Source organism: Lactuca serriola, chromosome 8 (genome assembly GCF_051521515.1).
Source record: "Lactuca serriola cultivar US96UC23 chromosome 8, Lser_US96UC23_V15, whole genome shotgun sequence".
NCBI classification, from domain to species: Eukaryota; Viridiplantae; Streptophyta; class Magnoliopsida; order Asterales; family Asteraceae; genus Lactuca; species Lactuca serriola.
Genome location: NC_136415.1, coordinates 125,010,985 through 125,083,073, shown reverse-complemented (window position 1 = coordinate 125,083,073; position 72,089 = coordinate 125,010,985). Strand labels below are relative to the sequence as shown.

The following is a 72,089-nucleotide window of genomic DNA, read 5'->3' as shown; positions in this document are numbered from 1 at the left end:
TGAAGATCGATCCAGTCGACTACAAGCCGATCTGGAATGTTCCAGATTCGTACTTTAGAGTCTAGTGAACCACTTATGAAGTAGTCGTCGTCTGCCGGATTGAACTGTATACAAGTCACTGCCATTCACATGCATAACATAAATGGTCAAAAAAATAAAAGATTTTCTTTAATTTCCGATTAATTAAACTGGTTATTATGCCATGCATACCGTAATCGGTGTGAGAAAATGTCTTTAAACAGTTTTTAGTTTCGATATCCCATAGCCTTACTGTCTTGTCCATTGAAGATGAAAGGAGGAGCTGCATCATGCCATTGATAAAATTCCTCCATTATATATGCTACCAACTCCGATGAAAGGAGAAAAGAAAAGGTGAATTTTAAACTGACCTGAGATCTTGACCATGATAGATCGAGGATATCTTCCAGATGACCTTCCAAAGTGCAGAATGGTGTTTCTGATAAGCCAAAAACAGTTTCAGGTACGTGGACATAGTCAGGGATTCCTTTCTTTTTCTTCCCTTTTTTCTTCTTCTCCGGCACAGCATCCGGCAACGGTGGCCTTCCATCAGGACTAGGCATTGCCATTGGGTGGACCGGTGTGCCACTGATGGAACTCAGATCATCTCCACTCCGAATTGACATGAGATCGCAGTCTTGCACTTCCCAGATATTGATCACTTTATCCTCACCGGCAGTCGCTAGATAATGACCATCGTATGTAAATTTCATTGCCCAAATCGATCCTTCATGACCCTTAATCTCTTGACTCAGATGCAATGCTGTGAATTCCTTATATGGTTTCGCATGAACTCGAACTTTTACCCACTGCGAAGGTGATTGTGATTTGGTTTCGCTTATCAATGTCGGATTATTACCATTGATTGAAGGAGAACTAGTGATTTTAGCATCCTTCTCTTTTTGCGACTTCGAACTGCCCATTGATCCTAATTTCATGTTTTTAAACAAGGCAGCACCTTTTTTCTTGCTTTTCCTGAAGCTCTTTTTGATTGAGGAGTTAGCCGGCGTTAATTTCCGTTCATCAGAAGCATTTTGGTCGTCGTTGATCACCTTCTGCATTATTTCCTTCACTTTCGGCGAGTGCCCTGCGTTCTTCTCGAATTCTGCCATTGTGATATGCTTCCCCGTTTGAACATCTCTTAGTTTATTCCAATTCCCTTCATTGTGACACTCTTTAACCTCGAATTCCTTTCCATTATCCAAATTCTTGATCAAGAAATTGGATTCCATCTGTCCTGCTTGTGGGTTGTGATTTGTGGCTAACGTTCGAGTTCGAGTAAGATGTTCTTTCGGAATCGAACCAATCATTTCATCTTTCCGGCGTTGCGTATCCATGAAAGATGTATCTATACCTCCATCCGACATCGAACGCAACAGAGTTCCATACAAGCCTTCAAAAGGATCCTGCCGCTGATCGTCTTTCGCCGACAACTCTTTCTCCGATGAAGCCTTGCTTTTTGTAGATTGCATTGGTCTCAACGAAGCTTTAGTTATCGGGCTACCCAACCCAGCTAACAGATCTTTGTTGCTGTTCAATCCCATATCTTCTAGAAGCCTCCGTCGCCTGTCGGTGATCGATTCAGGCGCTGCCATCCACATATCATATTCACCGGTTTGAATTTCCGCCAAGTCGCCGTAATCCGCGGCGGAGGAGAAAGACATCCGACTGTCATCAAATTCTTCATCTGATGACGATGAAGCGAGATCCTGTGGGGAAACGGAGGAGAGGCGTTGTGCGTCGAAGAATATGTCTTCATCGTCGTCGAGGTCGCCTAAACCATCCCAGTTCATCGTCATCGTTCTCCTGACGACAGCCATTTTTACACATCTGTAAAGCAACAAATCAAAATTGCAGAAGATCTGGAATCGTTTAGAATCGGAAGAGATATGATGTGTTTTGGAGAGAATGTGGAAGAGGGAGAGAGAAGTCAGAACTCAAAAGAGAATGGAAGAGAGGAAATCATGGTGGATCCATGACGTGACGTGATCACTACTTTTCACGTCTCTTTAATAAGACATGCAAACCTTAACCATGAGTTTTTCCACAATATTGTTTTGTTTAAAGGTAATTCTATATACACGCACGATGATTTGATTGATTATGTTTATTTAGTCGAACTTTATTTTTAAATTTAAATACTGAAATTCATAATATGTATTTTCATTTGTCACCCTTCTAGTTAACTATGTATTTCAAAATTTACCTTTTACTTATTTGAAATATTTTCCACACATCCATTATTTAAATATCATTAATATAATATTATAGGGTAAATGACTTTTTACTATTCATATTTGTTTTGTTTGTTTATCATTAATAAAATATTATAGGGTAAATGACTTTTTACTATTCATTTTTTTGTATCCAGTTAACAATGAAGTTCTTATTGAGATTTCTAAATGCATTTTGCACGAATGAAATGATTAATTATATTTAATGCAGTCAAATTTATCCAAAAGTTCTACAAAATATATTTTATCTATATCTTTTTATTGATATACATACTAAAAAAACTAAATTCCAATAGACTTCCCATGTGAGAAACAAACATTAATTTTATAAAGGTTTTATGACGCTTCAATATTTGTATAATTTTAAACATACGAAAGTTTTATTTTCTTTTAATGCAAATTTTTGTTTTTAAACGCTAATTGAGTTCTAATACGTTAATTGAGTTTGTAAACGTTAATTTTAAAGACTACTTGAATTTTTAAACACCAACTCTAATTGTTAACTTTTTAAAATACTAATAATTTTAAACACTAATTTTTAAATGTTAATTGACATGGGGGCGTTGGGGGAAGGGGGGATTGGGAAGGGGCAAAGTGAATAGCTGCACAAAATCTAATTTTTCTATTATATATTTTTATTTAAAAATAAAAATTTATAATAATGATAAAGATTTTTTTTTTCTGGCTCATCCTGAATCTTTAAAGATATTTCATTTATCATGATCAATCCTATTAATTGAGATTAGACTAATACTATTATAGGTTAAAAATAATGTATATATTTTTTAAATATTATCATATTCTAATAGACTAGGTTAATATAGTAAAATTTTAAAAGTCGAAAAAGTATAGGTCAAATATGAACATCGTGTATTAATAAAGGGATTATTGAGAATTTATATAATAATATTTTTATATAAAAGATTATCAGGTTTTCAAACTTCAAAGGGACGAATACGAAAAGAATTACACCACTCTTTTCGTGCGAATAGGAGGACCCTTTGTTTAAGAAAGTGGTTCCGGAGAACACATTCAAGCAACCTTGTCATACTTTCTTTTTTAATTAAAGTCAAGTATCATTCTAATAGCTAATTATTTATGTATAACTTTTCTTATTCACGCAGTTACAATTGCTTAATCGTTATATCTAATGGCTTATGGCTTTTGTTATTTATAGCTAATCGTCACGATCTAGAAAAATGATTTAACTTTATAGCGTAGTATATGTTTTTGTGTGGATGTAGGTTTAGGTTATAAGGTATATTTGTTAAATCTATGTACGATAGAAATAAAAAAAAATAACTTATTGAAAGTTCCAAATAAAAAAAAAACTTATTGAAGGTTCCAAATAGCTATAAGTTGTTTTTTAAAAAGATTTTAGTCAAACACTCTTTTTGGCTTATACAGGTATGGAAGCAGTAATAAATCAAAAATTTATTTTTAAAGCTTTGTCAAACACACTTTAAGAGTATGTTTGACGTACTAGCTGAAAAGATAGTTGAGAGCTGAAAAACTACTTGTTAAATAAAAATCTAGTTGATAGTTGAAAAACTAACTGATAAAAAATTATGTTTGATAAAACTAACTGAAAAGTTAGCTAAAAAATATAAAATGAAATAGAAGGACATTTAAAAAAATGTGTTTCTATAATTAATTAAGGAGTATATTTGAATTTTTTTTAAAAAACTCCTAAAAACTACTCTAATTAGCTTTTTAAAAAGCTAGCTTATAAACTACGTTTTTGTTTGTCAAACATGATAACTTAAAAAAACTCGAAAAATAAGGTTGTGGGGAGTGGTCACAGCTAAACCATCGGCCAACTCAACACCAAGTAAGTATTTTACCATTCCACAACCAACCCACTAGGTTGTGGAAATAGTGTTTACTGGTGGGTTGGTAGTGAAGGGCGAAAAAAGAGGAGAGAGAGAGAGAGAGAGAAGGAGTGAAAATATGAGAGAAAAAGAAAGAGCCAATCAAAATGCTCGTCAAGTCTTCACAACTACTAGAAGCCACTCTACAGCCAAACCAACGGTCCATGGGGCGATGTTCACCGGCGGGTTAGTGTGCTACATGTATACCACATAAGAAACTCACGCGTGGGTTCACACCACTTCGGATAGCCTAAGCTAATTTATCAGCTAGTTGTAACGCGCTAAACACAACCTACAACGAGACATTAAAAACTCTAAAACAAACATTACATTTTTTTTAAAACGAGGAAAATATCATTAAAACAAACAAAAGGCTAACAAGAAGGTAGAAAACGAGATTACAAGAAGTATTTTAAGAAATGAGAAAAACACCATTATTGCCAAACAACTATCTAGATTCAATGTATGTTTATCCCAATTAAATGAAATAGAGTAAATTACACGAACCGTCTTATTAGAATTAAAACCGATTTAATGAACAAGATGCGGAAAATAAGAACAAATACAAATATGAAGATATGTCGAATGATCACTCGATCTATTCAATTATGAGGAACATATTACACTTTAAGAAATAAGAATCTAACTCTACAAGAAACCTCACAACGTGGCGGCTACATTTTGCCTCACTCTTAACCCTAATTATGAATAATACATGACTATTTATAGGGAAATGACAAGTCTTGGGTTTTTAACCTACACTTCATCAAGGGGGGCCATTGTCATCATCCATGGAGTACTTTGAAACCCTACACGTCTCATATAAACGTGTCAAAATGCACGTTCAGCTCCTATTTTCAAAAATTAACTCGGAACATCCCTGCAATGTTTTTTTCTCACTCGGACCGTCCCTGATGGACATAAAATGACTATGTTACCCTTTTCATTTCTTTTTTGATTTATTTTTTCAGTTTGTTATTATTGACAATTAAAAAAACAAAAAGACAAAAGACAAAAATAGGGCCCACCACCATAAAATCCTTAACCTGTTACCTCCACCCACAACCTTCATATTCTTCTAGGTCATCTTCATTCTTCTATTACCAGAGCTATGGGGATATATATATATATATATATATATATATATATATATATATATATATATATATATATATATATATACATACATACATACATAGAGAGAGAGAGGGTTGTCGTCGCCACCACCACTGTCGTCGGAGATACTAAGAGAGAAGCTCATCGCTTCACTCCACTTGCACAACACCATCACTGCAATTATTGGATCGTCTTTGATTTTCAGGTTCGCTTACCACCATCTCCAACATCACTATTATCTTCTACATTCGATTATCACCACCTGTGTGCCGCCAACTCGCACAATTTAGGGTTTGTAGACCTACATTTGTGAAACAACTCATCTCGCTTCTCCGTCCGTAGTTCTACACATCACGGATTTGCACATTGTGGATTGAATCACACTTCGTCTCTTCGAATGCTTCTGGGTGGTGGTGCTGGAGAATTAAATCACACCAATTGATGCCTTCCCTCTTTCCTTAAATAAATCACACCCTTAGATCTAAGGTCACCTGGGGTTTAAAGAAAACGAAGAAGAAAAAGAAGAAGAAGAAGAAGAAGAAGAAGAATAAGAAGAAGAAGGAGGAGGAGGAGGAGGAAGAGACCGAGGGGGGTGACGTCGGAGAAGAATTTGTCTTCCAGATATCGGCCAGGACCATCAACTCTCCTCCCTGGAAGGATTTATGGGATTTGTTAACTGGGTTTTAGGGGAGAATGCTTATTTTCAAATCTCTTTCAGATGTAGGATTAGATTCAGGTTTGACCTTCGGGTTTAATTTCCACTTTCTGTAGGATGTGGTGTTCGTCGGAGGTGACTGGAGGCCAGAGATAGCTGATGGACGAAGGTGGTTGGTTGTCGGAGATGACCACTGGTCGGAGGTGGTCGATGGATGGGGGTTGGAACTTGGAACCAGTTTAAGAAGAAGTTTATTTTCTAAGAATGATAATTAATAAAAAAAATATTATATAAATTCAAACAATTGAAAAATAAATGAAAAAGAAAAAGAAAAGGGAAAGATAATCATTTATGTCTGAGAGGGACGTAACGTTCAACCTTTAATGATACGAATGACGGTCCGAGTTAATATTTAAAAATAGGGACTATATGCGCAGTTTGACACTTGGACGAGGGACGTATCGTGTAATTTACTCAATGACATACTTTGAATTTCATCTGGCGTCTTGAAAGAAGAATTCTAACTTTCTTGAAAGTAAGTCAAATTCTCGCCTTCCACGATTACCACAGAGGAGTGCATATTAAAGAACACCTTAAAATCATGTTACTTTTTGCTACGTTGAGCAGAATCAAACATCAAGAGGAGATCGTAAGCAATAGCTGGACTGGAGTGAAAGAGTGAAGACCAAGAAACCAACCACTTCCAAAAAATTGTAGCATACTCATATCCAAGGAAGACATGATCTATTGTATCAGCCTCGATGTCAACAAAGCAACACATGTTCGAGGGCACAAAAAACACCCCGTTTAATAAGATTCAAAGAAAGGAGGATCCTATTTTTGAGCATCTGTTACACGAAGCAATATACTTTAAGAGGGATCCAACTGACCCAAATAAATTAAGAATCAACACCCGAAGGACCCAAATCAACCATCAAAACTCTCAAAGATTTGACCGAGAAGGTTTCATTAGTATCTCTAAGCTACCTCCACCCATCTACATCAGTGGTAAAATGAATCTGAGAAATAGAATCGATTAAAACTTCAAGTTTCCTAGTTTTTTTTTGCATCTTTATCCTTACAAGGCATATCATTATACCAATAACCTTTCCAAAAAGTATAGTATTACTAGGGGTGTTCGTTTGGATGGATCGGTTTGATCCGATCCAATCAAGTGAATCCAAATTGATTTCGGTTTTCAAAACATGGATCCGAATAATCCAAACTATATTCAAATCCGATCCGATCTGATCCGATTACAATTCGGTTGGATCGGTTTTTATAATTCGGTTTTCAAAAACCAAAATATTTTAAAACGATATATAATTATAATATTATCCAACTTTACACAATAACGAAAACAAATTATTTAGTTGTGATATGAAATTTATAAACAATTACTAAGAAGATATATTATAGTTAAATATTTTATAGATGGAAAAGTTTTGAGAGAAAATGTATATTAATGTTTTTTTTATTGGATGAAACGTTTTGAACTTATTTGAAAAAATAAATTACAAAATTAATAAATAACTATAAATATATATATTAATAAATAAATAATAAATATTTATTCAGTTTTTTGGACTATTCGGTTCTTACTTTATAAACCAAAACCAATCCGAAATCCAAAATAATAATTCGGTTTTGTTGAAAACTAATCCAAAAATCTGAATATCCGAATCAAATAGTCCAATCAAAATTGTCCAATTGGACAATTCGGTTTTATCCAATTAGTGAACAACCCTAAATATTACCAACACCCATAAACCTCTTGAAACGACAGTGAAGAGAGATGCCAAGACCTTCAAAGATCTCTTTTATATTTGAGATACACAACCATACTCATGGAATACTCTTTACAACAATAAGTTTCCATTCGTAAAAAGGTTGTGAAATGTTTTATTACACATACACTAAAGGTCATTACAAGTAATATTTAACCCCCAACACCATTTTGGGATGAGAGACAAATTTAAAGAGTTCAAACATCCCACACCAAGACCCCCGTTCTTTTTAGGCCGCATAACCAACTTCCAAGAAACCCAAGGTATCTTCTTCTTGTCATTATCGTCACCCAAAGAAATCACTCTCTAATACTATCAAGTAACATAATAATCTTTTTATGTCCTCGAAATAACAAAAAGCAATATAAAGGAATGTTATTAAAACCAAATTCATAAGAGTATGAATTCCACCGAATAGCACTAAATTTATCAACAAAAACATTCTAATTCCTTACAAGCTTCATATTTTCACCAATCATACACAAAAGAGCAAGAGGCGGGCTCACATTTTTAAATGCTTGTGAGATGCACAACTTCCAAATCTTCCACACGCACACATACATACACACACCGTAAAACTTGCTTTTATGAAGATTTATTTTTAATTAGAAAGCGATAAAAAGTATAACATCCCAAAAACCATAGTAAAAAATTTTCATTTTTTAAAAAGGAATAAACCATTTTTCCATAAAACAAAAGTCATCAAAATATTTTTTTCACAACCATATTATAAAATCATAATATCAAAACATAGTATCTCTCAAAAACATATCAACCACTAGATGAGGTGTATAGTCAAGCATTCTGTAACGCCCGTGTTTCTGGGCTTGTCATCTTTAGCAATGTAATAGTCTAGGTTAACCTTTGTAACCCCAATTTGAAATAATAAAAATATATTATTTGTGAATTATGTGAATTATGTGATTTATGTGTTTATTTTCTTAATTATTATAATTTAATGAATTAAGAATAAAATAAGCGTCAAAATTAAAGTATTAGATATGCTCGATATCTTTGCATAAAGTTGTAGTGGCTGAAACGAGGTTTCCGAATATATATAGAACGCCCAAATCTGACTTCGTATGAGGAAGTTATGAATTTCTGAAGTTTCAACTGGGCAGTATGCAGCCCGAATACTCGATTTGAGATCGAGCGGTTTTTAGCCGAAACAATCTAAACGAGAATCGAAGATCTCGTTGTTAGTAGTGAAACGATGAAAAGATAGGCGAGAACGGACGTCAGACGAAGAAGTTATGAATTTATAACGAAGTTTTTCTGTCCCGGCCTCCTATAAATAAATAATAAAAGTAAAATCAAAATTTGCCGACGGAGTCTAAACGAAAGTTGTAGAACGTAGTCTCACCAACGCGTGGATATAAAGAACGTCGAAAACGAAGTTCGTATGAAGGAGATATGAATTTTTGAAGTTTATTAAATATTTAATATTTATTTTTAATTAAACCTCCGATATTATCCGAAGAGGAGTCAGCCGACCTATCCGAAGTACCCCCCGGTACTGATGTACGCCCAACGTACAACGAAGGATGACGAAGTCAGCACTCGAGTACCTCCGATGACGCAAGTGCTTACGATCTAAGGCGTACGCCCCGCGTACGTGCGAGGGTTCAGCCCCTATAAAAGGCTTGCGAAGGCAGCCGATTTTCTTTTACAAATTCCATCCTTTTCTCTCTAGTTTTTCCTCGATTTGCGTGTCGTTTATATCCCGAAGCCCCGGTAATATTCCCGAGCCCCGAGGCGAGATCCGAAGCCCCGAAGATCCCGAAGAGCGTTATTCCCGAGCCGAAGCTCTGCCCGCGAGGAGCCCGGTTTTTGTGAAGATTTTCCAGATCTACGGAGAAACACTACTTCTGCAAGCCGTAGTGCTGCCCGATCGTCTTCCGATCAGGTGAGTGTATAGTCCCTTTTCAATACGCGATATTAATCAAGTAATCGTTAAACGTATTTAAGAATACGGGATGTGAGTGTATAGTCCCTTTTCAATACGCGATATTATACAAGTAATCGTTAAACGTATTTAAGAATACGGGATGTGAGTGTGTAGTCATTTTCATTCCAACGCAATATTATGAAGTATTCTATATAAAATATGTGCTATGTGTATATATTTTGTTGTTATATGTGTGAATGTATATTCACTCTCTTCTATCTCATAGATCTGATATATTCTCTATGAAATAAGTGTTATGTGTGTATGCCTCATCTGTTATGTGGAATATGTATTGATTAAAGTATGCTATACAGGTTTTTAAACAATGTATAAAAATGTATATTTTTATCTACTAATATGTTGGGTAGAACATGGGTAGATAATTGGTGTGAAATAAACAGATGAGAGGTCTCGGTGTTATTGGTGTTATTCTAGTCATTCAGCAGAGTATGGATGACGACCACGGACTATTCTAGACTGTCCTGTGGAACACTAGCAGGCTCATTACCTGTAGGTGTTGTGAACGACGTGTTCACCAGTGTACTCTATCCCCCACATGGTTGCCTTTAGGGCACTTATTGTTGAGGAAGCCCCTCTGCAGTAATGTCCGTCCCGATGAAAATCCTGAATTAGGTTCCTTATAATAGAAGTTATTTTAGAGATGTAAAGTGAGGATAACGGGAATGAGTAATCGGGTTTGTTGTTGATTGTTGAAATTAAATATAATTATTGTGGGTTGAAAACCCTATATGCTCACCAGGCTCCCAAGTCTGACCCACTCAGTTTATTTGTATTACAGGAAGTGGCGCAAGAGCTTAAGATGGGCGAATCATCAAGTTGTTTTGTTTACAAGTCTGTATATGTATATATTTGTTGAATGACTTGTAATGTTATCGTTTGTACTTTATGATCTGTATCGGAACATGACATCCCGACTTTTGATTATGAAATGAAATCATATTTCTATATGAAATGTTTTGATAAATATCTATTTTATCATGTTTTGTTTTTGGAAACAAATTCCGCATCTCTTTTAAAATTAAAAAGGATTTACTCTGAAAATGTTTAAAAAGCATAAATGAAAACGGTCTTTTCTGGCCGAGATTTTGGGGATGTCACAGTTAGTATCAGAGCATTAGTTTAAGCGAACTAGGAATTTGTAGGATTTCTAAACTTAAACTTAGAATGCTAAATGGAGATTGTGAGTTGTGTGTCTGATAAATTTTAGACACGAGCACTAGTTTATTTTAGGAAAGTTGTCTAAAATACTTTTATGTGCTAAATGTTATATGTTGCCATATATGATATTATTTCGGATCTACGGTTTGTTGCCAACCGGATCTGAAGGTTTATGTGTTTAGGATTCTAAGCGTATGTATACGATATTAGAACTAGCATGTAATCATTTGGAGTAATAAGGATGATTTGAATATCTTATCGTGAAAGAGGATCTAATTTCACCTTATTCGGTGTATAGATCAAAAAATGGTGAGAACAAGAAGCGGAGTTGGAAATGCTGATGAAAACAGGAATCAACCGCCTGTAATTCAACAAATACCTGTCGTAGCAGCTGCACCTGAGCCGATAACAATGGTTGGTGTACAAATGATGATTCAAATGATGTTGGATCGTCAGATGGAAGAAACAAGACGCCTGCTTAGGCAGAATCGTGAAGAACCGTCAATTCAAGTGGAAGAGCCCGAGGAGAATGGAGGCCAGTCTGAAGGAGAAAACTTTAGTGGGATCATTGGTCAAGACAACCCACCCGTGGTTAGGCGCAATAACCAGGATGGAGGAAATGATGGGCGTGGGTGTAAGTACAAGGATTTCATGGCGTCCAAACCACCATGTCTATCCGGAAGCCCGACGCCGGTGCAAGTTATGGACTGGGTCTCCAAAATGGAGACTATGTTTGAAAGTTGCGAATGCAGCAACAGGCAGAAGACCGCTCTTGCGATCCCTCTGCTAAAATCTGGCGTGTTGAGTTGGTGGAAGCTGTTAGCTGACTCTATGCCCAAGGGAGAAGCAAGCAAAATGTCTTGGGAAGACTTTGTGGAACAACTAAAACTGTAATACTGCTCCGAGCAGGACCTTCTGGAAATCAGTAATGAGTTTCAGAATTTGAAGAAAGGGAAATTAAGCGTTACTGAATACGCTGCAAGTTTCACAGAAAAGATGAAGTTTATCCCATATTTGGTGCCTACAGAACTCTCTAAGGTCAACAAGTTTGCCCTTGGACTACCAGCGGATTATGGTCCAATGGTTAAGCAGGCAACCACATTGAAAGCCGCCATCTAGGCTGCTAGAAATGTTGAGACCCAGATCAGGGAAAAAGGTCTGGAAAGGTCAGAGGTTGGTGAGAAGAGGAAAATCGATGGATTTTCAGGGTCCAGCAAGAAAAGTAAATTCTCGAAGTCTAGTTCGAATGGAAGTGGAGGAAAGGTAGAGGCGAAATGGTGCGACAAGTGCAAGAAGAAGCATCATGGGAAGTGTCGCGGGGAAACCACATGCTTCAAATGTGGAAAGCTAGGGCATTATGCCAACGACTGCACCTTCACCAAGAATGTTTGTTATGGTTGTGGTGAGGAGGGGCACATGTCAAGGGATTGTCCGAAAAAAAAGGAAGCAGCAAGACCCAACATTCCACCAAAGCCAAAGGCGAGAGCATTCCATATGACACTGGAAGCTGCTAAAGATGAAGCTGATGTCGCTTCAGGTACCTTTCTCGTTAACAAATTGTCTGCCCAAATTTTATTTGATTCTGGAGCCAACTACTCCTTTATATCGCATGAATTTGGTAGAAAACTAGCTTTGCCTGTTGATAGACTAGATAATGCCTTATTAGTCGAAGTTGCTAGTGGCAAGTTTGTACCTGTTAGCCATCGTATGAAAAACATCTTAATTGATCTGAATGGGAATAAGTTCCACGAGGAATTATTGTCTATTGAACTTAACGGTTTCGACATCGTTTTGGGAATGGATTGGCTTAGCGCCAATGATGCCGAAATTTTATGCAAGAAGAAAATAGTGAAAGTGAACCCGCCTGGGAAGGAATCGTTTATGGTGTACGGAGATAAACGCAGAGTAAATTCTGGAATCATTTCTCTAATGAAAGCCAGAAAATGTTTGACCAAGGGGTGTACATCATACTTGGCATTCGTGATCGACGCTAAGAAGGAAAAGAAGGTGATGCAAAATATTCATGTTGTGTGTGATTATCCGGAAGTATTTCCCGAAGATCTTCCTGGATTACCCCCCGATCAACAAGTAGAATTTCGTATCGACTTGTTGCCTGGAACAACGCCAATTGCAAAAGCACCTTATCAATTAGCACCGACGGAGATGAAGGAGCTAATGATGCAACTTCAGGAGTTATTGGACAAAGGTTTCATAAGACCTAGTTCATCACCCTGGGGAGCTACGGTGTTATTCGTAAAGAAGAAAGATGGAAGCATGAGGATGTGCGTTGATTACCGAGAGCTGAATAAGGCAACAATAAAGAATAGATATTCGTTTCCAAGGATTGATGACCTATTCGATCAACTACAAGGTTCAAGTTATTTTTCAAAGATCGACCTGAGGTCAGGATATCATCAGCTGAAAGTAAGAGAGCAGGATATAAAGAAGACTGCATTCAGAACGCGATATGGACACTACGAGTTTTTGGTTATGTCGTTTGGACTAACCAATGCTCCAGCAGCATTCATGGATTTAATGAACAGAGTTTGTAATCCGTTCCTTGATAAATTTGTGATAGTGTTCATAGATGACATTCTGATTTATTCAAAAAGCCAAGAAGAGCATGGCAGACACTTGCGAGAAGTGTTGGAAGTCTTGAAGAAGAAGAAGTTGTATGCGAAGTTCTCCAAATGTGATTTTTGGATTCGTGAAGTCCAATTCTTGGGTCACGTGGTCAACCAAGAAGGTATAATGGTTGATCCAGCAAAGATTGAAGCTGTAATGAAGTGGGAACAACCAAAAAGTCCCACGGAGATCCGAAGCTTTTTAGGATTAGCCGGATATTACCGAAGGTTTATCCAAGGCTTTTCTTCGATCGCTAGTCCATTAACAGCTTTGACCCACAAAGGAGCTACTTATGCTTGGAGTGATAAGCATAAAGAAGCATTCGAGAGACTAAAGAAGAAACTATGTGAGGCACCGATTCTTTCTCTACCCGATGGGGATGAAGACTTCGCTGTTTATAGCGATGCGTCTGGGGTTGGGTTGGGTTGCGTTTTGACCCAAAGGGATAAGGTGATCGCATATGCGTCTCGACAGCTGAAAGAGCACGAAAAGAACTACCCGACTCATGATTTGGAGTTGGCAGCGGTAGTTTTCGCACTGAAAATATGGAGGCATTACCTCTATGGCACGAAGTGCAAACTTTTCACTGATCATAAGAGTATCCAATATCTCTTTGGTCAGAAAGAATTGAATATGAGGCAACGACGCTGGTTGGAATTACTTAAAGACTACGACTGTGAGATACTTTACCACCCCGGTAAAGCCAATGTTGTTGCTGATGCTCTCAGTCAGAAAGTCAATCTTGAAAGGAGAAGGCCAAGAGCGTTGAGAATTGAAGTTGTCTCGACTATTTTGGAAATTATAAAGAAAGCTCAAAGCGAAGCTTCTGAGAAGAATGACCGGAAGGAGGAACGTTTGGGCAAAACGTTGGTGTTCGGTGTAAACAGTCACGGACTGAAGGTGTTCCAAGATCGGATTTGGATACCTAAGACAGGAGGAGTCAGAGATCTTCTGATGGAAGAAACTCACAAAACCATGTACTCGATTCATCCCGGTAGCACAAAAATGTATAGGGACCTGAAACCCTATTATTGGTGGCCGACGATGAAGCTTGACATTGCGAAGTATGTGGCCGAGTGTGTGACTTGTGCAAGAGTCAAGGCACAACATCAGAAACCATACGGGAGTTTAGAACCATTACCTGTGCCTATGGGTAAGTGGGAAGACATTGTTATGGATATTGTCACTAAACTACCCAGAACAAAAAGTGGTCACGACATGACTTGGGTGGTCGTTGATCGATTCACTAAGAGTGCGCATTTCATAGCAGCCAATGAGAAATGGTCTATGGAGAATCTTGCAAATTCTTACGTGAAGGAAATTGTGAGGCTTCACGGTGTTCCGCTAATGATTGTGTCGGATCGTGATAGCCGTTTCACCTCGAGGTTTTGGAAAAGTCTACAAGAGGAATTGGGTACCAAGTTGTGTTTAAGTACAGCTTACCATCCGCAGACTGATGGTCAGAGCGAACGGACGATACAAACACTTGAAGATATGTTGAGAGCGTGTACCTTGGAATTCCTAGGTAATTGGGATGAACATTTACCTTTGGTAGAATTTTCCTATAATAATAGTTTTCACTCGAGCATAAAGATGGCACCTTATCAAGCATTGTATGGACAGAAGTGTCGTACGCCGTCTTGTTGGCTTGAGGCTGGGGAAAAGCAGTTTATGGGGCCGGAGATAGTCCATCAAACTGCTGAAAAGTTGAAAATAATTAAGGAAAGAATGTTAGCAGCTCAGGACCGTCAAAAGAGATATGCTGACAAAAAGCGAAGACCGATGACTTTTGAAGTTGGAGATTCGGTTTTGCTTAAAGTCTCGCCGTGGAAGGGACTTATAAGATTTGGTAAAAGGGGAAAGTTAAGTCCAAAGTTTATTGGACCGTTTAAAGTTCTTCAGAAAATTGAGAACCAAGCTTACAAGCTCGAACTACCAGAAGAACTGAATGGAATTCATAACACTTTTCATGTGTGTTACTTGAGGAAGTTCACGGGAGAAGTTCCCGACATAATTCCACTTTCGGAGTTGAGGATCGATGAGAACAAAAGGTTGATTGAGGAACCGGAGGCAATCGTTGACCGAAAGACTAAGAAATTGCGACGTAAGATGGTTGAGTTAGTGCTTGTCCAATGGAAACACACGAATGGGCCGAATCTCACCTGGGAGACGGAGAGTGACATGATGAGTCGCTATCCGCATTTGTTTGCTGGTGTGTGATTCCGGGGACGGAATCATTCTAAGGTGGGGAGAATTGTAACGCCCGTGTTTCTGGGCTTGCCATCTTTAGCAATGTAATAGTCTAGGTTAACCTTTGTAACCCCAATTTGAAATAATAAAAATGTATTATTTGTGAATTATGTGAATTATGTGATTTATGTGTTTATTTTCTTAATTATTATAATTTAATGAATTAAGAATAAAATAAGCGTTAAAATTAAAATATTAGATATGCTCGATATCTTTGCATAAAGTTGTAGTGGCTGAAACGAGGTTTCCGAATATATATAGAACGCCCAAATCTGACTTCGTATGAGGAAGTTATGAATTTCTGAAGTTTCAACTGGGCAGTATGCAGCCCGAATACTCGATTTGAGATCGAGTGGTTTTTAGCCGAAACAATCTAAACGAGAATCGAAGATCTCGTTGTTAGTAGTGAAACGATGAAAAGATAGGCGAGAACGGACGTCAGACGAAGAAGTTATGAATTTATAACGAAGTTTTTCTGTCCCGGCCTCCTATAAATAAATAATAAAAGTAAAATCAAAATTTACCGACGGGGTCTAAACGAAAGTTGTAGAACGTAGTCTCACCAACGCGTGGATATAAAGAACGTCGAAAACGAAGTTCGTATGAAGGAGATATGAATTTTTGATGTTTATTAAATATTTAATATTTATTTTTAATTAAACCTCCGATATTATCCGAAGAGGAGTCAGCCGACCTATCCGAAGTACCCCCCCGCGTATTGATGTATGCCCAGCATACAACGAAGGATGACGAAGTCAGCACTCAAGTACCTCCGATGACGCAAGTGCTTACGATCCGAGGCGTACGCCCCGCGTACGTGCGAGGGTTCAGCCCCTATAAAAGGCTTGCGAAGGCAGCCGATTTTCTTTTACAAATTCCATCCTTTTCTCTCTAGTTTTTCCTCGATTTGCGTGTCGTTTATATCCCGAAGCCCCGGTAATATTCCCGAGCCCCGAGGCGAGATCCGAAGCCCCGAAGATCCCGAAGAGCGTTATTCCCGAGCCGAAGCTCTGCCCGCGAGGAGGATTGCACACAAAAGATAAAGACTTGTGGACTTAAAAGAGTCTAGAATGCATGTAAGAATGTGATAAGGAGGTTTGATTGTTGGATCTATGCACCAAGAGCACCTTCTTTTTCTTCAAGGCACCACAAAACACTACAAAAACTCAAAATGTCAACAATAGAGCCTAGGATTTGCTCTAGGTCGAAAGGATGTGATGGAGTATGAGAGTGAGAAAACCTTAGCCATAACATCCCTTAAATAGGCTTAAAAGATGGAAAAGTTGTGGTTTGCATGTTGGCCACCACCACGTCATGGCCTAAACTGTGCCACGTCGTGGTGTTTAAAATGATGTCCATTCTCATTGGGTGACTCCACGTCGTGGTGTCTTCACCACCATGTCGCCGACACCCAAAATCCCATATTGAGGTCTTGATTGCTAAGAATACAAATATATATATATATATATATATATATATATATATATATATATACACACACACATCTGGAACTGGTGTTATAAAAAGTTAAACTAAGAAAAACAACTAAATATGGGGTTTTATCTGATTTTACAAGTTCATAAAAAATTAAATTAAAATACTTAATTAATGACTAGAAAGACGATATTTAAAACCAATAATAAAAAATACTTTCTTTTAGCTTTGAATCTCTCCTGTTTCCTATGGTTGATTTCAAGATAATAGATTAATTTTGTTAGTTACCAAATAAAAATTACTAGTCATCATGATTAAACTAACTAGCATAAGTCAATTCAATAACTTTAACTCCAATAATAATGCAAGTTAAGGACACTAAATTGATTTTAAAGGTAATTTGGACTCTGACTATTATTCTTTGGTCAAGTCTAGTAATCAAACAAATATTATGATAAAATTAATATTGCTTTCTAACACAGCCAAGCAACTAACTTATCACCTATACTATGATATGACTAATCACTAACTCTAACAATTTAATGATCATAATAGCTAGGTAAATCAATTTCAAGCAATTAAATGTAGTTTAACCGTACAATTTTGAGACAGTGCAATAAAGATAGAAACTTTCACAGGTTGAGTTTAGATTTATCAAACAATATTTAAAGCTATAACTAACTTCATCAATCCATCAAACAAGAATTCAACACATAGTATTCAGGAGTTCATCTAATCTAAATGAAAGGAAGGGTTATTAGTCCTTATTCACAGCTGGAAAACACATAAACAAAAGGAAAACTAGGCTAAACATCATTAAACTAACCAAACTGAATGTGTAGATGCGAATCCTTGCTTTAATCTCTTTATCGTTTGATATCCAGTCGAATTCCGCCTTCCAAGGGTTCTTGGATGGGTTTTTCTTCGTCAATTGTCACAGCTCTCTGGCATCTCACTTCTGGAAACGGCCTAATGTCCGAAATACATACACTTACCTAAAATTTGGTCACCGCGTCGTGGTAGATAGACACCACGTCATGGTCTTCATAGATATCCCTTATTCTCCAAGCCAAGTCAATGCTCATGAAGTTTCCATTTACCACGTCCCGGTAGATGAATGATGATCACCACGTCATGAAAGTTGGATTTCACATTTTGTCATAAACACGAAAGTCGTCCAAAATTTTGTTTAGTTTTCAAATCATTTTGAATCGCCTTAATCGGAGTTACAAGTCATGAGATTTGGCACAAACACGAAAGTATGAACTCTACATCTTATTGGGCCCAAAATTGATTGCAACACTTGAAAACTTCATTTAAACATTTTATCAAACACTTGGTGGACAGAAAAAGAAGTGAATGATTTGCACCAACAAGACTTGGTAATTTTACCTAGGCATAATCCTTGAAGAGGGCATCAAGCAACCAAGCATCAAACACAAGAGTACAACACCGGCAGCAACACTACATAGAAATTTATTTGAAGGTATATGGTTCAAAAATGAAAAAAAAATGGTGAGGAAATTATTGAAAGTTTCTTAATATTAACGCATAAAATTTAACAAAAAGTTAAACAAAATGGTATATGTGAAGTGTATATGATATTAATACATAAAATCAAATATTTTATTGAAAAACGTTGAAATTAAACATTTTAAAATAGATATTTCAGATATAAATAGTTGAAATTAAACATTTTAAAATAGATATTTCAGATATAAATAGAGAGGTTTTTTGAAAAGCAGTAAAAAAAAAGTCTTAAAACACCTGCTATTAATCCTTTTTATATGTCTTTAAGGTAGATGTTAGAAAATCCCAGGAAAACATCAACTATTAATTTTCACCATATTTTGTGTGTCAACTATATTTTCCATACAATCTGGTCCAAGTTTTTATTTTCATGTATTGCAATATTTTTATGGTCATAGTGCTACAATCTGGTCTTTCAATATTAAATTCAAGTTTGTTAAGAAACTGAAAAATAAAGACCAAATTTGTAATACATAAATAAAATAAATAAATAATTGCTTCTAAATTTATAAAAAATCAGTTATATACTAAAAAATATAATTTACTCAAAATAGTATAACACAAAACTTAGTTCTATAAAATACTTGAACTTCGCAATATGGTTGGAATGAATATGGAGGACAAAAATGAAATATTGACACTCTGCTGAAGTTACCCTAACAAAATCAAATCTCAAACTTGATCAACCATATTCACAAATAATAGAACACAACTACAACAGAAAGAAATCAAAGAATCAGGACACTCACAACTACATTACTTACACTGTTTAGGCCTGAAATTTTCAGTACTTAAAAGATGAGATACAAGTTTCTCAAGTCTCTTTGAACTCACAGATGGTTTAATAGCATCTGCCTTTAAATAAATGACCGATCTTCCCAACTGGTCAACAGATCTTCCCAGAAGCTCATGGTCAATTTTGTCAAGAACCGGGTCATTTTGGGCAAAAGAATGCCCAAAGGGAGCTCCACTTTCAACCATGTCAGAAAAGTGTTGGATTGTGAGATTTACAGGGTACTGTTTTGGGGGATTATCCCATTTGATGTAGTGCATGTCATGGTTGACAGTCGTGTTCTGATAGTCTTTATGGTTACAGATGACTGTGTGAAAGTATCCTTCAGGAGATGATAAGAAGTTTGTGTAATACATAAGAAGAGTACGAGGGAGATTATCCCATCCCCAAACGCAAAACTCAAGGAAGGGTCTAGTAAGAACAACCCAAGAAGAGCCTGTTGCATCAAAAAAAAAAAGGTAAAATCTTGTTTTATAAAATCATACAAAAGGTAAGAGAAGTACACACCCATGAACAACTTGAATGAAGAAGGCATGGATCGTTTCTCTTTGGCCCAGAAAACACCAGATTTCTTTGAATGATATAAGCCGGGATCAATTATGATTGGCCTTGCCCTTTGAAACCTGCAAAGATATAAGGTAAGAAATTGAGGTATCGATGAACATCTTATCTGAGAAACGATGAAGGAGATCTAACTATGAGCTGCAAACTCACTCTTTCCAGCCGATGTTGGTTGTGTGCTCGAGAAAGTTCAAATCCCTTGGCAAATAGGAGAAAATGTGGAGAATGTCTGAAAATTAGAACAACAAAAAGAGAACGAGGTCGAAAATCAAAACATCATATTGAAGCTGAAATTAGATCACTGAAATTGGGAAAACTAACCATCCTGAGGCATAAGAGGATAATCTGAAGCACTGAGATTGATAAACCAGTTCCAGTCCTTTCCTTGCTTCAGCAAAAGAGCAATAGCGTGCAACATACAAGCAATCATGGTAGGTCCCTTAGAAGTCACCAAATTAGCTTTTCCAACCACCATCACATTGTTTACCTCCTTGAAATTCTTCGCGAGATCAACTCTCTCTGCATCAGAAGCTTCCAGATCCAGATGCAACAAGTAATAATTTCGCGGATGATACACCGCCCGGAGCAACCGGTGCAGACGAACACCATCGCCTCTTGTACCGGTGATGAAGTAAGCAAACCGAGGAACCTCAGGCAAGTTATTGGCTGTGTCGGAGATTGAATTGGAAATGGCGTCGGAGTTTGAAAGGGTTTTGGAAATTGAATGTGGGGATGATCTTAGAGCGAGAAAAAGGATGAGAGAGAGTGCGGTTAAAAAGAGGAAGAAAGGGGCGAGATAGTTGTTGAATCTTTGATGTGAAGTGAATCGAAATCGAACGTGTGATCGTTTGGTAGTCATATTTGGAATCAACAGAATCGAGTGGGGAAGACGATCAGACAAACACTTTGACTCATTATTTCCTTTCCTTACCCCAAACGAGTAGTTCCTCTTTTGTACGATAAAATGGGGAAACTATAATGGAACTATCTGATATGTTTTTTATTTGTTTACTTTTTATTTTTATTTTGAAGATATTGAATGATAATTTATAATACTACCTATCTATCAATATACTTTATTTCCGATAATGCAAATACCGTCAGGGATTTTAATTAAATCCAATATTTTTTATATAAAAACTAAAAACATAATCTATCATAATTTTATTTGAAAAAAAATATTTATCAATCTTAGTATAGTTTCAAAAATATTTACCAAATTAGTTGATTTTTTTCATTTTTCTTCTATTTTGTGTTTTTTCTTACTGATTTAATTTTATTTAAATGTTGGGGTTTTTTTTATTTCAGCTTTTTACTGTTTTTTTAATATCAGTTTTTACTTTTTTTGTTTTTTGTTTTTTTTTTAATATATGTTTAACAAAGTATAAAAACAATGAGAAAACACATAATTTCATGCATTATCATCACTTAAAAATAAGATACTTATTGTCATCTGTCACAAATAATAGCATTAAACACAAAAAAATTTCGTTCCGCTAGAAATCTTTCTAACATTAATACAATGTTTAATTTTTAAATGACGTCAAAACATCTATGTTAAACGTATATTAAAAATGATATGATCTTTTAATAAATTATGTTAGTCATTGCCAACTTTCAATAATACTTTAATATCCTTATAAATTGCAAATTATATATATCCGTCCGAAATTATAAAATTTACATATATATCAAAATTTATATTTTGGTTAAGACTAAATCAGTTTAATATTAAAAAACTTATCGAAAGCAAAACTATCCCTTCCAATATCTTTTGAAACATATAAAAACAAACAAACCTATATAGCCATATTAGACATAATATTTATAAAAGTATTAAAAAGAAAGGCACAATATATCTAGTTAGAATGTTTTTCCCTTTTCTTCACGGTACCTAGTAGGTAATTTGAGTAATGAGGATGGGTTTCATGAACACGAAGATTATTTATTCTATTTATTATTTTGATCTCTATTTACAAAAGAGAAAGTAATAAGGTGCCTTTTTTATTACCGAAGTCCGTAATTGTCTTAAAACGTTTTATTTTTAATTGACGAATAATGCATGGGATTGTGTGTGTTTTTATATTATGTTAAACATATGTTAAAAAAAGAAAAACACTGAAATAAAGAAAATAAAATTTTGATATTTAAAAAAATGTAAAAAACTGAAATTAAAAAACCTAATATTTAAATAAAATAAAAACAATAAGAAAAACTAAAAAAAATATAAGAAAAAAAACACTAGTTTGGTAAATATTTTTAAAACTATACTAAATTGGTAAATATTTTTTTTAATAACACCATTTTAGTCAAAACTCTATCTTATTAATCATGATTAAATAATAGTAGGTATTTGACCTGTTAGGCGCACAAAAAAAAATGTCGCTCACATAATATCTTTTTCCAAATACATCAAATTATAACCAATATTTTTGAAATTTTCAAAATTTAAAATTTTCGTAAATGTTTTTTCAGACAAAAACTGTTTCGGACATATTCTATAATAATTTTATTTGATTTTTATTTATTTATAAAAGGTAGTTTTGAAAATAATTGAAATTTACAATTTTCATAGATCTTTGTTATAATATGATATTCTTGGGAGAAAATGGTTATATGCAAGACATGTTGATAGATAAGATCAATAATATGAATAATATATAGTTATAGTTAAAATAGAACATTGTATTTATATATATATATATATATATATATATATATATATATATATATATATATGTATATATATATATATATATATAAAATATTAAAAAAGAATATTTTATTCGTGAAACAAACTAAACATTATACATAATGAGTTTTTTATAGTTGTTGACTAAGTCAGAGTTTGACTGGCTCTGAAATTCTGATTGTATCTGTCTCTCTGTAATTGAAACTATGTTGTTTGATTACGTATCTAACTAGTTGCGTTGACTGCTAAAAAGGATCATTTTACCCTTGTATTCTCTTTTGTACCGAAAAAATGTATTTGTTTGATAAAATTGATAAGTAGTTGTACAAAATATCATGTAAAATCCAATTTAAACATAAATAATTAAAAGCCTATAAACAACAACGGTAGAAATATTTGTGTGATACACATGAAGTTATGATCTCATGTAAAAGAATCCACATGAATGAATATTGCAAATATATAACAATTACAAATAACAAAATATGGAGCAAATTACATACCACATGCTTTTCTGAAATTTAGTTGGGAATGAATCCATGGTGATGAAGGAAAAAAGGCATTGACAAAGGAGTGGCAGAGGAAGGTGATGTAGAGACAATAAGGAGTGGAATCGGTGTTGGGCAGAGGTGGGAGAAGTCGACACCTGGAATAGGAGTCGTCAAAGAGTGAAGCGTAGTATATGATGTAAAAGGTGGCCTAATTGTGGAAATAGACCCGGTCAACATCTTTTTACCTCATGACCGATTCAGGCATAATTGAGTGAGTTTATAGTTTCTTTTACTCTCATCAAACAAGCTGACCGATCCGAGTCAGAGAAAAACCTTTGACCGGATAATCAGCACATAATCAAATAGACCCTAGGTGTAATAACACTTTTAATTGTTCTATTTATTTAATTATCTCATATATTATATTCCCTCTTTATTTAATTTCATTCAACCAAAATTACTTATAAATTTAAATTCAATGGTCTTTGGCCTGGTGATATCAGATCAGGTGTACTACTGGAAAGGTGTCTAACGGCCACAAGAATGAAAATTCAAATCATATAGTGGACAAATATATGAAGTTATAGATAGGATCACATGGTGTTTATACTAGTCGTTCTTAAAAGAACCAAATATATATATATATATATATATATATATATATATATATATATATATATATATATATATATATATATATTCCACTAATCAAGCTTGATTTGCTAAACCATATGCAATAAAACTTTTATTAAAATTATGTTTGATCAAGCAACACGAACTCAAGCTCAACTATGATCCTGACAAAGATCAAGTCCTGAAAACTTATACATATACATGCATTATATACAACATGAAGTATAAAAAGCTCAAGATGAATTTGAATTCAATCTTTATATGCTCTAGCTCCTTCCTTATATGTTTTAATTTGAATTCAATAAAATCTATTTCAAAAGAGCTTAACCTGATTTCAAACTCAAATAATCAAAAACTCAAAAATTTATCATATTACTTTTATTAATTATAACTATTACCAATATTGTTAGTAGTATATTAATGATCATTCCACATTGTTTTTTATATTATAATGCTAAAAAGCATTCAAGTAGAATAATGAGTATGTTATTTTTTTCCTATTTTTCTATTTTGTGAATTTTAATGTTCTTACAATACATACGTTTATTTAAAAAAAAAAAAAACACTTGGCCCTTTTAGTTACGAAGAAGACAAATTTTGTATTTAAATTTACGACCAACAACTCATCATTAAACAAGGATAATCAGATGACATACCAAAACATGAGTTAACTCGATTAACCATCCATAAATATCCATAATGTTTATATATTTGGTCAACCGAACTATCTATACCATTTTTTAATTTGAGTTATTCGATTTCGTTTTATTTTTAGTTAAATTACTGCAAATGAGGGATTTATCCACAAACGATGTCATTTCAACATTTTTAAATTTTACAACAGACCTTATGAAATAGGTTCCACACTGTAAACTTTTTTTTGAACGGAAAATATATTCTATTCATAAACTACTCACAAATAAACATGTCTCTGGAACTTGAACTCTCGATCTCAAGAATGAATGACAACTCTTGATACCGTTGAATCAGAAACATTATGGTAAAATTGGTTCCACACCGCAGAAGTATTAGTATTGTGGAAAGGGCACTAAGAGAAACATGACTACGAGATGGCATTGTGAAATGGCTTATTGTAGAACCCATTTTACAAATGGTTTGATGCAAGATGTAAGTACAAATGTGAAAATAATATCGTTTATGGGTAAAATCCATGTTGTTGTGGTACCTGCTAACATCTAACGATAGTGGTTATTCATTTATTTGTGGGATGCCATTAATTTTTTTATGTATTATTATATAATAGTTTAGATAAATGGTTATATTTATATGTTTTTAATTTATTAACTAAATTCAAATTCAATTATTAAATAGTCCAAAGTTTAAATGGGTTGAAACAAAAGTTGGGCCACTAAACTAGTAAACTATTCGAATGACCCAAATACAGGTAATCCAATTATCCAAATAACCACTTCAATGGCTCCGAATCCGAAGGTTGGACTTGTATGAGGAGGATTTTTAACATTTTGATCGGGTTTGTAAACACTCTGATTCCGCATTCCATCTACCAGGCTATAGCACCTGCTCTCGCGAAGAAGTGGAAGTTCGCTCTCGAAGATTGCCAATGTCAGGTTTTTTCCTATCACGATGTCGAGTGATCCATGATTCCTTATTACAATTATCACTATAATTTCCGATTAGGTTTACGTTACAGCTTCTTCTAATTTTAGGTAATCGCATCATCGGGGTTGATATGATGATATCTATATGATTATCATCGGTTTCTACCTTTCGTTAATCTAAATATGTTTGTATTTCAAGTTTTGCATTTAGATATAAGTTAGGTAAGTATTACGGATGCATATGATGTTGGATTTGGATTAGTAGAAATTGTGGATGGATTTAGGGTTTTGCGAGTAGAGCGACTGAATTATCGATGTGATTTCTCCAAACTGCCTGGGAAATGATGAAACGAAAGTGATTTTAGAATGGATTTACATTTACAAACCCTAAATGATGTGTGTTGTTGTTGCAAGTCATGTTTGTGATGACGATTGATATATGTTCTTGTTGTATCTTATACACAGATGTTTAACGATCAGGACCTGGGATTCTTTGCCAATTCTCTGGGCATCTTCATATTCTTTTTGGTTATCGCTTATCATTTTGTGATGGCAGATCCAAAGTATGCAGGAAACTAGATGATAGGACCAGAAATGTAACTGGATTATGTTTTGATATGATGTAGTGGTAGACCTTGAGAAAATGCATGATGTGAGACAATATATGAACTAGTTTGGTCAATTTTCTTTCTTTGTGCACCTTAAACTCAATTTCTTTGTTCAAAATACACCATTATCTCTGTCTGTGTTGAGCGAATATATGTTGGAAATGATTTGTATGTGTTTAGATCACTTATATATTCTTTTTTTTTTTTTTAAGTGTAAGATATTGTGTCGTCTAAGAAATAAGGAAAATCAATCATGGATCTAGTAATGTAAGTCGTTTATCTTGTTTTCAGAAGTGAAAAGTAAAACTGAAGATGGATAATTACGGACTTTACGAATTAAATTAACAGAAAATTGTGGACTTGGGAACGGGAAATTTGAGTTTGTATGTCTCAAAATACCGACTGCATTAAAATTTAAACACAGGCAAGATTGTGGCTCACCGAGTAAAGATTGGGCTATGGGCACCCCATAAGTGAAGTCTCAGATTCAAGGAATGGTCGGGACAATGGAATTTTCAATTTTCTTCCCCAAATCTCGCAAAATGAGGTGCTACAGTGGGCAGCAGTCATTAAAAATAGATAAATTTTCAAACTTATACACACCTAGTACGTTTGACCAAGCACGAGCACATGTACCATTTATGTAATTTTGTCTGGTGTCTTAAAAATATCTCCAAAACAATTTTTTTTCCTTCAAAAATCCTGTCAGTTACAATTTCACTAGGAATAGGTATGAGTAAACATTAGATAAATTCAAACAAATTTGTGATAATCCTTCCTATCTTTCCTTCTTTTTTCTTCATTATTGAATCAATATTTATTTTAATCTTTACTAGTCAAACTATAAATCTTTCTATATCTATCTAATCACAATGTTGAACAAAAGGAGAAACCAATATAAATGATTATCAAAATTCATGATATTATATCACCACTCCCAAGTTTAGCCCCTTTTACATGATAACAATACAACAACATAAGACGCTAGAGAGATAATGATGATCACCATGAAGCCATAGTCTTTTATCGCATTATATTATATTACCACTCCTAGTTTTGCCCCTTTTTCATGGCAACTTGGAGGAAAATGCCATACATACCAAAGTGGCAAATAATTAATCATTAATCAAACATACAACAAAAGAGTACGCCTTGTTTTGAGCATCATATCATGTCTTAGGGTTCAACCTTGGTGAACACCGCACCCTTTGTGCCTTCAACTCAACCAAACCCTTCTTACCACCATTGCTCATCACATTCCCTATCAAATATTCAATTTCGATAATTAAAATTAATTAACAAATGAAATGAAATGAAATGACAAAACTATCCACATACCTCCTGAATCTTGAGTTTTACCAGTTGTCTTGGTCTTCTTGTTCTTTACTGCAGTGGGACCCGGAGTGGATTTGGTCTCAATTTCTTTGGTTGTTGGCTCTGATACCTCATTGTTAAGCACTGAACGCTTACTCCTTCTCCCATCAATCGAATTCTTAACCTCGTTATAAGGTGATGATGTGGCAAAAAGGGTATTCTTGTCTTTTTGCACATGAAAAGTAGTAGTATCCTTTTCTGTTGTAGTCTCAATAGTCTCTGTTTCTTCCTTTTTCCCAACCGCTGAACGCGTACGCTTCTTGCAATCACTCACTTTGTTACCAGAAACAGTAACATTGACTTTGACCTTCTGAACTTTTGCACGGGTTGACCTGGTTGATGTTTCAGTATTATTCATCTTGTCATCATCATCATCATCTTCATCTTCTTCTTCTTCTTCCAACAATTCAGATGAACTAGTTGGCGAAAAAAGTTTCTTGACAAATTTTTCTGGTTTTGGAGCATATTCTGTTTCTGAGGAGTTGAAGGTTTTTGTTTCCTTGACATCAACAGAAATTTCAAGGCTTTTATGTGACATTAAAGAAGCAAGAGCTGCACGAGCAGCTAGAGGATTGAGAGGGGATTTTTTGTCTGAAAGCTCTCCTTCAGTTGTTGGAGGTGGGATTACAGGTGATTCCTGTTTTTTTGGTCCACCCTTTTGCTTTTGACTCCGGGTTGACCTTCTTGAATGATTTTTTTCAGTTGAAATTTCGACTTGCAGTGTTCTTCCATTTGGCTTTGAAACATCTGTTTTATTTACTTGTTTGTTAGTAAATAGTAATAACTAATAATAATCACCAGATATGTATGTTCTTATTGGAAATAAGTAACCACAACAGGAATGCTTGTTATGTGTATAATCTAATATTCTAAAGTTTAATATGTGTTTGAAATGCATCATGCTCGATTCTTTAGTTCATGTATGTATGTGTGTATGTATGTTGGTTATGGAGTTTACCTTCAAACATAGAAATCTCATCTCTAATTCTCTTTTTGGAACCATGAACTGAGTTTCTGATTCCTTCAATTTGTTTTTCTAACAAGTCATGTAGATCCAGATCAAAGTCACCGACAATGTCCATCTGTGGAGACATATCTGAGTCACTTGAGTTACTCAGCTGCACTGCATCTATGAATGCTGAAATTGTTGGATGATTATTGATGTTTTTGTTAGCCAATCTCATTACTGAAGAAGAAGGAACTGTTAAACTTCCACCATTGACATCTTTTTTCAGCCATCTAATCATGAAACTACATCTACATTTCGTCCTCTTTGAATGTCTCACCCGTATCACCTGTTAATGGTGCAGATGATTAGATCATGGATGGATGAAAAACAAACAATCAAATACTCTAGAAATTGAATTCTCAAGTGCAAGAAAATATACCTTTTCTACCTCTGCATCAAAGAACGCTCCTTCAGATTCTGAGTCTCGATTGACAAGAACAGTCTCACCTGGTTTGATGTGAGCACAGTCATCGTCTTGGAGAGGAAGAGAACGGGCTCGAATTCGCATCAGAGCTTCTTTTTCACTCGTTAATGTATCTTGGGAATCGTTATCCTCATATTTTACAACAAGACCACCGCCATTTGGGCTGCAGATGATAACAGAAGTAGCTGAACTTATCATAATCCGACAATATAAACAAATGCTGAGATGAAAGATCAAAATTCAACAACTAAATTCTATTAATGTTTGTTAATTCTTCTGATTTCATAAGATTACACTCAATGTGGAAACCCCCCTTTTCGTTCCAAATAAGGTGTCATCTGGAATTGGAAAGTAATAATATCTCTAGGGAACTTTCCCGATTTAGGCAGCGAAACTCGGATTTAGTTTGTTTGATTCCAAACTCGAGTAGATTTGGATTATCCATGTCAAAATCAAACTCGAGCTAGAAACATCAAGTAAACATCAAACAGAAGTGATATAAATCGATCATTAAGAAGTAAAAGCTACTAGGATCGTTATCGTGAACTATTTCCAGCTGAAAAGATCATCGCGTTCCATAATAAGTAAGTGAATCACTGGAATTGATGACGAAAAATGAAAATAAACAGATCAAAGACATTGATTTCAGACCTGAAGTAGATTTCGCAAGGTTGCCAAGAGCAATCATCTGTTCTCATGGCTTCGAGTTCCAGGTTGACGGCACCGGCGGCGATATCATCGGTATTGGATGCCATTAATGAAATGAATTTATCATAGAATAGTGGAAGCAGCAGCTTGAGTGGGGGTTTTTGGGGTAGTGCTGCAATGGTTTGATGAATAATTCAGACACAAACTCTTTTTTTAGGTACATACCCACATGCTTAATTTCCATCTTGTATCATTGTATTTGTGTACAATATTCCTAAGGACTTTGGGGTTTGTGCCATATTTGACAAAAATGTAAAAAGTAATTACATATTCACCTTGTGACATATTTTTATCTTTTATGGATATAGCAATTAACCAAAATAGACAAAAAAAAAAAAAAATGTTCTGGTTAAAACGTAAATTTTTGGTTGACTGGTCAAACATCATATGGCAGCTGATTTATCATTTAATGGATTTATGGTTGAACAGTTAACTGTTTTAGTTTTAACAGATTCCTCCATCTCACTTTTTGGTTCCCAAGTGCCTGAATAATGAATATCAAATAGTGTTCACTAATAATAGGGGAGATATATGTATTATTGTATTTGTCGAATAAAGGGTTGAATAAGAAAGATTTTGAAGTTAAAATAACTTTTTTATTATAAGTTTTTTGGATTATAGAATTCTTTCTCAACCATTCTACTTTACAGTTTACACTTCTATCTATTCTTCTAATATACTATTAAAATGAGAAGATAGACATATCGAGTGAAAGGATGTCTTCGGTTTTTTTCTGAACAAGCGAGCTCCACCATAGTTGAAAAGTTTTTTTTTAATGGGGTCACTAATGTAGATATCCTAAGATTTATTCGTTACACAAAGCAAACTACATTACTTTTGAGTTTTGAAGGAAAATTATTTAGATTTTAATGTCTTATTTTAAGTTAGAAAAGACATACTACAGGTATTCAAAAGATTTAAAAAAAAAAAAAATTGGGACAGAAAAAATGCTCTTGCTTACTTTTTTGATCTATCTCCTAGTCTTCAATTGTGGCATCTATATATCTATATGTATATAGTTGAAATAATCTTACTTCAAATATCATATTCTTTGTTTAACTAAAACATAACATCACAAAAATAAATAAATATAGGTAAGTGTTCATTTAAGACGAACATAATTTTGTGAAACCGTGAGACCAAATTTTTTTAGTGAAATATTCTAATATTCTATTGTTAGTAAAAGTAAAATAAAATATGCAATATATTTTAATATTATATGTTTTAGAATATTTCAATTTAAAACATGTTAAAATTATTGTTTTAAAATGTTAGAATATTACACATATTTAAATTTTATGAACACCAGAATATTCGAATATTTCACTAGAAAAAAATGGTATTATGGTCTTACAAAATTAGATCGTCTCACTTTAACTTATATATATATATATATATATATATATATATATATATATATATATATATATACACACACACACACACACATACACACACAAAGAGAAAGAAACATAATCATATGAGGCAGTGGCGAGTCTAGAATATAAAATCACCTGGTTCACTAAGCCAGTTTAAACGGACCAATACTAGTATGAAACTTAAAACTAAACTGCACCGGCAGTTCACCTAGTTGAACCGAGAAACGTTTAGGTTACCATTGTTTAATATTAAAAAACTACTTGTTAGCAAACAAGGGGAACCGCCCGATTTGCAAAAAACACCGGTTAAACCGAATTAACTGCCCCTTTCAAAAAAATTGGTTTTGATATATATATATATATATATATATATATATATATATATATATATATATATATATATATATATTAAAAACAACTGCATACACCAATTTATAATAAATGACGCTCCGACTAACGAAATTTGAAATTATTAGCTAAGTTATAGCTGCCAAACGCAAAGGTGTTTCAAAGTTTTTTCTCATCTTGTTATATATAAGGGATTGTCTCTCACATATTTCATATAATTGGTCGATATTTGAGTAACTATAGGTTGTAAATATATGCGTTTTGAAAAAAATTATATTTGTTTCAAAGATATCCATTTTGCTTTAAGTAAGACATCTTTTTTCCAACATAAGGTATGCCCTTTAATTATTTTAGGTAGTTCTAATATTTTTTTGTATATAATATATATAATAAATCTTAAAAAATTAGGTGGGTCAAAGGACCCACCTATGATAGTATGCGATGATTTTTTTTTCGGTGACAACTCGTAAGTACACCGTAAAAAATTGAAAAAATAAATAAATAAAATATACAAATCATAAAATTAAGCATAATATTATATTAGAGAAAAAAAAACTGAAAAAAATGATCATTAAAATTGAATGTCATTTTTATGATTCATGATTCAATTTTAATGATCCAATAAATTCCATTTTTTTTCTCTCCGATATAATATTATGCTCGATTTTATTATTTTTATTTTTTTCAAGTTTTTAAGGTGTCCTTACGAGTCCTCACCGGAACCGGACCCTATATATATATATATATATATATATATATATATATATATATATATATATATATATATATATATATATATATATATATATATATATATATAGTTAGGTTATTGTGTTTTTTATAAGTATTGTGTGCATGTATAGTTGATTGTGGACCACTCATTTTAATTATTTTAAGTAAGTGATTAATAAATATTATTAAATTATAGATAATACAAAAATACCATCTAAATTCATTATAAGTGTATTTTAGTCAATTAAGACAATTTTAAAAAATGAAAATTCAAGATTTAGGGGATAATTAATGCTCTTGATTTAAAAAATCTGATTCTTTTATAATTAATTCAATTTCAAACGTAATTTGTAAGCATAAACCGATTTTATTTTATCGGAATATTATTTTGTTATAATGATGTTCCGTGATTCTATCAGAATAGTATTCTATTAGAATATTATTAAAGAATCATTTTTTTGAACCCCCACTTGAATAATAATAACATTCTTATATCTATTCATAGACATCCGAACTTAAATACAAATTAATACATATTCTTACAAACTAAGAGTCTTATACATTTTAATTTAGTCACACATATTTTAACAGAATGTAATAAAAAAAATGAATAAAACTCTTTAAAAACTGCATTCTTAACTATACAATTATCGAATAGACGCACTTGATCTTCTTCATTGGTTCGAATAATCGACTTGATTCCAACTATTCTTACAAAAATGTGATGTATTATCGTAAGAACGTAATTCTTCGTAAATATACTTGTTTTTGAACTTCATTCCAAGTCTTTCTCTTGTATGATCAATATTTGATTCCTTCTTAAAGGTATTTTGAAAGAATAAAATGCATTACTCGTTATTATTACCAGATAAAGAAATATATTTGTTGTTAACAAACACTCTTAAAGACATTCTGACATAATGGATTTATATAAATAAATTTTGATAGATTACACATAAATCCATTCACACCTCATACTCAACTTTCACATCATAATACACTAAGTTCTTCTAAAAAACAACATCGGTTGGGTTTTTTAATACATTGCAAGAGAGGAAAAGTGAAAAACAAACACTAATGGTGTCCTGCTAAGACTTACAAGTTTAATAATGCTTATATTCTTCAAAATTTTGATATATATTCCGGTAGAATACATAGAATATGACAGAATACTTAGAAACTATGTTTTTTAAATATGGAATTAGTCAATTACCGCATACACAACTGGTCAAATCATTCACAAGCATGCTATTTTAAAATTACTGGAAACTATGTTTTAAATATGGAATTAGTCAATTACCGAGAATTTGGCTTGAAACATCTCTTATGTATTTTATCGAACACCTTCTGTACATTATCCAATTGTCCTAACTTTATCTTTAAATACAATGTCAAACACCTTCAACAAGCTGTATTAAACACCAGACACCTTCACAACACCAGAAATTGCACCAAAAGCAAGAGAAAGATTCATGAAATCATGGGAAAAGGATAAAAAAACACAATTTCAGTAAAAAAAACAATTAGGAAAAAACTTACCTGATACTACTACCGTCATGACTAAAAGTAACAATGAAGAAAACAAAATTTTGTTGTGCTTCGTGTATGATTCTACAACAAACAAACAAATAAATGGTTTTAGGATCCCCTTTAGACGCACAAAGAATGAGAAAAGAACTACACAATATGTCACAACTAGCAAATTAGGGTTAAGATGTTGATCATTGGACAAGACAATTTCCTCTATGTAACCTTTCAACATTATATTTAGTGAAATTCAAACTACAATGCTATTTAAGTTCCTACGTTCACACATTATGATTCAAGCTGAAACAACCTCATGCAAGTCCAAAACTCGATCCAATAAGCCAAGTCCGCTTAATTTTGGTCCTAAGCCCATGAATTCTCGGCCCAAATCCATTATTGGACCAAGAGTTCTTTATTGGGCTCTATTGGGTCGATAACTTCTCCAACTGGTCTTGTTGGGCTGAAAACCCATATTTGGGCCTTAATGGGCCGAAAACTTCTATTCGACTCTATATTGGGCCAAAAACTTTTTATTGAGCCTTAATGAGCCGAAAACCACTATTGGGCCGAGAGCGCTTCAATGGGCCTTGTTACGCCGCAAACATTTATTAGGCCCTCCTATTGGACCGAAAACTCTTTTGGGCCAAGCCAAAAATCAGAACCATCCTTCTTAGGCCATCTTTTTGGGCTGAAAACCCCTTTGCTCGGTTATGGCCTTAAGCAAAAAAAAAAAAAAAGGAAAATGGGTGGATAATAAGGGTGTCACCTCCTTATTACCCCCCCCCCCAATATATACATGCTTAATCTTGCATGTATCAAGGTAACTATCCTATCATCTCTCCATAAGTCAACACACTCCTTCCTCCCTCCCTTTCTTAACTTCAGGCCGAACACATACACACACACTCCACAAATCTCATTTTCTTCACTTAACCCACTAGAACATCCTCTTCCCTCTCTCAAAAATTTTGTGTGGGTGCAAGCCATTTGTGGGGTTTCTTCAAGCAATTTCAAGAACTTGGTAAGTCCATGTTAAACTCAAAGTGTTTTGTTTCATGTTTATGCCAAGATCATTCCACTTACACTCTCATTTTCGTGTATATGACCCCTATAGCACCCCCATTTCGAGAATCTCACCAAGAACACAAGCTAGGATCGAAATCTCTTCTTCTTCTTCTTCTTCTTCTTCTACATCTCGAAAATTCCCAAGGTGAGCATCTCACCCGAACTTCAGAAATTCATAACTTTTGCATAGGAAATCCGTTTTCGACGTTCTTTATATGGACGCGAAGGTGAGATTATGCTCTACAACTCTCGTTTAGACTCCGTTGGCTAATTTTGAATTTAATCTTAATATACTATTAATATATTATTTTTAGTAGGCCGGGACAGGAAAACTCCGTTCGAAATTCATAACTCCGTTCGAAATTCATAACTCCTTCATCTGAACTCCGTTTTCGTATGTCTTTTATCGTTTGACTACTATTGATGAGATCTTCAATTCTCATTTAGAAAGTTTTGGCTAAATATCACTCAACCTCAATCTCGAGTTTCGGGTTGCATACTGCTTATGCTGAAACTTCGAAAAATCATAACTTCCTCATACGAAGTCAGGTTTAGACGTTCTTTTTATGCACGCTCTCGGTTTAATGTATTATATGAATTTCATTTAGCTCGCTAAGGCCAAATATCGCTCTAACGTAAATTCACTATTTACGTCGCGCTGTGTCGTGCTGGTTCTGTCGCGAAACTTCGACAGGTCATAACTTCTTCGTTATAACTCGGATTTCGGCGTTATTTATATGTACGAAATCCTTGTAACATATACTACAACTTAGTTAATATTAATCCTTCTAAATAATCTTTCATAAAAAAGTCATTCTTGATGTTTATCGTCTCTAAATTGACTAGTCCGGATCTACGGGAGTAACAATCAAACTCATAAAGTTCCAAGTTTGGGACATAAGATACTAAAAATGGACTCAAAACAAGAACTAGCACAACAATGAGCAAGTTTCGAACTTGATACCTCTGGAAGATGCACCAACAAGTGTATAACTCATATCTAAAAGCTAGATGCTCAAGCTATTATCTTTCAAGGCTCCTTATTCTTTAATGTACAAACATAAAAAGTCATCACCCCACTAGATCCAGATGAGAAAGCCACCAAGATTCAAACTTTATGCTTTCTGGAGCTAGATCAATATGATTAGGGCTTGGATCCAAAAGCTCCAAGCCAAGTAATGCTCCCTCAAGGAACTCCTTCTTCCACAATAAGCACCAAAACTTCACTAAATCACCAAAAAGCTCAAGAATCACTCAAATGGAGGCTTAAGGTCGATTTCCAGGGTTTCAAGAGATGAAAGCCGAAGATATTAGGGTTAGTTTATGAGATAAGGAGTTTTAATAAGGTCCAAGACCCTAAAATAGGGTTCAGGTCTGATTGGCGTACGCCCAACGTACTCCGAAGAACATTCGCGACCATCCTGGTCAGTACGCCTAGCGTACTGCCTTCTTCACTAGTACGCCCAACATACTCTTTGTGTATGCCTTGCGTACTCGGCTATGCCTTAAACCACAAAACTTCCAAAGGCCATAACTTCTTCGTTATAAATCGTTTCTGACGATCCTTATATCCACGAAAAGGTAACGAGAAGCCATAAAATTCTATCAACTTTATTCCTCCTGAAGGCCACTCAAACTCATATTTGAAATTCATGAAAAGCCTGAACAAATGCCTTTAACAATACATTTGGGCTCTAAAGCACAAATCGAACTCTTTTATCACACAACCTAGCTTACCCACATCCCAAAAGGGCCTAAACCTTTCTCCCTCAAACCCTAAAAACCTTCTCATACTCGGATCAAGGCCCACGGGCCTTAAATCACAAAACAATTCGAAACAAGATGTTACATTTTGGTGTTGGTGTACGACGACAATTACAATAATGAGAACAAAGACGTTTTGGAAAGTGGCTGATGGTGATGATTGATCAGAAATAGATCAAGAACAATTGATTGTTGTGCGAGGAAAAGATCAATTTCCTTTGAGTCGTGATTCGATGTCTAGGGTTTTAATACGTAAACAACTGATCCCACAATAAGGGATATCAATGGATAAATTTGGATATTAATTAATACATATATGTAATATTACTAATATGCCCTTATTAATTTAATTAATGATTAAATTATTGTTAAATTCTCTTTAATACATGCATACAAGATCTGACGTGACATGGTGTTAGGAGTGTTACCACTCCTCTTATCCTAAGGAGTGTAAAAAACGTACTTTTCCTCACGTGATTTACTCAGGATGGACCAAAAGTGTAGAGTGAGTAAGGTGTTGTTTGTTTTTTTTGTAAATAACCTCTTCAGACCTCTTATTATTGCGCGGTGCAGTTGTAACGCCTGCATATTCGGGCTAGTCAATTTATAGACAATAAGCGTAAAAAAATGAATTTTTAATAGAATATTATTTAGACTAAATAATATTAACCAAGTTATAGTATATGTCACAAGGGTTCCTTACAAATAACAAACGCTGAAATCCGAGTTATAACGAATAAGTTATGACCTGTCGAAGTTTTACGGCAAAACCTGTATGGTACTGGGAATCGTAAAAAGTGATTTTTTGATAAACTACTTTTTAGCCTTAGGAATCTAAACAAATTTCGTAGTATATGTTAAACCGAGAATGTACATAAAAAGAATGTCAAAATCTGACTTCGTATGAGGAAGTTATGATTTTTCTATGATTTAGCATAGCAATGCATAACCTGAATTTCGAATTTTAGATCGAACGATTTTTAGCTGATACAATTTAAACAAGAATCAAATATCTCGTTAATAGGATCTCAACGATAAAAAGACAGACGAAAACGGACGTCGGATGACAAAGTTATGAATTTTCAACGGACTTTACTTGTCCAGGTCTGTTAAAAATAATTTTAATTAACTGATGGAGTCTAAATGAAAGTTGTAGAGTATGGTTCCGCCTACGCGCGGATATAAAGAACGTAAAAAACGAAGCTCGTATGCAAAAGTTACATATTTTAGAAGATAATTAGTTTTTAGAGTAACCAGCGAGTGACACGTGGGCGCAATCACCTTCTTCCCCATGGCTTTGCATGAGATCGTGACACATGGCAAATTACGCCCAACGTAATTTTGAGTACGCTTAGCGTAACCCTTAAAAACCCATTACGCTCAGCGTAATTCTTGAGTACGCTCAGCGTACTCAACGCTGACAGCCTATAAATAGAGGCGTTTTTCCTCATTTTTCTTCACACCTTTTCTCAGCTTCTCTCCCAAGTACCCCCAAAGCCTCAAGGCTTTTCTCTAGCTTTTCTTAGGAGTTAGTAGCGAGTCCCGGAGGGCCAAAAGACCCCGGGAAGAAGAGTTTTCGGCTCAAAAGTTCTGCCCGCGCAGAGTCCGGTTTCTTCGCTAAACTCCAATATAAGTGAGTTATGCCCACTCTACTTTAATATCACTATGATGAACCTATAAATAAGATTTATCAATGATTCAAAGTCATTATACTGATTGATCTACTTACGGGGATGATGTCTAGGCTGTGATTTAGTGAGGTGTTTAAAGTGAGATTTCCAAACAATATACTTCGTATACCAAACGGGACCTACCTCCGATATGATCCTACCTAGTTGTTCCTCACTTCATAGATCATGAAAGTAGACTTCGAGTTAATGATGAATCTAGACTAATAATTAGTCGCAATAAAGATTAGACTAAAACTTAGCGATAATAATGCTAGGTTTTATCGAAGGAAAATATAATCGTTAGAAGCTAAGCGCTGCCTGAGCTTGGAATCATCACTTTGACAAATAAGTGCATAGTTACTTTCATATTACACATATATATGAAGTATTTTATATAAATTACGTGCTATGTGTTATCTGTATACTTGCTATCTATGCTGGATGAACGATTTTATACATGTTTTAAATGATTTAAACTGTATATGTATTTTATATCTACAAAATATGTTGGGCAAAACATGGGTAGATGAATGATGAGGAATGAAAGTTGATATAAAGGAGCATTGACAGTATAAACATAGTGCCCTATAGGTGAACATTGGCAACAATGGACCTAGTACCCTATAGATAAGCATTGGCAGTTGCGTCATAACCTGTAGATGTTTTTGATATACGATATACTCTAAACATCCTAGCATCTGCGCTTTAAGGATGGCATCGGTAGCTGCGCCTAATAGAGAACATCATAATTCATAGCCATGACAGCTGCGCCTAATAGATAATGTCACAATTCTGGCAGCTGTGCCTAAATGATAATATTGACAGCTGTGCTTAATAGATAATACTGACAACTATGTCATTGGCAACGATGGACTCTGTGCCTACTCCTTAGGAAAATCCTTTGGACTTAATGGGTGAATGATAAACGATTCTTATGGTAGATCCATAAGAAATAAAAAAGATAATGATGATGGGTAATTGGGTTGATTGTTTAATGATTAAACATAATTATATTATTGTGGGTTGAAAACCCTATGTACTCACTAAGTTTCCCAACCTGACCCACTCGAGTTTATTTGTATCACATATGTTGATATGAAGTTACATTACACTGAGAGATTAAGGAAATGTAGATCATTAATATAAATGAATGTAAAGTCTGTTTATGCTTATGTTTCTGTACTGATGATGACATCCCAATGTTTTAAAATGAATAAAATACATTTCTTCGGAAATGCTTTGATAATATATTTATCATGTTTTCTGGGAACAAATTTCGCAACATTTTTTTTAAAGGATACTCTGATTTCCAAAATAAAGCATAAACAAATCGGTCTTTTCTGGCCGTGAAAATGGGGATGTCACAGCAGTACATGCACAACACTTTTCATATCGCAACTGTTTGTTTTTTAGAAGCATTCAAAGTAAAAAACCTCTGTACGTGTTCTGTTTGGCGTAACAATTATATTGTCTCTTCCAATTTTTTTTTCCATGTTGTTGTTATCTTATTTCACATTTTTTTTCGTTTTTTTTGTTTATTTTTTTGTTGATTTATTTTTTCGTTTTTTATATTGAATAATAATAATTTCTTGATGAATTATTTTTTTTTTGCTAATATATATATATATATATATATATATATATATATATATATATATATTGTTGAATTCTCATTATTTTTTGATAAAATATCATAAATTCTTACCAAAATGTCATACGTTATTAACTTTTTGGTATTAAAAAACTATTTTCAGTTTATAAAATCAGTTTATTTTAATTTTTTAATATCTACAACAGCATGCAAATGTAAAAAAAAAAAACAAATACGCTTCTTATTATAGTCTTTAGCCCTTTGGTCTCACCTTCTACTATAGAGAATTACAGAGATGGTCCAAAGATTTCAAAAAATTTTTGTTTCTGAAAAACAAAAAGCACATAATTGATCCAAAAAGAATATATGTGAAAAGTTTTTAAATCAGACCCTTCTTGAAGATAAAAAAAAGTTAAAGGACTGAATTCCAGATTTTGGAAAACCGTATGTAGCATTTGTGAAGTTTTGTCTAATTTAAAAGGTTGCTTTAAGCAACTTCACCTTTCTCTTCTTCTTCTTCCTCTTACATTATTTCATTTCCCGCTCCTGCAAGCGTTTCAAAATCTCCCCTTTCAAATACAGCACACAGAAATATCTCATTTCTCTCTTCACCAGATTCCCTCATGTCTCCTCCGTTCGTGTTTCCCCAAAACCTAATCGTCCTTGAAGAAGACTCCGGAGACGACGCCGGTCATCTATCCGTCCAAAACCTCACCTCTATTTCATCTCTCCGACCTTCAGATCTGGAAGAATTCGTCAAAGGTACCATCTTCGTTTACCTGCTTTACTTGAACCATTTCATTCTATTTCAATGAAGTTGAATTGAATGCCCCCCCAAATTTTGAATTGCAGGCGTGTCGTTTGATTTGTCCGACAAAGAGCTGTTTTGTGTTGAAGAGCAAGAAATATTCGACCGGATTTACTCATTGATTAAGTGTTTTGGTGACCTAACTCCTGGTTGTAAGTTGAATATAGTCGAGAGTCTCCGGTCAAACTTCAGTGTTTTGCTTCCGAACATCGATTCTCTTTTTAGGGTTCCAGCATCACCGACTAACGACGGTCGCGATTCTGATGATGGTGGTAGAGTACTCGATCGAGTTAATTCTCATCGGAATGCATTCAAGATTTATACATTCTTTCTTATCCATGTTGTCCTAGCCCAGGAATCAAACAGTGCTTCCAGCAACACTACCAAAGTATTTCTATCTATATCTTTTACTAATAGCTGATTGTGTTATCGGTGCTTATTGTTTCCTAACGTTAGGATCAATATGTACTTTTTTTTTTCTTCCTAAAAAGATCAACATGTATTTGCATACAACTGTGATTCGGTTCACGTTAGGTTTAGTAGTGCCCATTGTCTTTAGACGCTTAGATTTGTGTTTGCTTTTTCATCAAGAAGCTGAGATGTATGTTGCGTTAAGAGGATTAACATCCTTCTATTTTAGGTGCTGCCAAGTAACAGAAAGAAACATCTTTCTAGCTCTTGGAATTGGGAGGCCCAAAGGGGACGTATACTAAGTTTGATTGCAAATTCCCTGGAGATCAACCTCTCATCACTCTTTGGCTCATCAGACCCAGATGAAAATTATTTATCCTTTGTTGTGAGGTATGCCAGCTATCTAATTAGCTTGAATATATCCATCTATTTTATAAATTCAAAGATTATTCCAATTACATATGCCTGATTTCTGTGGTTGTAGAAATGCACTTTCTATGTTTGAGAACGCTACACTGTTGAAAGATTCTGATGCAAAGGAAGCTTTATGTCGCATGATTGGAACTTGTGCTACCAAATACCACTATTTGGCACAATCTTGTGCTTCAATCCTACACATCCTTCATAAACATGACTTTGTTGTTCTACATTTAGCTGATGCTGTTGCTTGGGCAGAGAAAAAGTACTCTGATGGAAGCCTGTCAATCTCTCTCATTAGAGAAATAGGAAGAACTAACCCAAAAGATTATGTGAAAGACACTGTTGGAGCTGAAAATATTGGGCGATTTCTTGTAGAGCTTGCTGATCGTATCCCAAAGTTAATCTCAACCAACATTGGTTTATTGGTTCCTCATTTTGGTGGAGAGTCATACAAGATTAGGAATGCTCTTGTTGCAGTAATGGGAAAGCTGGTGGCTAAAGCTTTTAATGATATTGAAGGTGAAGTAAGTTCAAAGTCTATTCGCCTTCGAACCAAACAAGCAATGTTGGAAATCCTTCTAGAACGTGCTAGGGATGTTTCAGCTTATACTAGAAGTAAAGTACTACAGGTTTGGGTTGAATTATGTGAAGAACATTCTGTATCTATTGGTTTATGGAATGAAGTTGCTGTAGTAGCTGCTGGGAGGTTAGAGGATAAGAGTGCCATAGTTAGAAAATCTGCACTGAATTTACTCATTATGATGCTGCAACATAACCCTTTTGGGCCACAACTTCGTGTAGCTTCATTTGAAGCAACATTAAAGCAGTACAGGAAGAAGTTGAATGAATTAGAACCAAATGTGTCATCAGAAAGTGTTTTGGATGGAATACCATTGAATAGTGATTCTGGAAGTGATGATGCTGAAATAGTTGATGACAATGATAAAGTCAAGAAGCAGGATAGTTTGACTGACAGCTGTATGGTTCAAGAGGAAGAGCAAAGCACTCAAATGGATAGTTCAGTACCAGATGTTGGGAATTTGGAGCAAACCAGGACTTTGATTGCATCACTTGAAGCAGGCTTGAGATTTTCCAAATGTATATCTGCCACTATGCCGATTCTTGTTCAGTTAATGGCTTCTTCATCAGCATCTGATGTTGAAAACACAATCTTATTGCTTATGAGATGTAAACAGTTCCAGATTGATGAGTCAGATGCTTGTCTTAGAAAGATGTTGCCACTGGTAAGCATTAATGCTTTTGAGCCTTTCCTTTGTAGGTATTTTTCTTCTCATTTTGGTTTTCATGTCTGAAGGTATTTTCCCAAGACAAATCAATTTATGAAGCTGTGGAGAATGCATTTATTACAATCTACATAACAAAGAACCCAACCGAAACTGCTAAAAATCTTATAACACTTGCCATTGATTCAAATGTTGGAGATCTTGCAGCATTGGAGTTCATTATTGGTGCATTGGTCTCTAAAGGGGACATCTCTGCTAGCATGGTATGGTCTTAAATCTTAAATCACTAATCTTACTCGTATAAAGTTATGAACCATAAGACAGAGTTCTTGTTTGGTGACAGGTGGCAGCATTGTGGGATTACTTCTGTTTCAATGTGAGTGGAACAAGTGCAGAACGCAGCCGTGGAGCCCTATCTGTGTTATGTATGGCTGCAAAATCATCACCTGAAGTTCTAAGTTCTCATCTACAAGACATTATAGATATTGGTTTTGGTAGGTGGGCAAAGGTAGAACCTTTGCTTGCAAGAACAGCTTGTATTGCACTTCAAAGGTTGACCCTTGATGACCAAAAAAATCTGTTGACTAATCATGGAAGCAGGGTGTTTGGTGTTTTGGATAGTTTAGTTACTGGATCTTGGCTTCCAGAACACATTTGGTATGCTGCTGCAGATAGAGCAATCAGTACAATCTATGCTATCCATCCTTCCCCAGAAACCCTAGCAGCTGATTTGGTGTTAAAGTCTTATCATTCTGTTGTTGGAGTTGATGAGTTGCAAAATGACACGGATGCCCTTACTGTAGTTCAGGCTTCGAAACTAAGTAGGTTTCTGTATGTTACTAGCCATGTTGCCATGAACCAGTTGGTTTATATTGAGTCTTGTGTTAGAAAGATCCAAAAAGAGAAAGCAAAGAAAGATAAACTGATGGCAGAAGGTCAACATGTCGACAAACCTGAACAAAAGGTGAAACCTCGTCTTTTTAGCTACTTTGTTTCCTTTCATCTTTTTTTACTTTTTTTTAAAATTTTTTTTTTATAGGAGGATGGTATAAATGCGGAATTAGGTGTTGCTGCTTCTGAGGATGCTTTGCTTGACATACTTTCTGAAAGGGCAGAAAAGGAAATTGTTTATGGAGCTTCTAATGAAAAGAACTTGATTGGACACTGTGCACCGTTTTTGTCAAAACTTTGTAGAAACTTTGGTTTGTTGCAGAAGGTGATTAATTTGAACATTTGCTATTTTGATTTGGTTTATAAGTTTTATTTTATATAGCTGCTAACATGGTTTACATTCTGTATCTCAGTATCCTGAATTGCAGGCATCCGGGATGCTTGCCTTAAGCAGATTGATGATTATAGACGCCAACTTTTGGTAGGACCTCTTTCTTTTTACCCTCTTCATATTTCATATTCTGTCTTTCTTTTTTAATTTTCTAAAAAAATATAAAAATGTGTGTGATCTACTTGGCAGCGAGGCAAATCTCCAGCTTCTATTCACTGTGGTTGAGAATGCTCCATCAGAAACTGTTCGCTCCAACTGTACAATTTCTCTTGGTGACCTGGCAGTTCGGTTTCCAAATCTTCTAGAACCATGGACTGAAAACATGTACTCCAGGCTTCATGATCCTTCAGTTTCTGTCAGGACAAATGCTGTTTTAGTTCTCTCTCATCTCATCCTCAATGACATGATGAAGGTTCTACATCTTTCTAATTACCTAACTCATTACAACAGTTTTTAAAATCATTTTGAATATGGTTGTTTTTATTGGTTAGGTTAAAGGCCATATAAATGAGATGGCAATGCGACTAGAAGATGAAAATGAAAGGATTTCTAATCTTGCAAAACTTTTCTTTAATGAGCTCTCAAAGAAAGGTAAATCTTAACCCTTATGAATAGTTGCATTTTTGAAGTGTCATTATTAATTACTCATTTTACTTTTTTCAGGGAATAATCCGATATATAATTTATTACCGGATATTCTCGGAAAGCTATCAAACCAGGATTTGAAAAGAGAATCTTTCTTCAACATCATGCAGTTTTTGATTGGGTCAATCAAGAAGGTAGAGAAGCAGATTGGTTTTTATGGAAGTGATGAGTTATACAATAAAGTCAAAGTTTTGAGTTTTTGTAAATTTTCAGGACAAGCAAATGGAAGCTCTTGTTGAAAAGCTATGCCATAGATTTAGCGGTGTGACAGGTAAAATCTTTCAACAGTTGTTTTTTTTAATTAACATTTTCTTTTATGATTTAATCTAATTTGTTTTTTTTTTTAATTGCAGATGCTAAGCAATGGGAAAACATATCATACTGTCTTGCACAGCTATCATTTACTGACAAGGGTATCAAGAAACTGATAGATTTATTCAAAGTTTATGAGCATGTTCTATCCAATGAAACCGTGATGGACCATTTTAGAACCATCATAAATAAGGTACTTTTGAATTCCACTATTTATATGTTCAAAGACTTTCTTCTAAACAAGAAGTAACTACATTTTATTATTTTATAGGGAAAGAAATTTGCCAAACAAGAACTCAAGTCATGCATTGAGGAGTTTGAGGGAAAAATCAGCAAGTTTCACGAGGATAAAAAGGAGCAAGAAATCACAGCAAGAAATGCAGCTGCTCATCAACAGAAAGCTGATGCCATCAAGAACATCATTGTTGATACGAATCTCGAAAAGGAAAATGAAAATGAAAAAGAAAAATCTGAAGCTGATGAAGGTTTGTGTGATTGATTAGTTAAAAGTTTTGTACAATTATTTGATTTGTTATTGTTAAAATGATAACAAAACAGATGGTGAGGTTATGGATCCTCCAATGGATGAGAATGAGAATGAAAATGAAAATGTTGGTGTTAATAAAGAGGAACATGGTCCAGCTCCAAAAAGTGTGGAGTTTGAAGAAACTTCACATGATGCTTCTAGTCAAGTGATTCAGTCAGAATCATCATTTGATGATGAGGTCCAATCACCACAAGTTATTCCAAAAGGTAATAATATGAATTTTAATGATTTTTCTTTTTTTTTTTGTTATGAAATAAAATATAAATACAAAGAATGTATTCATGGTGCAGGAACAACAAAGACTAGAGCCAAGAAAAGCAACGTTGTATCTGAAAAGAAGGTGGCTGATTCTCATGTCCCAAGTGTGAGTGTGAGAGTTACAAGGTCTAGAAGAAGGTGAGCATTCCAGATGTCTTTTATTAAATTACCAACATACCCCCCATTATTTGACTTGTTTATTGCTTTGCAGGTAGTTAGTTGATGAATGAGGCTTTCTCAGCCTCCTATTGCATTGGTTGTGTTTCTTGTAATGTATGCATTTTGGGTGTTTTATGTCAACATACTCTGTTGTTGGGAACATTATAATCGCTTGTAATTTACTTCATTTTTATTCTAAAACTATTGTGGAACATCTCACCATAATATATACATCTAATTCATATTTATTATTGAGGTAACACCTTCATTTTTAACAATATAGCTAGTGTTTTTTTTATTCTAAAACAATTTCTTGCAAAAATAAAACAACATTATTGGTCCCATGCAAATGAGGTAATAAGGATGTACAATGGTTGGTATTAGGGCTGGCAATTCTCGACACGACCTGCGACACGACACGAAATAAATGGGTTTGGGTTGAGTTTTTCAACCCGCCAACCCGCTAACCTGCCAACCCGCCAACCCTTTTATTAAATGGGTCATATATGAATTTCTCAAAAAATAAACGGGTTGACACGCCAACCCGTTTATATTCTTAATAAAAAAATTATTTTATTTTTAAATGTATTTATGTATCAAGTATTAATATTTAATAAATATTATATAATATATATCATTTATTCATAGACCATTTGACTGTTTTGATATTTTGACTTGTGATGGATGATCTAAGGTAATAAGTTGTAACCTATAAGGCTAAGTCTGTAACATGTTTCTATAAATGTTTTTAATTTTCATTTGGATGTTTAAGACTTAAATATCTAAAATTCGGACCCACGAACCCAAATCTGACTCACGAACCCGCCAACTTGTGAATTTGTATAAATAAATGGGTTGGTGGGTCATATATGGGTTTATGTTCCAAATCCGCCAACCCGTGACCTGTATATTTAAATGGGTCGTGTTTGGGTTGGCATATTTTGACCCGCCAACCTGCCAACCCGCGACACACCAACCCGAACACGACACGATTGTCAGGCCTAGTTGGTATCACTTCTCAAGGTAGGGTTGAGAGACTTTTCCCTAGAAGATGTCAGATAAGAAGGAAATAAAAAATAAATACAAATAAATAAGAAAAGTAAAATTTTCGAAATAATGTTCGCATTGAAGTTATCCATACATAATATATTTATGGAAAAGATGTCAATTTGTGATAATAAAGTTGAATATATTTGAATGAGGAGACAATAAAACGAAAATGAAAATCTGCACATGAAGATGGCGAAAGGTCGTCAAGTAAAACTTGAAGAAATTTACAAGTAATAAACAATGATTTAAAAACTGGTTCAAACAAGGCCAGTTGGATCGGTTTCCGTAGAAGAGAATGGTTTAACGACCGGTTTTATGTTAAATTATAGACCGGATTGAAACGAAAGGTTTTCATAAAAAACTGGGTTGAACCGGTGTGATAAAACTGATAAAAAACATTTAAACCGGTTTATTGGACTTTGATAGTTTGATTTCACTTAGGTCATTAAAAAAACAGTCTACTTCCAAAGAAAAATTGAAAAACTTGATCGATCAGGTTATCCGAAGTATACATAACTCGAAGAACGATGATCACCACTACTAGATGCAGACTGACGGTTGAATCGATTGAATTGAGGGTCGAACCGGGAACTGGTCATCAGAACGGTTCAACTTAAAAACCAGTTTTTAAAACATCGATAGTGAAACCATATATAACAAGTAAGTTGAAAGTAAATATCAGTTAATTTCCAAAAATTAATATAATTTTTTTGCAATTACTTGGTACTTTTGATTATTTATTTGTAACAAGATACTAACATATTATGTTATTTTTTTTTAATAAAAGAAATGCACATTTTATTAAACATCACTAATGTTTTACAACCTACTTAAATTATCTATGCTAGAAAATAAACTTATGATATGTGATACCGAGTATTTGGTATTCGTTCTTTAATAGCACAAATAAATAAATCTACTCTAATAAATGAAAATCTTTTTGCCACATGTCATACTCTTATTAATTTGGTCACATGTCATTTTGTGGTTATTTTCAATTAAATTTTTTCCACATGACATTTTGTGTGTTTTTTTTCATTTTATCAAATTCTACACAATATTTAAATGTAATAATTATAATAAATGTAATAATAAATGCATATCAATTTCATTAATTGACTTTCCTTTTAATTTTAAATTTATAAGTTAAAACCTAATTAGTTTCCTTTGTTTATTTATCTAAATTATTTGTTTAAATTTTAAAAAAACATTAATTTTAATAATTAAATATTTTTCTAATTTTCTTATAAATTCAAACTTTTAAATATTTAGAACTTCATGTATAATTTTTCTTTTAAATGAACCCATGTAACATATGAGTTTTACAGCTAGTATAAAATATAAAAAGAACAAAACATTTGATAGAAGATAAAAGTCATGTAAGTTAAAAATAGGTAAATAAAGAAAGCACTTTTAATTTCTAGATAAATCAAGAAAAAAGAAAGATATAATTTCAACCGACTTGAGATATTTGGAATTAAATTTTAGGTATTGTATGTTTGTCATATAAATATAAATTTTAGATCATTTTCTTAAAATTTTAATATTTACTGGAATTAGGGACAAAGGGTATTAGACACGACCTTGGGTTTTTAATCCATAGATGCCCCATCTCATCCTCGTCGGTCAACTTGAAGATTCCATGGTCAAGTTAGGTTCACGTATCGGGTTTCCCGGATGCATGTTCTGTTTTCCATCCTTAACAATCATGAACAATTGTTTTGAAAAATCTGTTAGTTTGCAATCTCTTTCAATAAAAAGATATCAATGTATACTAGACAACATTTCATCAACATGCTACCAATGAATGGTCAAAGACATGATGGAGAACCAATGCCGCTTCAATGTTCGTTTTACATTGTTTTTACATCGTATATGACCTATTATCTATATCTATATCTTTATCATTATCAATCTTAAAAAAGGTCATTCAAAAGAATGTTTTTCAAGATAGACCATATCCTTGCACCATATTTATTTGAAGTCGATACAACTTTTCACTTTCACCTAATTAATAATAATTACTCAAAAGTTTTCTAACTTATAATAGTTGATGGTACTAATATGATATATATATATATATATATATATATATATATATATATATATATATATTAGTAGATTAATAGTAGATTATGTTGTTAGAGTTTTGAGAATTAATGAAACTTATAAAAAAGACCACTTAAATGAATGTGCTTCAAGGTAGGTCATATCCTTACATCATATTTATTCGAAACCTATATAACTTTTCACTTTCACCTAATTAATAACATTTACTCGGTTTTCTAACTTATGATAGTTATGTTCGATTAAAATGTCTAAGCTCTTAACTAAAATGATATAATATGCAAAATAAAATTAAAGTCCTTTTAGGGTTGTCTTCATAACCGGTAAACGGTTTGGATTGATTATAGCAGAGATATAAATGATTTATTAATATATTAATTGGAAATAGTAATAATTAATTAAGAATTAATCATAATTCATTTGGAATTAATTCTGGGTTAACTAGAATGAATTAAAGGTGTTGTGGTTGAGCTACAATTGTTCAATAGTTGAATATAAGAGATGATTTAGAATCTCCCTAGGAAGAGGATGGTTTTGAGGCCCTAGATAAGGTTTTTGTTAAGGCTGTCAAGATCGGGATCTTACATAAGATTGTTTTGTGTGTTGCAAAACCGTGATCGTAAGATCGGATCGGGATCGGAAGATCCTACCAAAATAAACTCATATTCAAATGTACACATACAATCTTGGGTGTGTAGTATACATTATTACTTGATGTCGATTAAGATGTATATAAGGAGCCAACTTTAATATTTTAAACATGAAACATAATATTTGTTGTTGCAAACCGTAAATATTAAGAAGAAAACATCTCAATTACAAAAAGAAATAAGATCATTACGATCCACAACTAAAGTTTTAAGATCACAAATGGATTATCATGAGTGTAAGTAACATGCCTAATTTGTGATGAATTGATCAAGTGATGATGCTCTATGAGGCTTCTTGCAACTTGTGATGCTCGATTTCAAGTTGAATAGATGAATTTTTTAGGTTCAACTATATAATAAAACTAGAGATGTGGAATTAGATAATGTTAAGATCTTAAGATCATAGTCGGGATCATAAGATCCCACTATAAATCTTGCTTCATATAGATCTTAGTGATATCAAGATCATTTTCGTCTTGTAGGATCTTCAAATTGTAAGTTCTTAAGATCAAGATCGGGATCTTAACAACCAAACTTTCTGGAAGCCTCCAATTGATAAAAGGAAACTAGATAATTATTGGATTAAAATATTATTATTTTAAATTCAAATATAGGGTTTCTAGGATTTTCGGCACCTATCTACACACATAGAGAAACCTGAATTTCTTATCTCTCCTGTCTCCTTATTCGAGGCTACCACACAATCGATCTAGGTTTTCCAAAGAGATCTTCAAGTGATTGTTTGCTTAATTTGAATTAAGCACAAAGGTATGGATTCTTTGTCTATGATTTTCGATTTATGAAGCTTTAGTTTTGTTTCATAAAGTATGTTGCTATTAATAGTGAAAAACCATATATTTTATTTTAGGTTGCATGTACCCTTAAATGTTAAGTGAAATTCCGCAAGTACATGTGATTGATGACCTAAAATTCTCAATAGTGGTATCAAAGCGTAGCTTGTTCAATTAGCAATACATAAAGATGAAACCAGAAAACTAATTAAAAAATCGAAATTTGTTTTGGCCACGATGTGGGCAGCCCTCTGCCACGTCGTGCCGACTGCCTGAAATCTGATTTTTGGATTTTCTTGCGTTATTCAAAAGATAGGATAAATATTAGTTAATAAATATTATTTTAAATGTCTAAAATCTAAATATAATAACTAGATAATTAGAAATCATAAATTGTTATTAGTTATCTATATAAATATATATCCATTTGCAATGCGTAAGGATTTGCCTAGTTGTATAATAAAGGTTATCCAAATGAATATACTTTAAGATAGACTATATTCTTGCACCATATTTATTTGGAATGCACCATATTCATTTGGAATGTCCACAAACTTTCACATTTCAACCAATTAATCAAAACCATTCGAATTTTTTTTGAACTTATAATTTATAATTACTATTTACTAAGTACTCAAATATTAATTTATCATTTAATTAATACAACTCAAAAAGTTCATTCACTTATGATATTTAATCGATTAAAAAACTTGATGTTAATTACTATAATTCAAAAGACTTTCAATGAAACTTGAAGCCTTTTGTGTACTAGCTCATGAAGGTCTATATAACATAACTTATTATTATTAGCATTTGCAACACAAACATTTTATCTTGCATTATGTTCATTAAATGGACAAGTTAACTACAAAAGAAAAATGAATTGTTGTTCACTCAAAACTCATATTGTGACTTTAGGTAAGTCATTGTCAAGGACCACTAAAATTTCCTAGATAATATAGATTAGGCATACAAAACAAACTGGCTTAGCATATGAACATGTCGGTGTTGTTTTTAACCAACTAAAACATCTAATATAATGATTAAATAATAATATGTGCTTTTTAACTCACAGTAAAATTTGAAATAAAAATCGACATATTTTTTTTTGTCTATATAAAAATGTTGGGTTTTTATCTTTTAAACGATCATCTAAAACAAAATTTTCGCCGTATTAAACAACAAAACCATAAAGAAATTGAAACGTGGATCAATGGGCCAATATTCATATGTAAGGGAAAATTTTAAACTATAAAATCACGTCGCATGTTAACAGTATGTATAGTTTTAAACTTTTAGCATAAATTACAAATATAAAAGAACTTACAGATGCATTTTCCCGTATTGAAAGCCATGAATATTACTTAAGTATGCACCATCTAATCCATTTTCTCTGCCATGAGACTACCTTACAAATTACAATAACATTTAGTAACTAGGCCATTTAAAGATTTGACAATTTTATAGTTTTAAAGAAATTTAATATATAAATAGTTAAAAATACTATGAAATTAAAAATTATACATAAGATTATTAATGTCATTTGAGGCAATTGAGATGTCAAACAAACTAAATAAGTATCTAAAAACTATTTTTAAATAATAAAAAGTATCCAAATGATTTTTTTAATTAATTAACAATAATAATATTTAAAAAATAATACTAAATCGGAAAATAAATTAAAATAAATTTGTACGAAATTAAAGATTGCATCTGCAAAACAATAAATGGTATTTGTAAAAACCATCACGATCAAAAATTGAAAGTGACCAAATGAGTTGTTTTTAAAATGATTTGATATAAAGTTATACACAATTTATTCACCTGTAACTTTCGAGTAAAAACTAAAATTGAGATGTAATTCAATAATTGATATTTGAAAAAATATATATAATCATGACGGGGAGCTAAAAAGATGGTAGAAATGAGTTGTTTTTAAGATTAGATTGAAATATGTATATTCAAGTTGATTAACCTAATAATATTGAAATAAACCCTAAAAAAATTAAGAAAAAAGTGACAAAAAACTCTATTTTATAATAATGAATTTTTGTCCTAACAAATAGCTTTTAATTGATTAACCATTAAAAATGATACAATTCTAAAATATGTTTTTTATAAATCACTTAACTATCATAGTAATTGGAAATAATGGTCCCTGTGGTTTTTCAAAATTTAAAGTTTAGTTCCCGTGGTTTAAAAACATCATAGATGGTCCCTGTGTTTTCAAAACTTTTCATGATTGGTCCTTAATGCTAACTCCGTTAAGTGTTGTCCGTTAACTGAAGGGCATTTTCGTCATTTCACTACCACATGGACCATTTATGATGTTTTCTAGAAATCAGCTTTGAAGAAATATTTCAGTTTTGGGTAGGATCTATCTTTAGAACAAACTGCAAGGACTGAATTTGTTAAGTTTGCAAACCCGACTGTCTTCTTCCTAGCAGATCGATTTAACGACTGTATTCATTCTTCACCATTTTAGAAGCCTACAATTTGATTCCTTTGAAATGTCAATTGTTCACTACCCTAAATAAATTATTTTTTGTCCGTTACGAGTTCCTCCCCACCCCCTTTGAGCCTCAATACCGAGTGAATCGAAAAGAAGAAGTTACAATCCATAGGCTAAGGTGAAGTGTGTGCAATTGTTTCAGCTCGTTTTCTAATGGGATTACAGATCAAACATTAGTTGAAACGTTCCAGTTCAACCCACATGGTTTACAGATGAGCATTGAGGGTGAGTGAGAGGGCCACTAAGGCCTGTTGAGAGTGTGTATGTGTGTGTTTTACTATTTTTGTGTGTTTTGTTGTGTGTGTGTGTCGCCAATGATAAAAGCAAATAGAATAAATGAAGCTCTTGTTGGCAGCTGAGGCTACCATGAGATCTGGTGAAGGTGAAGAAAGACCGAGAACGAAGAAGAAAAAGAAGTCAGAAGGAAAGAAGTTGCCATTGTCAGTTGGTCACCAGTCGGAGCACCCATCGGAGTCAATAACAGAGATTCGAAAGAGAAAGGAGGGTGCTAGGTCTCGCCTCCGAAATACCCTTTCACAGTGCACTGGAAGTGCTCGATGAAACGCCTGAGATAACCTACAACTTAATTGAAGGTTTTTAATCCAAACAAATCAAGAGGGCCATGGTTATATTGCCGGAAATACCCTTTCCCAATTACTTCACGGTGCACTGGAAGTGCTCCCCTGTAGAGTGTGCCCTGTGATTGAAGAAGAAGAAGAAGAATTAGGAGGGGCATGGGATGTTGACTTCAACTGTCGGGTTAAATACTCGCAATCGACTTCAAATGAACCATGGATTCGTCTGTTAAATCTTCAAAACATTGGGTTATTGTGGTTTGATTTGGTGTATTTTGTGTGCGAGAGAACTTGGAGTTGTGGATATACAATGGCAGGTTTCTTTTTGGAGAGAGAGAAAAAGAGAGACCTTTTATAAATAATTATATTTAATTTTTTCTTAGAAAACATCATAAAAGGTCCTGTAAGAGTGAAATGATGAAAATGCTCTTCAGTTAACGGACAAAACTTAACGGAGTTAGCAATAAGAACCAATCATCAAAAGTTTTGAAAGCGCATGGACCATCTATGACGTTTTTAAACTATAAGGGCTAAACTTCAGATTTTGAAAAATCACAGGGACCATTTATGATGTTTTTTCAATTGGAAATAACAATAAATCCAAAACTAAATTTATTTTTATTCACGTGCAATCTTCATTTAGATACTATAAAGTGATATTTATCTCGTCACATATTTAAAATAATTACAAAATTTATAACCTTAAATTTAAAACTACTTTAAAGTTAAAAATATATTAGTCTTATTTTACCAAAAGATATTATTATGTTAAGACAATCATTGTTAATTAATAGCTCTAGAACTTATAAGAATGGTTGAAAGACATTGTACTAAGAACCTATAAGGGAGTTTATTAACTAAATGTAATTGGTGGCCACAATCTAATTGTGACATACATATGTTGGTATTTGGTAAGTACGGAAAACTACAAAATTATGAGATAAATAGATAAAGAAAGATCCTGTAACAGTTCTCAGAAATCTTATATGTTTTGGTTCTAATTATTTTTTATTTTTTATAAAATTTATTATTAGATATTCATGACATATTAAATGAAATAAGAAAATTTTCATATTAAAGCAATTGTGCTAAAAAAACAAAAAAGAAATTGAATATGTCATATCCAATATGTCTGATTCCAATATAGATGACAGATTCTTAAACACAAATAATTTTAAAAATAAAAGTTCTAATTTTTTAAACGGTTGTCTTCAACGTAACTCAAAATTTAGCTACTTTCAGTTAATCGCTTAAAATTTAGGTTTACACCTATGAAATTTTTAAGCCCTTCTAATTAAATAAAGGCTATTTTTATTTATAATATTTTTAAATTTAAAATTTTGTTTTTATAACCATTTCAAACAAAGATTTTGAAGTTGATATATATATATATATATATATATATATATATATATATATATATATATATATATATATATATATATGTCATGAACTTGAATCAATTAAAATGGTTTCGGTTCCACACTTGCAGATTATTCATTGGCTTTGTTTTGGTTTCAAAAGGAGGTAACAAGCTTAAAATGGTGTTCAATAACTTTAACTCATTCAATATTTGCACTCGTAGGTAAACAAAATATCTTTGGTATATTTATTAAGTCATTTTAATGGATTTTAACCAAGTAAATTCTTAGGAGTCATTCAATATGTCAAAAATTGTCATCTCTTTCCGTATCCCTAACTTACAATTTTTTATGTTTAAATCTTCCTGTTTAATTTTTCTTTTGAAATTCTAATGTTGGTTTTACTTTGTCGACCGTATGTTACATAAGTTATAACCTAGTTTAAAATAATTACAAAATTTATAACAACTTAAATGTAAAATTACTTCAAAGTTAAAAAACTAAATTAGTTATTTTTAATATTATATATTATAATTATATTATTATATTTTACTCGACATATTTATATTCGCCAAATATATATATATATATATATATATATATATATATATATATATATATATATATAAAATCACAAAAAAAAGGTCCTAAGTCATTTACCCTAGAAAGTAATTTGGATTTGATCGAAATTTTAATTTAAAAATTACTATTATTTTACACAAACAGATATTTTTTCGGATCAACCCGTTTTCTTAAATGTTGCATGTATACTGCACACGGGTTGCTGTGTCTAAATACATTCGCCGGCTCAAGAGTCGTGGACCCACAACAATCCAAATACAACCATGGCTGCTCCTTCTGCTTCTTCTTCTCTCAGATCCTCGCCGCTATTCACAGCTCCACCATCTGAACTTATCAATCACCGTGTAAGTTTGTCTATGCTTGTATTTCTTCAAAGTTCTGTTACCCTTAACTAGGTTTTTTGATACAACGAAAATGAAAATTAACCAAGAGGACATTTCAGCAGTGGGGTCTTGTCATTTACTAATTTGAATCCATACCAAAATGAATTTGGTCACGAAATGCGATTGCATTCCATTTTGACATCAACACATAAAGAAACTACAGTTTAATTGGTGAATTCTGATGAAATCAGCCAAATACCTAGATGAATTAGAGGGTTTTGGCTTAGTCTGAGATTTACATGTTTCGAATTTAAGCTTTTCGTATGACATTTTAGGGGGTTGCTAGTTTTGGGTGTACATCTGGTGTTGTAAGCAATCGTTGTTCGAATTCGCTTGGTGAAAAATTGATGCTGCGCTGCTCAAGGGAAGACAGGATGGATGTGAGTGCATCGGCCGTCGTTGAAGGACTTGCAGAATGCTTTGATGGTAGCTGTCGGAAAATTCTTCAAGCTGTATATTTCAAAGATTTCTTATCCTTGTGGTTGTTTTAATGGCAGATTCAATGTTGGAAACCGACATTAGAGAGCCTAGCGTATCGACCATATTGATGAATTTTGAAAACAAATTCGATCCTTATGGTGCAATGAGCACACCACTATATCAAACTGCTACTTTCAAACAAGTAAGTGTTAAGAGTTAAGACTCTGTTTTGCATCTCTATGAATATACCTATTTATGGGATTATAATTGGAAAGTTGTTTAATTTTTGTGATTTTGCAGCCTTCTGCAACTGAAAATGGCCCTTATGATTACACTAGAAGTGGCAATCCCACACGTGATGTGTTAGAAAGGTTTAATCCCTCATTTTATTTTTTAATAAATTGTGTTTTTTTGTCACATATTATTTTAACATTATTCTCCTTTCTATTTTCAGTCTCCTAGCAAAGCTTGATAAAGCAGATCGAGCATTTTGCTTTACTAGTGGAATGGCTGCTTTAGCTGCTGTCACTCATCTAGTAAAAAATGGTAAAATCAAAAAAAAAAATTGTTGCCTTTTTATTTATTTATTTATAAATAATAAATAATCCATCCATGATAATGATAATAACATTATTCTTATAGGTGAAGAAATTGTTGCTGGAGAAGACATATATGGTGGTGCTGATAGATTACTCTCACAAGTTGTTCCAAGAACAGGAACCACTGTTAAGTTAGTATTTTACAGTCTTTGAAAATTCAAATTTATTTATATTTATATCCATAAATTTATGATATATTTTTAAAAAAAATCATTAAGGCGAGTGGACACAACTAACTTAGATGAAGTTGCTGCTGCAATTGGCCCCAAAACTAAGCTCGTGTGGTTGGAAAGTCCAACCAATCCTCGAATACAAATTTCTGATATCCGTGTAAGTTTTATATAATATATTAATATTACATCATGTTTTGATTATCATTTTATAAAGGGTAATAACGACTTTTCATTTCATTTCAGAAAATAGCAGAGATTGCTCATGCTAATGATGCTCTTGTGTTGGTGGATAATAGCATCATGTCTCCTGTATTGTCTCAACCCTTGGAACTTGGAGCAGGTATATTTTTTATAAAATGTAACGATTTTTTGTTTTTTATATATCTGTAATATTAATCGTTTCTTTGTTTTTTAGATATTGTGATGCACTCTGCTACAAAATTTATTGCTGGGCATAGTGATGTCATGGCTGGAGTGCTTGCTGTAAAAGGAGAAAGGTGTGTACATTTTTTTTAATGAATGAATAAAGATACATTTATGAATTATAATAACAAAATGCATGAAAGATTTATACTTAAAAAGTACTATAAAATCCTTTGTGTTTGAAATAGGTTGGCAAAAGAATTGTATTTTTTACAAAATGCTGAGGGGTCTGGGCTTGCACCTTTTGATTGTTGGATTTGCTTACGTGGCATCAAGACAATGGCTTTACGTATTGAGAAGCAACAAGTATTATTTCATTTTCATACATATATCTTCAATTTTTTTTTGGGGGGGTTTTATTACTTAAAGAAAAAACATTTCTTTAATGGTTTTAATCAGGATAATGCACAAAAGATAGCAGAATTTCTGTCCTCTAATCCCCATGTAAAGAAGGTTAATTATGCTGGACTTCCTAGTCATCCTGGACACTCATTACACTACTCTCAGGTATTTACATTTTTTACCCAAAATATTTGTATGTTGCTATTTTGGGCAAAAAAACAAAATACATTATTTTTTGATGATTTGATTATGCAGGCAAAGGGGGCAGGATCTGTTCTGAGTTTTTTGACAGGGTCGTTAGCACTATCTAAGCATATAGTGGAGACTACCAAGTACTTTGGGATAACTGTTAGTTTTGGTAATAATTATAATTTATTTCTCTCGATAATTGTTTTTTTTTTTTTTTGTTTGAATGATTTTTATATATATATATATATATATATATATATATATATATATATATATATATATATATATATATATATATATATATATATATATTTTTGATTTTTGTAGGGAGTGTAAAATCGTTGATTAGCATGCCGTGTTTCATGTCGCATGCGTCAATACCAGCAGAAGTTCGTGAGGCGAGAGGTTTAATGGAAGATCTAATTCGGATATCTGTTGGGATTGAAGATGTCAATGATTTGATTGCTGATTTAGATCATGCAATTAGAACCGGGCCCATTTAGGGCTTTTTTTAATTCATTATTGGATTTCGGTGTTTTATTATTACACTTATTATTATGACATCAGTTGACTTATAAAACGTGAATCATGACAATCACAAGAAAGATTCCATTGCTCTTAGTTGGAAGCCATTATTTGCTACATTATACTGTAGATAATTAGATGTGGTATACAGGTGTCTCATTTTGTCCACATGGAAATATATGTTTTCTGATAATTTGGAGGAAACTAGATAGCATATGAAGAACCAATAACCAACTTTGAGTCCAAAAATGCAGAGTTAGTTATCGATTCAAACAGTAATACTTCAAAGGAATACTATAATTTCAGCCTAACATCTTTTTCAATCGGTTCTTTACTTTCTTTGTGATTAGATGATGAACTGAGTGCACATGAGAACAGCCTAAAGAGTATTGTATATAGAAAAAACGAGTTAACAATAATGACCAAAAATTGGAATGAACAATTCATATATTTATCACAAAATAACCATTTATTTGATAAAACAATCATAAAATACAACTTTTTTTTTTTTACTAAAGTTTACTTTTTCTGATTTTTTCTTTCGGAGAGACATGTCATTTTTGCAAAATAAAAAAATTGTGAAAACGTCTAGCGTATGTTTTTATTTCCAATGTAAACGAAATTAGGCTAAACAAAATCGGTTAATGTGTGAGATTTCTTTGTTTGGTTCTTGTGGAAGACTTTTTGATATTTTATTTTACAAAAATGACATTATCTTTCGTGAATTATGATTTCATTAACAATTTTACAGGTCAATCAACATTTCTCGCAAAATTGATGATTGATGGTCATTTTATTTTAAATATCGAAAAAACAGTCCTTTTGTGATAGTCTTTCATTTATGGTTGTTATTAATTCTTTTTTACTCGATTAGTATTTTAGTGAACGAACTTTCAAAATAAAGCTCGAAGACATGTGTTTCCTATAATTAATAATCAAGAGTAACCGGTTATGTCAGATAAGATACAACATCTGAAAATACATTCACAATGCGTATAGCTTGCCAAAAATTAAACTCGCAATAATTTGGAATTCTATTAAGAAATTTTAGTTAATCTTTGTTTTGAAGATGTTTCACTACTCAAGTTTTTCATTTATGTGAAATGAGTTTTAGTTTTGTTATTTTTCTTCATCAAGAAATTTTGTCATTATATATGCCATGGAGAAGTTCAGTGCATGAGTTGATAATTCATTAACATAAAAAACATGATTTAGACAAACAATTATCCTTAAAATAAATAAATAAAATAAAAACTGGTACATAATTATTTACCATTGGACTTGATATGTATAGTTTTGTATTTGTTCCTAAGCTTTAATAGATTTTTCTTTTTTGAATTCGAAAAGTAAATTATTTACTTCAATGATCAAATCATCAAACAGTAGCTTTATGAAAATATATGATTGGTTGTTAGCATATCCATAATCACACAAATCACCTTATGGGAGACATTAAGTGCAACACAAGGTTTACCATGTTCACTGATTTCCCTACAAATCACACAATCCCCTAATGGGAGACATCAAGTAGAACAAGTTTACTCGATTGATTTGCCTGGTGGCAATGTCTCATATCATTTCATCTTTTTTTTCTTCATTAAAAAAAAAAAGATAAATACACTCAAAATAAGATTTAACAAGTAAAAAATTGAAATACAATTACCAACTTACACTGTTACACAAATGTTCACCGATGGGGTTTTTGTAGGCCTACTAAAACCAACTCAAATTTAAACATAACAAAAGAATTCATGCATCTTGTATGTATGGAATCTATAACATAGACTTGTATTTCCTTTGATATTTTATAGAACAACACCAACTCTAACGACAGAATAAACCGAAGGAAGAAGGTTGAACAAAAATAGTGAGACTCTATGGTGACTCCACCAACCACCACTACCTACCTACACTTTCTTTTTCCATGTCAACTTCCACAATCCCCAACAAAAGTTCATTATTAAACAGTTACACCAACACCTCCACCTCCCAAATCCCTTTTTAGAAATGCCCAATGGACAATGGTATGTCAATACTAACATCCACCCAACATTGGCTCAACAGGTACAACATTGGATCTGGGTTTTGTTTGTCAAACCCAACAACATCCCATGATATCATTTAGCAGTCACATAGTAACCTCGTTGGACGAAAAACCTAAAATTTACATGGTCTGCAAAAAGTAGCGTCTTTTTATAACGTTTTTCTTATGTGACTAGGATATTGTTGTTATTGTTGTATACTATATTAGACATAAGATAGCCGCCCATATGTGGAAACACAAACATTTCATTATCAACAAAGATAAGTGGAGATATTTTTCCACCAACAAAGAAAAAGGGATGACAACACCTTCCATATTCTAACACAAAAGGGAAGTTAAAACGACACCACAAATCTTGATATTGCCCAACAAAAGTGTGCAACATGAATCAAACCATAAAAGATGAAACATATAACAAAATTTATGATTTAAGCTACCCTTTTTGGGTCTATAGAGCATACACTTGTTGTTATAGAGGTAAATATGATAATTTTGATTCATTAATAGGTCCATCATACATTTTATGTTTAACTACTATTTAGTTAAATATATATATATATATATATATAATAAGATAATCATGGTATTATTCTAGCAACCAATCCATTATGCTAATACATGACTGGGGGTATGAGACTTCACACAACAACACAAAACATGATATGATACTAAAGATTTTTACTAAACTAGAAACCAATCTCCTCCTCCATCTTTGACCATCTTTGACCATCTTCTCAAGTCAACATAAGTTCATTACCAACAAGATGAGGCCGAAGACAAACACGCACTTCATGTTCTTCAGGCCCTTCACGAAGCTTTGGGACCAAAATTTCCAACACTGACCCTGGCCCATCATAATAAGCTTCTATATTTGCATCTTCAGGAATACGGGTAGACAGTGGAATTTCTCTCACAAATTCCCCAGGAGGGCAGTGCTCTAAACACGGATCAGTCAGCTTGAAGGTGCGATCACGTCTTTTTACAAATGGCATTCTAGAAACACTTATACAAGATACCTTTATAATGCCATGCGTAAGGGTATTCCTCCAAGACACTTTAACCTTTTGAAGATCAACAAATGGTAAGCTTATAACAACCAAGTAACCTTCTTCATCTTCATATATTGTCTTTGCAGCTGTCACGGGCCCACACGCATTCCTCACAACCCCAGAAAACTCATTCAACCAATACGGCTCGTTTGGGTTTGGGGTTGGGGTTGGATTTGGGTTTGGTAACCCATCAGGAGGATGATTATTAACAGTCAAACAGATATCTTCCAACAGGTCTTTCCTTTTCTTGATGACGGGTGACAGGTCAGCATCCCCATTGGTGTGAGTTGACAGATTTAGCCCTGACCCATTCAGCAACTTCTTTGACTGAGAGTTCAAATTGTTGGTTCTTGTTACAGGTTGCCTTTCAAGTTCGAATTCGGTATTTGGAAGATTTCTCCATGAACTGAAATCACTGGCTTCAGATGGGATCAAGAAATTTAAATCTCTTCCAGTCAGTTCTGTCCATCTTTTGAGTTCATCTTCATCGAGTATTGTTAGATTAGGCAAAGGGACAACTTCAATTCCATGGACACATTGGGGATTTGAGAGGCCTCTGTAATGTTTTCTTTGCATTCTATGAGATCGAACAAAACCCTTGTCAACACTGAAAGGAAAGGGGCGTTCCCCTTGTCTTGAATGCCCGTTCATGTAACTTCTTAACTGCATCTTCCCCAATGCATTTTCAGGTCTTTCTTTGAACACCCACATGTACATGTTCTCCATATCATGTTGGACCATGAAAACATCAAGATTCAGGTCTGATTTATCATACCCAGAAACTCCATTGCTGTCTCTTACAATCTTTGATTTGGATTTCTCATTCAGAACTGGCCTAAAGTAAAAACTGAAGAAAAACCAAGCACCCCATATGCTATCTACTCTTTTGGCACACTTTCTTCCAACTTTAGGGACGTTTAGGAAGCTTTCGGTTTCGTATAGCTGTGAGGCTAGTCCAACTCCAACATCGAGAACCTCACACTGATCTTGATTCCATGAGGGTGGGGAGGTTCTTTCATCTGAGAGAGGGAGATTGATGTCGGGAGGACGGGTGGGGTTGATAATCTGGTGACTCATTTCTAGGTCTAAATCATCGTGAGAAGAAGAGGCGCTGGAATCCATTGACAGAAAAGTTGAAGGATGATGATTTAACATTAAAAAACCAGTGAGAAGGGAATCTCCCATCTCACGAAATCACACTTCTAAGAGCTATAAGTTGAGATCGTGGATTTGAATTCTTCATCATAAGGCTCATTTCAATATGCCTAGAAACTAAAGAAAGATGGATTCAGCTTTCATATTACTAGCTGAATACAAAAAAGAAAACCCAATTTTTTTCTGAATTATTATGATCCAAGACTCTAAGACTTTTTGTACGGACGAGAGAGAGAGAGAGAGAGAGAGAGAGAGAGTATTTGGGCAGATGAATCGGGAAATAAATATATATATCTGAACACAAGAATGATTTACCTAGATGAAATCTATATCTAGGTCACCTCCTAACACATGAATCTCCATATATCGAATCAAGATCAAGAGAAATTCCATGGTATTTATGACAGGAACAGAAGAAATACCGATATTTATTGAATCAGATGCAGCAGAGAAGACACCCCCCTACCAATCTATGAAGCCAAGGCCCAAAAAGAGGACTAAATCAGAGGGGATCTTGGAAGAGTACCTTTTGGGATAAGCATTAACTATGAGAAAGACAGAAAGACCCGTGGGACTTTGACTACTGTTGATTGTCTTCACCATCCTCATCATCTACTTGTTGCTCTTTTGATTACTAAATAAATAATCTGAAAGCCGCTCACTTTAGGGTTAGTAAGTCGATGAGAAAGGGTATAGACATAGAAGAGGAAGAGGCAGATGAATCAACGAGAGAGAGAGAGAGAGAGAGAGAGAGAGGGATGCTTTTATGGAATCGTGTGGAAGTGGAGAGAGGGAGAGACGTATGTGGATTTGGGAGAGATTTGAGAGTGAGAAAGGAAGTGGCCGATCCACCCTGGATAATGTTAACGGTGACGGTGGCGTAGCTTCACCAAGTCATGTCATGTATCCAGTCGGTGAATGGCTAAAATATAACGTCAAACGCTAAAACACCTACTCGTAAACTAGTTGACTTCTTCAGTAATATTTTGATTTTTACACTCTCTATCCGACTTTAATAAAAAGAAAAAGTTGAGAAAGAAAAGGTTTGGAATAAAAGATATATTCTATTTTTATATTTACGGAGTATAACGAATTGTTTGATAATGAAAAATAGACCCACGTTGAAGAAATTCATAAGTTACGCAATCTGTTTTTTTATTTTTTTATTATTATTTATTTATTTATTTATTTATTTTTTTTTGAATATTATGTTAAAAGGTAAATACAATAAATGAAAAAACCATATAGTTGTATTTGATTGACAAAATTGCAAAAATGGTCATGTGATATGTATTTTTTTTGAGGTTTTAATCCAAACCACGATTTTTTTGGATTAATGGTCCTAGTTTTGGTTCCTGTCCAAACTAAAAAGACTATTATGCCCTTTCTGATATATTTTTTTATACTTTTTCTATTTAATTTAAATGAAAAATAAAATAATTAACTAATTTGGGGTCCACGTCTCTCTCTCTCTCTCTCTCTCTCTCTCTCTCTCTCTCTCTCTCTCTCTCGGCTTGCCGAAAAACGAAGCCAAAGAGTGAAGGCAGCCACCTCACCACCTGCTAGCCTCCCATCGACCACTAAATGCCACCGTAAATCCCACAGCTCTGCCACCTTCCATTGTTGTGCTGGAAAACGAGCAGGAAGAAGCTACACTACCCCACTGCCACCACCTTCTCCCCATCGTAAACAACCATCCCAACTCCACTGAACTTCCGGAGCAACCTCCAACCACCAGACCACCTCCTTTCCCTCCCCCCTCTCATTCTCGTCCGTTACCAACAGGAGAGAAACAGGACAGCAAGGTCACCACCTCATTGCCACCATGAGACTTTCCGACCCACCACTATCGAGCTGTTGCTTCTGGGTTACTTCATCCACCACCTGTCACTCCTCGTCAACGCAACCCACCACCATTGTTGTTGCTGTCAGAACCTTTTCCTCAGATCAATTTCCACCTTCCTCGTCCTTCTCCCTGAGTTTATGCTAGAAAAAAAACAAAGGAACATCACAGCGAAACTGCCACTGTGCGCCACCCATCACCACCGCTGCCATTTTTTTCTTTTTTGAGTTGCTTCCACCGTGAAGACTCTGATCAGCCATCACATCCCCCCACTGTGAGAGCTACATCTGGTTCTTCATTTTCTGGGTTTGGAAGCATAAAAGATTTCTTGATTGGATTTATATAAAAGTTGTACAATGTGTATTAAATATGTATGAATCTAGGGATACGAGGTGTTAGAGAGAGAGAGAGAGAGGCCCACTTTTATATTTAATATTAATAACAATATTAAAAAGTGAAAAAATATGAAAACTAAATTCATTAAGGGTATAATAGTCTTTTTAGTTTGGATAAGGACCAAAATTGCAAGCAAACTAGCTCAAAAGGACCACCAATCCAAAAAAATCATGGCTTGGACTAAAACCCCAAAAAAATACATACCACATGGACAATTTTTGCAATTTTGTCTATTTGATTCTATATCTCTCCAAACCTGTTCATTTTGGAGGGAAAATTATGATGAAAGGTTATCAATAACCTATTTTTCCATTATTTCCATTTCCTTTCATTAAAACAATCGAAAAACACTGATTTTTTTTGCCTCAATTATTTCCGTTTCTTTCGCTTATCTCTTTAAAAAAGAAATTGAGTTTATTTCTTTTTCAAATTAAGTGGCAATTTTTTTTATATTAAGTTTTGTATGGATAAAATGGTTATATGAGTATTAATATGTATATTTAAACATATTGTGTATGTTCATCAACAAGTTTTTGAACCCTCTTATGATTTTTTAAGAAAATAAACTCAAAGATTAAAAAAGAAACCTTTGTTCGGATATACGAACTCAAAACTTTAGTTTAAATAAAAAAGATTCAAATCCAAATGGACAAAAGTGCAAATTTGGTCCTTGTGGTTTGCAAAAATCTTTGGATGGGGTCCAAAAACTTTCCAACTTACATAGAATATTCAAAATCAAGGTTTTTATGGGTCTTTAGTCCATTCTGCCTTAGTTCGTTTGTTTGGAGCCGTTAGGGCCATCACGTGCCCTCCATGTGAGGGCATTTTGGTATTTTTGCTTCCTAACCTCCGTTGCCGCCACTTCAATTAATAAGTTGTATTAGGCAATAAGTTTGCAGATTGTACTTCACTCATTTGTCTTCTCTCACACCTCGTTCATCAATCAAGATGCAAAAACCCTAACCATTGTGTGAGAATCGATTTGTCCATGCTTTTGAAAATGTGGGGACTCAGAAATCTTGGAGAGAATGTTAACGTTCAAGAAGTTTATGGTAAGATTCTCTGTGTTTGATGATCAAGTTTCAAACTTTGAAAAACTCTAACAATGGTGTATTTATGTTTTGAAGATGGTTACCCCAACATATTCTTTATTGAACTTCATCGTGGAGGGAGTTTCACAAAGTTTCCAAATATTAGGTATATTAATGGGTAAGTTAGGTACTTTGATGTTGTCGACATTGATGAATTTTCTATGCATGAACTAGACTTGATGATGAGAGAATTATGGTATGATGGTACTGAAATCATGTATTACCACTTCCGTTTACCTAATGAAGGATTTGACTTTGGACTACAAGCATTAGGTAATGATGATGATGTGTGTAATCTCTTAGAGTATGTTTCCCATAACAAAGTGATTAAAGTGTACACAGAGCATGGTCAAACGAACTTGCTTATATATTTTATGTCCCCAAATGGTCCAAGAAGGGTTATAATAGAAGACATGGACAATTAGGATCCTCCTAGACCCTCATCACCTGTAGTTACTCATAAAGTGGAAACTCCAATCCAAATTGATGTTGATGAGGGTGACTTAGGGTTAACATTAACCTTATACAAGTCAGCAACACTTGAATTTAGTAGGTCTAAAGGTTGGAAACATAGTAAAGGGGGATCGTCTTGTAGTAGAAAACTTAACTTAGATTAGGAAGGTTATGAAAAAACAATGGCACATGGTGAAGTTGATAAAGGTAAGAGTGTTGAGCCAATGCATCCTAAATTTGTTGAGTTGATGTAACATCCATAAACTTTACGCCAAATTTAAAAATTTTCAATCATAAATAAAAACTGTAAAGCATTGTTTACAAAATGTTTTCAAATCATTTTCCATCAGAGTGTCCCAAAAATCATAACATAAGGATGAGGAGTGGTACGGTCACGCCTTCACCTTTCCATGGACTCCTGAAGTACCTGAAACAATAAACTGAAAACTGTATGCCCGAGGGCTTAGTGAGCTACCCCCAAAATACCAATACCACACTGACAATACCATATCAGTAATAATCAATCAATCATCATGCATACTGGGTCATCGGCCGGACTGGACCGCCCTACCGGGCCTACAGTTTGTCTAAATTAATCCCGAGCCTTCGGCATGACTGGTCCGCCACGTGGGCCTACATTCTCCCTGGACCGCTCACAGGGTATGTTGGCCTTCCGCACAAAGCAGGACCGCCTCAACCCAACCAACAAGAAAATAACCATGTGCACATAGCTATCATATACTGGCATATACAAACATCAAGCATATTTATCTCACTGATCATAATCATAGAATTCTCTTGTAACTAGAGTACCGACCTATCAGGTCACTAACACACCAATCCCTACGGATCATAAAAAGCATAACATACTGTCTACCTCGATTCTGAACTAACAAATCATAACCACATGCAACATACCATAACAATAACAACTAAAGGGTCGGCCTTGGTGCCGTAGACCCTATCGATATAGTGATGATAACTCACCTCGCAGATGTCGACACGAAAGGTAAATTCCAACTCTCGGATCACTTGACACAGGTTCCACCACCTATCACCGTAGTACAACATACTCATAAGTCCTTAACCTTACAAGGTACTCCATAAACCACTAGTCAACCCCTGGTAAAAGTCAATGTCCTCGATCAAGGTCAACAGTCCATGTTGACCTTAACTCGCCGAGTTCCCTGAAGTACATTCCAACTCGCCGAGTCATCGGAGTGACTCGTCGAGTTCCTTTGATCCTCGATCAAACTTAAGGTCACACGTCAAATTCCCTCCTTGCAACTTGACCGATACATACGCATACATAATCTAGGGAAAACTCATCCGACTTGCCGAGTTGTTCTTCAACTCGTTGGGTCTTATGGTGATCTTCATCGAACTCGCCGAGTTGTTCATCCAACTCATCGAGTTCACGACAATCCATCCCTATAATCACGCATACTGATGGGTTTTGGTCATAAGACATCCTATGTGCTCATACAAACCCTAATGCTTGGATATAGGTTTCTCTATTGTACATGCTTTGAATCCAAGACTATAAACCCTAATTCTAGCATATGGAAATCAATATTAACATATAATTAGGTTTAAGAAATTACCTTGATTGTTATGTAGTAATAACAATCCCAAACCTCCTTGTATTGACTTTGGAAGGCTTAGAGTCACAAGTGTCACTCCTCTAATGGTTCACAAACACCATAAGCAAGAGGATGAAGAGGAGAGAGGATGGAGGCTGCCCTAAAACATGTGAAACCCTAGCAAGAAGCTTAGCCACGTTTTTGGGTCATAAGGGATCCATATATACAGGAGGCAATTAGGGTTATCTAACAAGGAAACCCTAATTTGGATGCTTAAGCCCTAAGCAACCCATAGAGCCCTTTCCATAAGGCCTTGGACGATTCATATGGGCTTCCCCCATAGAATTCGTCCACCTTATGATATAAGGCAATCCATGGCCCAAATTGCAATTATCTTATAATTACAATTCCAGTCCCTTAAGTTTAATTAATCTCTTTTAGTCACAAAACTAATTACTAATTAATTCTTGACTAATATTAATTAAACAATATGATTTCTCCTTTAATATATTATTCCCATAATATATTAATAAATCATATTTAATCCTTTCTCTCCACAATTCATCCTATCAAGTTGCTTTGGTGAAGGCAACCCAAAAGGACCATGCACCATCGGGTCAAGTACATACCAAAATAGTTATGGACTTAGACACTAATCCAACAGTCTCCCACTTGGATAAGTCTAATAACTATTATGCGTATAACTTCAGATCCCGATCTGTAATCGTAGCTTTCCAAAGCCGCTGTCAACTCTGATCCTATCAGACACGCGTGTCCTTAGATAAGGGATCATATATTCCTCCATTCTAGATATCATATAAGATATGATTTCAAATCATTCTCTTTGTACTATATCTCGATTTCCGATTTATGACGACTGACTAATTGAACAAATCAAATTAGCCCTAGCCCGGTCGAGCATTTACGTTTGTCATCACTAAACCATCGAAGGGCCCAAAGATATCGCTTTTATCCTACTTTGAATAAAAGGAATGGATAAACTTTGATACAATGCTCGCTTGCACTCACGCACCGAATCACACACAATAATATGTTTTATAACACCAAGTTACTAGTGCGTTTACATATTATCAATGTGCAACCGATTTGCAAGATACAACTCACACATCTCGGTTTCAAGAATATAAGATGTTATCGTCTCACCAATCACTCGTGATACAATTCATGGAGTGATCCAAGTCAGCGTGGGTTTAATCCAATGCTCAAATCATATTCATAAGCACTCATGAACGTTGCAGCAAACATTTGCTTATGTCTAATGCTCTTTAGACAATCTACACACCAATTCACGACAGTCTTCATTCATACCTACTTCCAACATATGAACGACTGTGGCCCATTTGAATAATTCGATTATTCTTAATAAACTCAATTATTCTGGAAGTCAAAACATGCAAAGTGAAACACAAGAATAATACTAATCCCATATGGCCTCAAACCTTTGAGTATAAATAAAACACCTTTTATTTATCACCATATCGATTACTCATTATTTGTCGTTTCGGGTAATCAACTTCTTACTTGAATTATTACATTTGTCCCATGCTCCTAGCATGCACACAATGTTTACCTATGGTTCTTACTTTGTGAAATAGATCACATTGAACACATTTCCAATCATTCTCATTTCACAACTCCAAATCCATTTTTCATAAGTGTAAGAATATCAAATTCTTACTACTTATAGAATATGCTAGATTCTAACATTTTATGCAATGATCCTTTCGTAATGTCACTGCACCAAAGTCACAAAGACTATTGCCAATGATATTACAAAGTCCTCTATCGGAGATTGTTACAAGACAATTCCATAGACGTGATGTCTCTCACTCAAAGTACATCCTTTTGCATAAAAGTTTCTAATCTTAGACATAGGTTTTCAATATTCAATTCCCCATATGGACACGTTTCCATATTTTCCATATGACAACTCATTATTAATAGAATCTTTTCTATTCATAATAATGTCGATATGGTCCATCCAATACCATGCTTCCAACTACTCACAAGCGACCAATCCTCGTCGAACTTTGGATTGTCCTTTGATAGTTGTTTAATTATTTTAGTCAAAACTGATTCTAGTCCTTTTTCCCTCTAAATGCGCTAGACATTTGGAAAATTTCAGAATGGTCAAACATTAAAGCATTTGCAATCGATCCTATACTCGAAGCGTATGGGACACGACACATAATGTTTTATTTGCTATGTTCTCAAAATTCGAATTGTGAAGAGGAATGCCGTAATCATAATTGAAATTTTAAGAACACACTATGTACCTTTGACTAAGTTTATTAACATTTCTCAACCTAATCCTTTAGATTTGAAATGAAGCATAATATTCTCTCCCTTAATTATAGCAAAACAACCTTTCAACTCTTACAACTTTGCAAAGTATGACTCTTGTTTTCTATAATTAATATTGCTAACCTTGCAATACTTTCCTTAATAATCATACAATCATAACTTTTATGCTCCCACTATCATGATGATTACTATAAAACATAACACTTATGCTCCCACTAGCTTCGACATGTATTCATAAACATCTTAACTTTCAGAAAAACAATGCTTATTGAATTTCTTAAGTCCATGTGTTCTAATACTTAATGCTTTGATAATCTTTTATCAAGGCTTCTTGAACTTATACACCTTTGCCTTAGATAGTTCATATGTGTGTAAACAATTGCCAAACCTCACAATTCAAATTATGGAAAGGGATACCGTAACCATAATCGAATTCGAGAATGCAATTTTACAATCACTATCTTCTTAAAATCTCTCTTAGTGAAAGCATTTCCTCACAATCATTTTCATGAAGGAGGAAATCTTATGACACTTAGATTTAAACGGTGTATGTGTTTCTATCCATGTGAATTTGTTAAAACCAAAGTTTACGACAAATTCAAACTCATATGGACCGAACTTTCTTAATCTTGATTTCTTGCCTTATGGTAGCACAGCTGCCCACCATGTCTTCCAAGTAGTTAAGCAGCTCACCCTTTCCTATCAATGTACCTTTCATTGATTAAGGTGCTTTGCCTTTATGCATTCAAAATGAGAACTCATAGAACTCACATGCATAATTAACTCGATTGGATTGGCACAGAATCAAAATAATGTCAACACGATAGGTTGTAAACCTCAACTCGTGTGCTAGTGATGATCGATAAGGTTTATTTGATTTGTTCTTGAAACCTTTCAAGACTATTAAGACTCCCACTGACTCCTTGACATATACGATTCTCTTGTCAAAAACAAATATTCAAGAGTTAGTATAGCTTTTATCAAAATCACTTCATAAATTGGTCCTAGTTGATCTTTGTCTTATCCAAGACATCACAACTTACCATATTTAATGAATGTTATAAACCTTCTTAATAATTTTTTTTACTCAATGTCACAATCTTAACTTTAAGACTTGTTTTGGAACGAAGTATGATTGACTTTTGATTTAACTATTTCTTCAATTCTTGATTTCTCTTCTTAAACATACAATTGTACTTAGAGGATCAGTTGAAATATGGTTCTTAATCATTAAGACCTATCATAAAGCATAAAAAGGTACTCTCCCTTCTTCTTAGAATGGAGAAACTTTTATCTTTCTGCCTACTTGATTCTTGTTATTCGTTCTACTATTGATTTAATCTTTTTCAATCAATTCAGAATTACACTTAATCTTATAAGTATAATCATATCTTGTTACTCTTATGGTGGACTTTGATCAACACACAACTTTGTGTACTCGATCTCCTAGTCCTTCACTTGACACTTTGTCAATGAATTAGTCTAATTTCCAAATATGAAATTTCTCATTCATCGTGCAACCAAGTTGCATGATTCCAAATTTCTGTCCAATTGAAACTTGGGCGATGAGAAACTCTCCCTATTTGGTAAATTCTCGACATTTCCATAAACAACATAATTAACATGATTTCTCCTTTAATAAACAACATAAACAACATAAATTCTCTTTTAGTCACAAAACTAATTACTAATTAATTCTTGACTAATATTAATTAAACAATATGATTTCTCCTTTAATATATTATTCCCATAATATATTAATAAATCATATTTAATCCTTTCTCTCCACAATTCATTCTATCAAGTTGCTTTGGTGAAGGCAACCC

At 33.8% G+C, this 72,089-nt stretch overlaps 7 protein-coding genes across 8 annotated transcripts in view; 3 read left to right on the top strand and 4 right to left on the bottom strand.

Annotated features, from left to right (window-relative positions):
* The window catches only part of LOC145070160 (uncharacterized), a 3,359-nt gene extending 1,361 nt beyond the window's left edge, over nt 1-1,998 (bottom strand). Inside the window, exons 1-3 of the mRNA XM_079017104.1 lie at nt 390-1,998; nt 211-301; nt 1-118 (exon numbers count right to left, since the gene is read on the bottom strand). The exon at nt 1-118 is cut by the window's left edge and continues 92 nt beyond it. Of these exons, the coding sequence (XP_078873230.1) occupies nt 1-118; nt 211-301; nt 390-1,838 (1,658 nt within the window). The 5' untranslated portion in view covers nt 1,839-1,998. The remainder of the gene's footprint in view (nt 119-210; nt 302-389) is intronic.
* A 17,319-nt stretch (nt 1,999-19,317) lies between these two features.
* On the bottom strand, nt 19,318-20,986 carry LOC145069333 (Core-2/I-branching beta-1,6-N-acetylglucosaminyltransferase family protein). Its single transcript, XM_079016266.1, has 4 exons — nt 20,323-20,986; nt 20,155-20,230; nt 19,948-20,063; nt 19,318-19,876 (listed from the first exon to the last, which is right to left on the bottom strand). Exons 1-4 carry the CDS (start codon nt 20,858-20,860, stop codon nt 19,404-19,406), a joined length of 1,203 nt encoding a protein of 400 aa, XP_078872392.1. The 5' UTR covers nt 20,861-20,986; the 3' UTR covers nt 19,318-19,403.
* Nucleotides 20,987-25,259: 4,273 nt separating this feature from the next.
* LOC145065888 (uncharacterized) lies at nt 25,260-26,137 on the top strand. Of its 2 annotated transcripts, none has more exons than XM_079012987.1 (2): nt 25,260-25,406; nt 25,863-26,137. In XM_079012987.1, exons 1-2 carry the CDS (start codon nt 25,281-25,283, stop codon nt 25,974-25,976), a joined length of 240 nt encoding a protein of 79 aa, XP_078869113.1. In that variant the 5' UTR covers nt 25,260-25,280; the 3' UTR covers nt 25,977-26,137. The 2 variants fall into 2 exon arrangements, 1 of the variants encoding a protein (XP_078869113.1); XR_013688553.1 differs by having other exon boundaries at nt 25,265-25,401.
* Nucleotides 26,138-26,907: 770 nt separating this feature from the next.
* Nucleotides 26,908-29,689, bottom strand: LOC145065887 (uncharacterized). The gene is made up of 5 exons (XM_079012986.1): nt 29,464-29,689; nt 28,768-28,975; nt 28,338-28,674; nt 27,344-28,126; nt 26,908-27,266 (listed from the first exon to the last, which is right to left on the bottom strand). The coding sequence occupies exons 1-5, from the start codon at nt 29,565-29,567 to the stop codon at nt 27,175-27,177; spliced, it is 1,524 nt and encodes a 507-aa protein (XP_078869112.1). The 5' UTR covers nt 29,568-29,689; the 3' UTR covers nt 26,908-27,174.
* Nucleotides 29,690-40,124: 10,435 nt separating this feature from the next.
* On the top strand, nt 40,125-45,930 carry LOC145066189 (binding protein). The gene is made up of 17 exons (XM_079013398.1): nt 40,125-40,358; nt 40,449-40,792; nt 41,045-41,205; nt 41,300-42,479; nt 42,551-42,742; nt 42,823-43,443; nt 43,519-43,695; nt 43,784-43,851; nt 43,951-44,173; nt 44,253-44,352; nt 44,425-44,540; nt 44,620-44,677; nt 44,760-44,911; nt 44,990-45,203; nt 45,277-45,471; nt 45,556-45,661; nt 45,735-45,930. Exons 1-17 carry the CDS (start codon nt 40,220-40,222, stop codon nt 45,736-45,738), a joined length of 4,050 nt encoding a protein of 1,349 aa, XP_078869524.1. The 5' UTR covers nt 40,125-40,219; the 3' UTR covers nt 45,739-45,930.
* Nucleotides 45,931-55,458: 9,528 nt separating this feature from the next.
* CBL (cystathionine beta-lyase) lies at nt 55,459-58,420 on the top strand. The gene is made up of 13 exons (XM_079016679.1): nt 55,459-55,614; nt 55,929-56,079; nt 56,151-56,275; nt 56,374-56,444; nt 56,528-56,619; nt 56,716-56,803; nt 56,891-57,002; nt 57,089-57,185; nt 57,261-57,342; nt 57,457-57,574; nt 57,668-57,775; nt 57,866-57,968; nt 58,127-58,420. Exons 1-13 carry the CDS (start codon nt 55,534-55,536, stop codon nt 58,300-58,302), a joined length of 1,404 nt encoding a protein of 467 aa, XP_078872805.1. The 5' UTR covers nt 55,459-55,533; the 3' UTR covers nt 58,303-58,420.
* A 2,513-nt stretch (nt 58,421-60,933) lies between these two features.
* On the bottom strand, nt 60,934-63,465 carry SLT1 (HSP20-like chaperones superfamily protein). The gene has a single exon (XM_079012894.1). It carries the CDS (start codon nt 62,600-62,602, stop codon nt 61,103-61,105), a length of 1,500 nt encoding a protein of 499 aa, XP_078869020.1. The 5' UTR covers nt 62,603-63,465; the 3' UTR covers nt 60,934-61,102.
* Between the last annotated feature and the right edge of the window lie 8,624 nt (nt 63,466-72,089).

Excerpts from the sequence above, each read along its gene's own strand:
- LOC145069333 (XM_079016266.1), bottom strand. The coding sequence starts at position 20,860 with ATGACTACCAAACGATCACACGTTCGATTTCGATTCACTTCACATCAA. Across the intron at positions 20,231-20,322 it reads TCCTCTTATGCCTCAGGATG|ACATTCTCCACATTTTCTCC; the intron begins GTTAGTTTTCCC and ends TCTAATTTTCAG. Across the intron at positions 20,064-20,154 it reads ACCAACATCGGCTGGAAAGA|GTTTCAAAGGGCAAGGCCAA; the intron begins GTGAGTTTGCAG and ends ATATCTTTGCAG.
- SLT1 (XM_079012894.1), bottom strand. The coding sequence starts at position 62,602 with ATGGGAGATTCCCTTCTCACTGGTTTTTTAATGTTAAATCATCATCCT.
- CBL (XM_079016679.1), top strand. The coding sequence starts at position 55,534 with ATGGCTGCTCCTTCTGCTTCTTCTTCTCTCAGATCCTCGCCGCTATTC. Across the intron at positions 57,186-57,260 it reads ACCCTTGGAACTTGGAGCAG|ATATTGTGATGCACTCTGCT; the intron begins GTATATTTTTTA and ends TTTGTTTTTTAG. Across the intron at positions 57,575-57,667 it reads TACGTATTGAGAAGCAACAA|GATAATGCACAAAAGATAGC; the intron begins GTATTATTTCAT and ends GGTTTTAATCAG.
- LOC145066189 (XM_079013398.1), top strand. The coding sequence starts at position 40,220 with ATGTCTCCTCCGTTCGTGTTTCCCCAAAACCTAATCGTCCTTGAAGAA. Across the intron at positions 44,353-44,424 it reads TAATGAGCTCTCAAAGAAAG|GGAATAATCCGATATATAAT; the intron begins GTAAATCTTAAC and ends TACTTTTTTCAG. Across the intron at positions 44,678-44,759 it reads TAGATTTAGCGGTGTGACAG|ATGCTAAGCAATGGGAAAAC; the intron begins GTAAAATCTTTC and ends TTTTAATTGCAG.
- LOC145065887 (XM_079012986.1), bottom strand. The coding sequence starts at position 29,567 with ATGGCATCCAATACCGATGATATCGCCGCCGGTGCCGTCAACCTGGAA. Across the intron at positions 28,675-28,767 it reads TTGATGCAGAGGTAGAAAAG|GTGATACGGGTGAGACATTC; the intron begins GTATATTTTCTT and ends CACCATTAACAG. Across the intron at positions 28,127-28,337 it reads TGAGATTTCTATGTTTGAAG|ATGTTTCAAAGCCAAATGGA; the intron begins GTAAACTCCATA and ends TAAATAAAACAG.
- LOC145065888 (XM_079012987.1), top strand. The coding sequence starts at position 25,281 with ATGAGGAGGATTTTTAACATTTTGATCGGGTTTGTAAACACTCTGATT. Across the intron at positions 25,407-25,862 it reads TCGAAGATTGCCAATGTCAG|ATGTTTAACGATCAGGACCT; the intron begins GTTTTTTCCTAT and ends TCTTATACACAG.